Source organism: Schistocerca serialis, chromosome 8 (genome assembly GCF_023864345.2).
Source record: "Schistocerca serialis cubense isolate TAMUIC-IGC-003099 chromosome 8, iqSchSeri2.2, whole genome shotgun sequence".
NCBI lineage: Eukaryota > Metazoa > Arthropoda > Insecta > Orthoptera > Acrididae > Schistocerca > Schistocerca serialis.
In genome coordinates, this window is record NC_064645.1 from 381,963,636 (window position 1) to 382,035,724 (window position 72,089).

The following is a 72,089-nucleotide window of genomic DNA, read 5'->3' on the forward strand; positions in this document are numbered from 1 at the left end:
TTTCCGTGACCATCATCATATGTCCTGAAATTTCAGTCATGGTTGGCTGCTTGAGAGTCACTTCCAAGAGTGCCGCATTTGATGCTGCTAGCTCTCTGCTTGCTACGTGAACAGCTGCGGGGTAGCCACTCCCAGCGAGTAGAAAGGCTGACTACAGGGATCCGCAACGCACCCGTCGAGCAGAGAAGTGCCATCTGTGAACAGCGGCGTCTCATCAGCGAGCAGCGATGTCCCAGCAGCGAATATGCAGCATATTACGTACCCTTAGACGGCGAAAACGGCCATGAAGCAGCGCCACTCCGAGACAGCGCTATGCGCCGTTGGCGGCAGGTTTTCAAAATCCTCGGCAACCCAAACCACGTGCCTGAATGTGGGTAGTACAGCACAGTTGTAGGTGAAGATGTATATGTATACGAGGACTATTCTGAAAGTAAGGAACGATAAGTCGCGAAATGGAAACCACGGTTAAAATCGAAACTTCATTTGCAACAGTTAGCTACACCTTCCAGCTATTTCTCTACATAGTCGCCGCTCAGACTTGAACATCTGTTGTAGCGTTGTACCAACTTTTCCATTCCCTCGTTATAGAAGACAGCGATGTTCCGACACTTCAGCGGATTATGCAGAATTTCGATATTCGTCTGCGCCACATCTTCGCCAATGATGGCATCATACTGATCATGTCATGGCCTAAATCTGAATATCTTTAGTGAAGTTTCCATGTTGAATAAAGCGTGTGCACGCCGTAGTTTGTAACTAACTCATGTTTTTTCATACAGTTCAAGAATTCTGTAGCATCAAGTAATGTGTGTTCCGCTGCCTTGCATGTAGGGAACTGTTGATATTTACCAAAGACTGGTGTGTCATTCTGACCCGAGTGATAGGCGAATGCTGTCACGACTAAGTTATATTAACGGCTAATCAGTACTACTTTATGACCTGTAAATTTTCTGGTCCATTGAAAACTTATTTCAAGCAAATGCCGAAGAGTTGGTGGCTCATTCAGCTGAGGCCGTTGTCTAATAATTTAAAGATTGTCATCAAGCTTTAAATATTTTTGGCTGTCGAAGGTTGAATGGATTGCTTTGTTGTATGTGTGTGTCAACTGCTGGTGCTTATATGCATATGGTGCTTTAGAGGTACCTTATTTATTGTACTGTTAAAGCCTTGAAACTATAACTAGTTATTTGGTGGCCATGGCATATGCTATAATAAACAAAGATGTCACTCCATCACAACTGGCGTCTTCACTTTGTACAGCAGAGCTTGCATGACCATGGGTTCTGGAAATTACAGTTGTAAACATTGTGTTTTTTGCTATAAATGACATCTTCTAAACACTGGAGATTTATTATCTTAAAGTTCATTCATCGACATTTAATTTTACAAATTGGCTGAGGAATTTATTGAAATAGCTGAAAGTTTTTAAAAGTGAGATTAGTAATTGCCTTTGGTTAAAGTTGTTTCAAATTTTATATATAATGTGTCACAGGAAGTGCCAACATCTTGGTGTACATGTGAAACCCTCAACGATGACTACACATTTTGCTTCATATAATAAGAAAGTGCAACTTGCAGAAAATTGTGAATAAGTTCAGAAATACACTACTGGCCATTAAAAATGCTACACCACGAAGATGACATGCTACAGACGTGAAATTTAGCCGACAAGAAGAAGATGCTCTGATATGCAAATTATTAGCTTTTCAGAGCATTCACATAAGGTTGGCGGCGGTGGCGACACCTACAACGCGCTGACATGAGGAACGTTTCCAAACAATTTCTCATACACAAACAACAGTTGACCGTCGTTGCCTGGTGAAACGTTGTTGTGATGCCTCGTGCAAGGAGGAGAAATGCGTAGCATCATGTTTCCGACTTTGATAAAGGTCGGATTGTAGCCTATCGCGATTGCGGTTTATCGTATCGCGACCCTGCTGCTCGCGTTGGTCGAGATCCAATGACTGTTAGCAGAATATGGAATCGGTGGGTTGAGGAGGGTAATGCGGAACGTCGTGCTGGATCCCGATAGCTTCGTATCACCAGCAGTCGAGATGACTGGCATCTTATCCAAATGGCTGTAACGGATCGTGCAGCAACGTCTTGATCGCTGAGTCAACATATGGGGACGTTTGCAAGACAACAACCATCTGCACGAACAGTTCGACGACGTTTGCAGCAGCATGGACTATCAGCTCGGAAACCATGGCTACGGTTACCCTTGACGCTGCATCACAGACAGGAGCACCTGCGATGGTGTACTCAACGACGAACCTGGGTGCAGAAATGGCAAAATGTCAATTTTTTCGGATGAATCCATGTGCTGTTTACAGCATCATGAAGGTCGCATCCGTGTTTGGCGACATCGCGGTGAACGCACATTGGAAGCGTGTATTAGTCATCGCCATATTGACGTATCACCCGGCGTGATGGTATGGGCTGCCATAGGTTACACGTCTCGGTCATCTCTTGTTTGCATTGACGACACTTTGAACAGTGGACGTTACATTTCAGATGTGTTACGACCCGTGGCTCTATCCTTCAAATGGTTCAAATGGCTCTGAGCACTATGGGACTCAACTGCTGAGGTCATTAGTCCCCTAGAACTTAGAACCAGTTAAACCTAACTAACCTAAGGACATCACAAACATCCATGCCCGAGGAAGGATTCGAACCTGCGACCGTAGCGGTCTTGCGGTTCCAGACTGCAGCGCCTTCAACCGCACGGCCACTTCGGCCGGCCGCTCTATCCTTCATTCGATCCCTGCGAAACCCTACATTTAAGCAGGATAATGCGCGACCGCATGTTGCAGATCCTGTGCGGGCCTTTCTGGATACATAAAATACTCGACTGCTGCCCTGGCCAGCACATTATCCAGATCTCTCACCAATTGAAAACGTCTGGGTAATGGTGGCCGAGCAACTGGCGCGTCACAGTATGCCAGTCGCTACTCATGAACTGTAATATCGTGTTAAAGCTCTGTTTGACTCAATTCCCAAGTGTATCAAGGCCGTTATTACGGCCAGAGGTGGTTGTTCTGGGTACTGATTTCTCAGGATCTATGCACCCAGATTGCGTGAAAATGTAATCAAATGTCAGTTCTAGTATAATATACTTGTCCAATGAATGCTCGTTCATCATCTGCATTTCTTCTTGGTGTAGCAATTTTAATGGCCAGTAGTGTAATAGCATAAGATTCTGCCTAGCGTGCCGTACATACCGCTCAATGGGAAGAGGCAGCTAATGATCGAATTAGACTTTATAGACGTATCGAGGAACTGGGTAAATTTGTATCTGTTATGCTGGATGAGTGCCACAAACATAATATGTGTGTGAAATTTCATAAACAAAATCTCAGTGAGGAACGTGAATCTCATAACACATTTCAACGTTCGCCTTGCTGTTTAACACTCTTGTGAAATCAATGGCTTTGGACGGTCTTGGGGTAATTGAGCTTGGATTGCATAATAGCTGTTTATTGAAGACCTAGAACAATTTTCTGAACGTGAAATTAGGTTAGAGTAATTTTGGTAAGACCTTCAATTTTCTTGGAATGCAATTTTGTCATATGATGACATATTGGAGACCGTGGCTGTTTTTGATGACAAATGTTGATCGTGTTAGGACAGCAACCATCCACAAATTTACTTTGAGTTCCTTTATTCAAAGGAAACCGTTACCGGTTTCGAATCGTTGCGATTCATCATCAGACGGTTTACACGCTTTCTTTCTACATTTGGTGTGTTTTTTACAGATGAATTGTCGTGAAACGTCGGTTTCGAGTGATTGTTTCTATAACGTACATCGATTGGATGAACGTTATAGAAACAATCACTCGAAACCGACGTTTCACGACAATTAATCTGTAAAAAACACACCAAATGTAGAAAGAAAGCGTGTAAACCGTCTGATGATGAATCGCAACGATTCGAAACCGGTAACGGTTTCCTTTGAATAAAGGAACTCAAAGTAAATTTGTGGCTGGTTGCTGTCCTAACACGATCAACATTTTTCTTGGAATGAGCAAAATATTGATACTCACGATATGATACGTACATGTGCACCAAAAAAGTGAACCAGAGTCAGCGTAGCTGTATTACTGCCAAGTGTGCATGTATGGCCAAGTGATAACTCTTAGTAGACGTCACTACATAAGTTGCACTGACTGTCTAAGGAGGGATAGCATTGGGTTACATTCTTTTTAAATATGTTATGGATGGATATATTCCATAATCTAAAAATTATTTGATATTAACGGAGCTATTACCAAATTATTATTATTTTGACCCTGCTATAATCGTTTAACGACACTCTTCGTTACATTTGGATAGAAAATAAATTATCATCGCTCTTCCTTGCGGTAACTACTCGAAATGCTCTGTTGGCCAGACGTCTTTCCACACCATTTTGTAGGGCGTAGTGAATGAAAAATATTTTGAATGAAATCTCCGTATGCCGAAAGTACTAAAATTAGTATAAGCTTTAGGTGTAATAACATACATTCAGGTCTTTTAGTGTGCCTCAGTAACGGGTATTATACAAAGGCCACTAGAAGACACTACACCTATAAAACTTACACAGCTGTTACCTTGTCTATTTCTGGCCTAGAGTGTAAAGCCAAAAGCTTAATTTATGTAGCAAATTACATATTGGCTTAGACATTTGTAGTTTTGTTGATACACGTGATACGAAGAAGAATGTTACTGTTGAAACTCATTCTGGAATGTTACTGTTGATGTCAGGCATTTTACTGGAAACATTTTACACGGCTCGCATTAACCAGAGCGTCAGTTTAGGAATTCGACTGATGAAACCAGGGAAGTCACAGTCGAATTTTTCTTTTTTATCAAACGATTTTCCCCTCTGGACTGAGCTCGGAACTGTAGTCGAAAAACCTCCATCGAGTAACGTGTCCCCTTCACACACGAGTGGGACAGCTGTCTGATGCACTAGAAGGTAAAAGGGTAAGAATTTGAAAGGCGGTATTTGACATGGGGATAATGCTTCTCCTTTCCCCTCTTCGGTGTGTGATTGTTTTGTTCACTGTCAGAAAAAAAGTACGAAACCAGCGACATCGGATTCTCTCTCGCTTGGCATTGACACAAAAGACGCGCACATTGCGGGAAACCTTTTGGTGGTCCGCATACGGACCTACTCAAAAGGGACTCATTTATGACGAGGGTTGGCAGCAGGCTGTTTGCGAAACGCTTCGTGTGAGATTCAGTACAATGCTACATACTACACTACCAGTTACAAAAGTGTAAGTAACCAACTTGTAATCATACAAATAAAAACATGGTTGGAGACCATAGCTGTTGCGTGATACAAATTGCTGATGAATTATTTACAATGACTGCCCTTTTCCCTATTATTTTGTAGACCTCCGCTTAGCACCATACTAAATGAGTCCATTTGTCCAAAAACTTCCTGGGTAATGTGAAAAAAATGTTGCGTAGAGGAGTAAAAACGACTGAATGTGCATTTCGAACGGTCCAGAAAAATGCAGTCTTAAAAACTAACCATCACAGACGCTCTTGATCTCACGGAAAAGAGGAATTATATCCGCTGCCGTGTTGTGGGAAACTGTTGAAGTTCACATAAACTGATTAAGGAATGAAAATGTCCTGCGAGCAGTTAATGTGAAAGAATGTCTCGCGAATGATACATCGAAATGGATACAAAGAATGGTTAAGCACATATTACGATATGCGTTTGAGCCGTGGTGCGGCTGGCGCCAGTGTCCTTGCACTTGGAATGGCATCGCTGCCATTGGTTATAGGGTCACCATCTTTGCCATCCGCGATTCAGGCCGGTGGTGGGGTTGTTAACGGAGAGAAGAGACAGCGGAGTTTATATTCGCAGTGTCGGTGATGGCTTGTTGACGTTTACCGTGAGGCCTGTGGTACGACGCCTGTACGCTATGGGCAGGTTCAGCGAGAGATCCAGGCAGTTATTTGATGGGATGTCGGTTTTGGTATCGCGGTGGTGCACTGTTGTGTTTTGGGGCTTTTCTGCTGCGAGGGCATGTATAGGTTCTTGTTATTGGCCATAGAAATTGAGATGTGTCTATGGCGTGACGGAGGAATTGTGTTATGCTCGCCGCTGTTGCATGTGAGAACGCTTCTTGTGCCTTGTGTCTGTGCAGGAAATTATGTGAAGTAAATAGTTGATATCACGGCGACGTCTTGCTCTCACTCGTTGTTGAATATATTTCAGAATTACTCAATGGTGAAGATATCCCACGTGTAAAGCAAATGAAGACATTTGCGCCATACTAAGGTACTGTTTTATTCTGCTTGAATCTGTGTCAGTTATTTGTGCATTTATATGACCTTCTTTAGTTGCAGAAGCTATAGAAGTGTGTAAACAGAGAGCTATGTGGAAAGGGATGTAAAGTTGAAACCCTTCCAATAGGTGAATACACTCGAACTCTGGATTACTAAAGGTGCCTTTCGATACCAGCACCTACCTTGGGTAGTAAGTGTTATTCGGAGGTTGTCATGGTACTGTAAGTAATTATTATACACAAGATTGTTTATTCTGATTATACTAAATTGGAGATGTAAGGTCGGCAGCCTAGCATTTCGAGTTTTGTATTCGCGGGTTTGCTTAAGCTGACACTGTTAAGCTGAGTTGTAAGACCTATAAGCAGGCAAGGCAAACTGAGTATTCTATGAGCTCAAGACGATATTCTATTACGTGGTACCTTAGTTTCTTATAGGTTAGAAGGACCTTACGTGTTATTAATATTCTGCTGTTTGCTTTGTCTAAAGAGGAGCTAGTTCTGTGAAGCAGTCGTTTATATTTTATTAATGTGTTACGCGTTGTGCCTTTTCATGTTAATTGTTTTTAAGGAGCTATAAATGCCTCTGTGTATGTTGCAGGTAGCTGAAACTGACGTGTTCACGGGGGTCACGTCCTGACGGGGCTGATGGTGGCCCTTTTTACTACGGCACATCCGGCTGTCGTCCTTCAGTACATTTGTCTCGCTTATATCGTTACTACGTTTGTCGAGTGGAATTCGGGCTTACTGTTATCACCTTATATGTTGAAGCTAAGTATCTCCCTTGCCAGGACGCGAACCTTCGTGGATATAGTGGTATTCTCATCTGTAAAGATTGATAGTGTTATTTATTTGTTCTCGTCACATGTATGATTATCTTGTTATATTTAATGTCAGTAAAATGTAAGTGTTAGCCAGGTCCGAATTGGGACGTTGTATTCTCCTCTTATAGAAACAAATTTAGGTGATTTTATTCCTTTTTTAAGAAGCTTTTAGATGCGTACATTTTTCCTCCATGTTTGGTGTTTTCATGGCTTCCACGTTAATTGAAATTACAATAAAGGTAAATTTGGCAGTGGAGGGTTTCGTGTATTTATTAGTCGCTAAGTGGATCCTAAGTTAAGTGCAGGAACCCTACCAGAGTTGAAGTGTTGGTGAAAGGAAAGACTTGCAGGGAAATCACTAGAAAAAAGCTCATAATGCAAGTCATCGATGATGTGAGTTGCGGCAGTTATGTCGAGATGAAGAAGAAAACTGGCGAGCATCAGGAAGGGAGGAGAGTTGCTTCAGACCAGCCTAACTCCCGATCACCCAAACAACAGCTGTACCAGCAGTCTTCGCAGGAAATATATTCCTATGCCGCTAGCACGCTTGTCTATGTCTTTCAGCGTTGACAAAAGTTGATAGTAGAACTAGTTGCACGATGCATTGTCACGTACCTCAAAACTAGCTTACCACTGCTTCGCTCGTGTAGACTGCATGGCCTGTAGAGATACTATTGGTTTGGTTTTTACTTAATCGAATTTTTATGTTGTCCACAAATTGCAACACCTTGTAATCTTTTCACCCGAAGTAAGGCCATACAAACACGGTCTCTTCTGAATGTACTTCTGACCAAAAAGCGATTCACATAGTCCAAAAGTTTTTTAAACATGCCTTTTGCTTTCTTGTGGAGATATTTCCATATCAACTAACAAATATTTCTTTGTAGTTAACCGAGAAGTGAAACACCAACTACCATAAATTTAGCTTTAAATTTTTTTAATGTAACGAACTATTTTCTTAAATATTTGGTCCCCCCCATTGCACTCCCTTAGAGGCTGAATTACCAGAAACACTGAAACACAATTTTTTTTTTAAATTTCTAACCGAAAAGTCAAGTGTCAGCTGTCATAGATGTAGCCTTAAAAATCTTTAGTAGTTCGTTAGTAGTTATTTATTCTAAAAATAATTTCGCCCACTGTTTTGCCCCTTAGTGACTGAATTTCCAAGAACTGTGACATGTGTATATTTCATTTCTAACATAGAAGCCAAATACAAATTTTCATAGATTTAGTTTCAAAAATACTTGCACAACGAAATATTTCTATAAAATTTTTCATTTCCAAAACAAGTGACACTCATTTTTTCATTTTTGACCGAATATCCAAATTTAAATTTTTATATAATTGGCTTTAAATGCTTTCATAATAAAATATTTTCATGAAAAATGTCATCCCCTTTTCCACCTTCTTAGGGGTTAAGTTTCCAAAATCACTGAAACACATATTTATATTTTTAACCGAAAAGTCTAATACCAATGTTAATAAATGTAGCTTTAAAAGTCCATTAGAAGTCTTTAATAATGATATATTGTCAAAAATACCTTTCACCCACTATTTCACCCCCCATAAGGTTAAATTTCGAAGAATGCTAAAACAGGAATAACTTTATGATCGGAATATTAAATACCAATTTTCGTAGGTTTAGCATCAAAATTGCCTTAACAGCGACATTTTTCAAAACAAACCTTCATTGCCTATTTCATCACCTTATGGTTGGAATTTCGAAAAATCCCATCTTGAATGACGTCTATAGTATAAGGTCCACAACTCCAAATTACAAGTTTCTATCCTTAATAGTTGGGGCTGGGGAATGGGAGTCAGCCAGCCAATCAGTCAGCACGTTGCCTTTTATACACTGTGTGATCAAAAGTATCCGGACACCCTCAAAAACATACGTTTTTCACATTAGGTGCATTGTGCTGCCACCTACTGCCAGGCCAGGTACTCCGTATCAGCGGCCTCATTAGACATCGTGAGAGAGTAGAATGGGGCGCTCCGCGGGACTCACGGACTCACGGACTTCGAACGTGGTGAGGTGATTGGGTGTCACTTGTGTCATACGTCTGTATGGGACATTTTTACACTCCTAAACATCCCTAGGTCCACTGTTTCCGATGCGATAGTGAAATGGATACATGAAGGGACACGTACAGAACAAAAGCTTACACTCCGATCTCGTCTGTTGACTGACAGACTGCCGACAGTTGAAGAGGATCGTATTGTGTAATAGGTAGACATGTATCCAGACCATCACACAGGAATTCCAAACTGCATCTGGATCCACCGCAAGTACTATGACAGTTAGGCGGGAGGTGAGAAAACTTCGATTTCAAGGTCGAGCGGCTGCTCATAAGCCACACATCACGATGGTAAATGCCAAACGCCGCCTCGCTTGGTGTAAGGAGAGTAAACATTGGACTACTGAACAGTGGAACAACTTTGTGTCGAGTGACTAATCACGGTACACAATGTGGTGATCCGATGGCAGAGAGGTAGTCTGGCCAATGTTCGGTGAACGTCATCTGCCAGCGTGTGTAGTGCCAACAGTAAAATTTGGATGCTGTGGTGTTATGGTGTGGTTGTGTTTTTCATCGAGGAGGCTTGCACACCTTGTTGTTTTGCGTGGCACTTTCACAGCACAGGCCTACACTGATGTTTTAAGCACCTTCTTGCTTCCCACTGTTTAACACTTTGGGGATGGCGACTGCATCTTTGTACACGATGGAACACCTGTTCATAATTCACGGCCCGTGGCGGAGTGGTTTCACGATAATAACATCCCTGTAATGGACTGGCCTGCACAGTCCTGACCCGAATCCTATAGAACACCTTTGCGATGTTTCGGAACGCCAACTTCGTGCGATACCTCAGCGACCGACATCGATACGTCTTCTCAGAGAAGCACCCCGTCAAGAATGAGCTGCCATTCCCCAAGAAACCTTCCAGCACCTGACAAAGTATGCCTGAGAGAGTGGAAGCTGTCAACAGGGGTAACGGTGGGCCAACATCATATTATTCCAGCATTATCGATAGAGGGCGCAACGAACTTTTAACTCATTTTCAGCTAGGTGTCCTGATACTTTTGATGACATTGTGAATATAGAGATTACAACCTGCAACGAAAGTAAATGTTCGTAATGCGGTTAGTTGCAGATTAATGTTTTTTGTTAGAAAATAGGTACCAAGTACGTTCTAACAATCTTAGCATTTGATGGAATCTAGAATATACATTTTGAGCGCACAAAATAAGCAGGAAATCTGAAGAACCCTTCATTGACGAGAAAAACACTGTAGTGTTTTACTGTCAAGTTTAGTTCTCTCACTATCTCCTCTTAATTGCAAGACAAATACAACGTATGGAAACAATACTATGAAGAAGGAAATAAACTTTTTTCTTTAGTTAAGATGGCAGATGGCGTAGTAATAGAGATAAAATACCCTACAAGCATTCAAAGTCTTCTTTAAACTACTGTATAGTTCAAAGGAATACTCACAAGCGTACTAGTTACTGATAAAAACAATGGTATTCTGTATGTGCAGGGTGCATATAGTTATTGAAACACTAAAAATACAACACATTACCATGTCTAACTCGGTGTAGGAAACCTGTTCACATTCAAAACAGCTTTCAACCGTCTCGGAATCGACAAATACAGGTCTTACATGGTTTTCAAGCAAATTTTATACCATTCCTCCTGCAAAATAGTTCCAACGTAACAATGATAAAGGTGGGTAGCGATCACGCATGCTTCTCTCCAAAGACCCAACGATGTTGAGATCTGGCAACTGTGGTGGCCGGGGCAGAGGTGTCAGTTTCTTCTCGTGCTCACAAAACCAGTCCAGGACGATGCGAGTTGTATGAACTGAGGCCCAGACGTCATAGATCACTGCGTTACCATTGGTGAACAGACAATGTACCATGGGACGGATTTGATCAGCCAAATTGGTCACAATTCTTGACAGTAATAGGAATGTCGACCTGTAGAAATTGTACGACAATGTAAAATGGTGTGAGATGTTCAAAATTCTGAGAAAAATAGTGTTAGGCTATAGGGAGAGACGGGTAATGTACAAAATGTACAAAGACCAGAGGCAATAATAAGAGTGGACGACCAAGAATGAAGTGGTCAGATTAAAAAAGGTCTAAGACAAGGATGCAGTATTCGCCCCTACAGTTCATGCTATACATCGAAGAAGCAACGGTTGAAATAAAAGGAAGGTTCAGGAGTGCAATTAAAATTCAAGGTGAAAGAATATCAGTGATACGATTCGCTGATGACATTGCTATCCTGAGTGAAAGTGAAGAAGAAACACAGGACCTTCTTAATGGAATGAACAGTGTAGAGAATACAGAATATGGATTGAGTGTAGCTCGAAGAAAGACGAAAGCAGTGAGAAGCAGCAGAAATGAGAACAGCGAGAAACTTATCATCGGGATTGATGGTCACTAAGTAGATGAAGTTAAGGAATTCTGCTACCTTGGCGGCAAAATAACCAACGACGAACAGAGCAAGGAGCACATCAAAAGCAGATTAGCACTCGCAAAAAGGGCATTCCTGCCAAAAAAGAAGTCTACTAGTATCAAACGTAGGCCTTAATTTGCCTTAATGTGCGTTTGGAGTACAGCATTGTATGGTAGTGGAACATGGACTGTGGTTAAACCGGAACAGAAGAGAATAGAAGTATTTGAAATGTTTGGTTATACAAGAATGTTGAAAATTAGATGGACTGATAAGGCAATGAATGAGGAGGTTCTGCACAGAAGCGGAGAGGTGAGGAACATGTAGGAAACATTGACGAGGAGAAGGAACATGATGATAGGACTGCTGTTAAGGCATGAGGGAATGACTTGCATGGTACTAGAGGGAGCTGTAGAGGGCAAAAAGTGTTGAGGAAGACAGGGACTGGAATACATCCAGCAAATAATTGAGGACCTAACTTGGAAGTGCTACTCTGAGATGAAGAGGTGGCTGCCAAAATCATCACCGAACGCTTCCCATGTTTCACTCTTGCGTCGTGAACTCGAGCAGAAATTGGAAGCAGTGCTAAACAAGACTCATCCGATGAGAACGCTTTGTTTCGTTGCCCCATAGCCCAGGTTTTATGGACTTTGAGCCATGTTTTCCTCTTAGGGGCATTAGCTTAGTCTTGTTTTGGAGCTGACAGGGTTTCAAAGTTCGCACTTCTGCAGTGACATTTGCAGCTGTCGTTCGATTATTTTTCTTCACAATCCTCTTGAGTGACTGCCCGTCACTACCACTCACACTTCACTGCCGTTTGCTTTGTGGCCTGGCGTATGACGTTTTCCCCCTTTCCCTCTATGCGTTATAAATCCTCGATATGGTGCCTCCTGAACCAGCAAAGACTTCGGTTCTCTTTGTTACGGAAGAGCCCACCTTGTGGTCATCAACAATTAGGCCAGGTCCTACTTAATACACTCACAACTACACAGACCGGCTCTTATGAGCGCGACTGACTCCTGCAAAGCATTGAGGACGCACAAAAGCGCCATTCGTGGTCAGATACTACAGCAACATCTGCAGGCTTGGCTTACACTTGCATTTATGTTGAAGCCATGCATTTCCCGCCGTGTTTCCAAATATTGGCTCACCCCGAGACTCGAACTCGGGACCTTTGCCTTTCGCGGGCAAGTGCTCTACAGTTTTAGTCTACCAGGAAGTTTCATAACAGCGCACACTCCGCTGCAGAGTGAAAATCTCATTCTGGATTGGTTCACCCCTTTTAATGGCACGCGAGGCCTTAAAGAACATTCGAGTGGTGAACAAAAGAAAAGCTCTATTTTGTTTTTTCACGTGTGTCTGGTACTGATTTTGTTAATAAAAGTCCGTTGACTTTTAATACAAGGTTTCAATGCCAGTGTAATCATGTTACTGTTAGAATGTTACGATAGCTAGTCTTTGTAATAACAGTACACGGTCGTCAGTTGAGCACCAGTATACCACTTGGCACAGTACTAAGTATTAAGTGATATTCTCTGGAGTGTAAACTTGTTTGTTAATGAGTGTAACTATGTTTGCTCTTAACATGGTATGTATAAGTTGGGCTCCCACGACAGTTGTGATGTTCTTGGAAGATGGTTTGACTTTTTTATTGGCCTTGGTTTATAGATCTCTCAGCCTTCCATAGAAATAAATCAGAATTACAAAAAGCTGGTATAGATTACAAAACGAAACTAATAAAACAAACACTAATGAAGGTGACAAAACAAGGGCAAAAATAACATATTACATACAGTTATTTAGTTTGTGTGTTTTAGTACATATCTCTTTTCAACTCTACTGGAAAGGAGAAAAATTCTTTATACAATGCTCTGTTGTTGCCATTAATCTTATCACAGATGTTGGTAACTAATTTTTCTTACAACATCGCTTATCAATTTGAGATAACATCCCACTGGTTGACGTATACAAAAACAAAATGTGATGTCTCTTACACTTCACTGCGGGCAAACAGTGGAGAGATATTCTAATGGAGGACCATATCGGGAACGCGTAAATAAAGATTTTTCGACAACAAGTACACTTTTGTATTAGTGGTCAAAACGCAGTAATAACGTAATGCTGAGTATTCAGCTAATGATTGCAGGCCCCTTGCACGACTTCTTGTCGTTAAATTAAACGGATTGGTTTAACATGTATCAGTATACTAAAGAAAGTATACGCAAAGTTCCACACGATATTGCAAACTAGTATCAAGTTGGGAGATACGAGGTATGTTCAGAACTATTCTCAGCAGCCCTCGTTTTACGTACCGGGTAGTTGCAATTAAAGTGTAGCTAGTCACAGAGGTCCAGTATGGGCTGTGCTTATCTTATGGCAGCGGAACTTTCAACACGCCCGGGAATACAAATGGGGGTACTATACTTTTACTGTTTCTGCTTTTCTTGACCGTGCGCCCTGTCCACACCACGTACCTAATAATCCCGTGGCGGTCGTACTGTTCTGCTCCACACTGCTGATGCCTTGCCTGAAATTATCTATCGAAACATGCAAGCGGGTTTAGGGAAGCCACTCAACGTTAAAACACAACACTGTCCTATGTCTGGTATGAACATCTATATTCTGAGGCGATATGGAAACCACAGGTTGCACTGTTTACACTCTAAATCGTAAACGTTTAGCCCAATTAACGATCTGGATGATTAAAAGTCCAAAATATCATTCGAACGAGCGTACGCGTGACCGACACGACGCGGGTGATTGTTGATGATACGGAAGCCGAATGATCGAACGAAAGTTCTTACGCTCGTCACACATACATATATCTGGTAATAGTCCTCCTTGTCACCAGTAATGATATAACACTGTTCGTAAAGTTAATTTTTCAGTTCTCAGTTCTCACTTGCACGAGCGTGCGCGTAACCGTCGTGGCGCGGCTAATTGTTGATAATGCGGAAACGCGATGATCGAACGCACGTCCTCACGCTCGCTACAAGACACTGACACTTGTCTGCACTCTTCTATGGTAACTAATTTCTACTGATTCACATCAGTTCATTCTGGGAGACCGAACACGGCGCGGATGATTGATACTGTACGGTACGACACGCAACGAGAGGATACACAAATACGTTATCGGCGGCACTGCTCATTTTTAATTACATCTTGACGCACTTTCCTCTGAATCACTTCCATATTTCATCAGTGAACTGTAACAGCACTTGTAGCAACACTTCAACCTGAATACTAACAATGCTCCTTACGTGCAGAGCTACACACTACACAACATAACAGTTCCGTGTCCCGCGCTCGACTCTCTACAGACGCGGCTGCCAGCAAAGTTACTCCACAACTAAGTCAGCGATATGTCAATACGCTTACAAACTTACTAGATATTCTAATGCATTAAGGTGGAACCAACTTATGCTGGAAAGTAAATCACTTTCTGTTTTGGCCATCAGTTGCAAATTTGGTCTGAAGGCAAGAAAGACGTATAGAAATATTTTTATATGTAATGGATAAGGAACAGGACATTGTCAGAAAATGTCAAAGAAGTGAGAAAGGCATAATGTTGATTTTATTAACAGCCGCCACTTACACAATTTGTTCAATATGAGCACCAGAGACGTCAACAAGATGCTGCATCTGCAAAATGACGTGATCAATATTTGGTCGCTGCAGTTGCAGTGGAATCTGAGCAGCGTGTTCCCGTGCGCTGGCCTTCAGATCAGGTAGAGACAGGATGTTTCTCTAGTAAACACGTTGTTTTATCCCCAGAAACAAAAGTCATATGAATTCGGATCAGGTGCGCTAGAAGACAATGCATTTGAAAAACCCTTCGAGATAACACGTTCGTGGAAGGTCTTATGAAGCAGATCTTCGACAGTGCAACATGAACAACTGGCCCATCTTGCATGGAAACAGTGGTTTCCACAAAGCTGCGCTCTTCCAAAGCAGGAATCACATGCTGTACAAGGGGGTCTCGGTTTGATGCGTACATCACGATACACCTGAGAGGCCTTCTGAATGTATTCTCTTCAAACAAGAATAGAGTGAGAACAACGGTACTTGTGAATCCGCATCACACTGTCACATGCAGCGAGTACAGTGGCTCATGTACAATGCGCGGTTTAACAGTACCCCAGATTCGACAGTTCCGAGTATTCAGTGCACTCTGTAGTGTAAAATGTGACTCGTCACTCAATAGAATATTGCCGAGTCACACGTCATCAACTTCGATCTGTACCAGTAGCCGCAGAGCAAATTCAGTACTAGCTGCGGATCACGAGGTTCCAGTTACTGCACATGCTGGATCTTGTATAGGTATCAGTGTAAAATACATGGCAAAACTTTCGGTACCTGTCACCAAGGGTTGTACAATTCTCGTGACACTGTACAAGCACTACGACTACCCTTGGCACGTGATGCACGATCAGTTACAGCAACAGCACCCAGTCAATAACTTCCACCAGGATAGGAGACCAACACCAAACTCACCCGTGTTTTTTAATTTCATTATCGTCTTCTTTAAACCATTTAATGGCATCGAGTCCCTCCACGGGCCTTTCTGTCGGCGACACTCTCTCTATGCACCACTGCAATTGCTCCCGTTCACGTAAATCAATTTCACTAACAGTGCACACTCTCTCATCTCGACTGCCATACTGTTCAGTCACGTTATGGCTTATCAAATGACAACGTGGATGTCATACCATAATACAAATAGTGTATAGCGCCACATTTGCACCTGGTGGAAAAAATCCGCTTAAATCGTTTCCCTATGAACGCATTAGCATATAGACCAAGTTTCATTGCTATACGATCATTACTGCCAACAGGATCTCTGTGACTAACTGCACTGTAATCATAACTACGCTGCATTTAAAACGCAAAAATGAAGAAAACAGTGCTTGTTAACGACACATGTCTGCTCCTTTGCTTTAGCGATGGCATTGTACTGTCTGCCTCTTACGCAGGGAAGTGTCAACAAGCTGATGGTTTATTGTATTTATAAAAGATGAAGACAGTTCCAACATTCTGCGTGGTGTCTGTCTGTTCTAAGTCGTGTCTCCCTACCACTTTCGCGCAACGACGCTCTGAGCGTGTTTTTTAGGGAATTGACTAGTTTGAACCTGGGACCTGTTGCTGGTAAGGAGACGCCAGACCACACATGACGTGTAGAGTTCAGAAGAGTTTAGTGAGACTAGCTATGATATAATCAAATACTTAATGATTTCAGCGTCAGCTCCACTGCACTCCCTGTAAAAGAATCTTAATACTAACTAAATTTAGTGGAAGGGGTTCAAGGCTTTCCTATTTTTAGTTAGCTGGTAAAATAACGTCGAAAAAGCAGCTAAGTTTACCATTGGAAATTTTATTCTACTCACAAAACATTGTTTATAAATTGCACTATTGATAAAAGGAAATATTTTAATACAGGATGATGAAAACCAACTGCGTCCAACAAAAATGTGAACGAATATTCCCTGAATGGGTTTCCAAGTTCTACAATGGATCGAAGGATAACCTATGCCACATCACATCTATAATATAGATTTAAGTTAAGTTTCATAAAAGAGAAAACTATCAAAATGTTCTACAGTGTCCCTCAATTATCTTTAACTACTTATTTAACTTGTCGTAAATTACAGTGGCTGATGTGGCTTCTCAATAATTATATAACAGAAAAATCATCACGTTTCAGATTTTAACTTCTAGTAGCAAATGTGAATACCACGAGCTTTAATTGACGATCGACATTAGTATTATGTAAAAATGGGGTGTAACAGATGAGACTTCTGCAGTTCTGAGTGAAGCCTTATGCAGCATCGCGTGCGTTCATTACTTTGTCGGTGTTTAGGCAGCGTCAGGGGGCAGCGGGCGACGCAGCTCCACGCACCTCGCCGTCTCGGAAGCAACTTTCTCTTAACTTCTCCTTACTACAATTTACCGAAGTTGGTTTTAAAAAGTTATCTGGCTGTGTTTTCAACTGACCTATCATGATCTCAATGTTAACCTTAAGCTCCACCTACAAAAATTCTGTCTCTCCAATGAGAAACGTTATACTTTTCGTGGTGGGGCAATGTTTTTAATGTTTGCTACTTAACAGAGACGCGAAAAAGTCTCACGCTAAAACTCTCAGCTGGTGTGGTCGTTTTAGTGTTATCGTAAGATCTATACTGTTCTTCTGGAGGGCTCTATCTTATAACATGGACGGGGGGGATGGTCCTGGCGGTCGGCTGGCGACGTGGGTGTCCGTCCCTTATCGTAGGGCCTCCTAGCCTACAAGACACTGCTCTCGGCTTCTGTTCTCGTTTCTTCCCTCGGAACTGCGTCTGTTTCACGATGGGAAGGTATGACATGCATTTAGGCATTCTTGTGTTAGTCTGTGGTATTCCATTTGCTCACTCGTTGATCATATTACTTTGGTTAATTTAATGTCAGGATTTATTCGGAGCTATGTGGCATACTGCCGCATTTGCTATCATGTCAGGGTCTTCATGGAAGGTATTGGATTTGCCTGATACCTTACACGTCACTGGATGACTAGGAAAAGGAATATATCAGTTTCAGAAATGTTCTGTTGTGCCTGTACGTAAAGAAACAGTGGTCCCAAAATAATACCTCATACGTATATATCTTGAGGAGGAGGTTAAAAATAAGTGCGTATTAACCTTTTTGACTGAAGAGAGTAAGAAATGGATTTTTGATGCGAAAAATCTTTAAAAATGGGGATTGCTCAATGTTGATATGCATGTTGGGAATTATTTTGTGTGAGAGAAAAGCACACAAAACAACGAGGAAGCATACTGGAATAAAAGTCGTAATTATCACTGTTGTGAGAAAGATATGAATGTGCAGTGAGCAAGACATGTAGCTAGTGGAAGGGTGGATTCCAAGAGAAAAGAAAAGATCGAAACCGCGACCTAATTGTATTAGAAAAATATTTAGGAGCAACATGGATGCGTATTGTCAAAGACCGCAAAGAATGGTAAACGCAACGTATTCATCCCGCAGTGATCCCAGATGGCTGATAGTGATGTTAGTTATTCACTGTATTACTTTGAAGCAAGGTTAGTGCTCCAGCTACTACTAATTAAAGTACGTAGCAGCACTATTAAAATGAGTCGAAACTACGTTTCGATTTGACAATGGTTCAAATGGCTCTGAGCATTATGGGTCTGAACTGCTGTGGTCGTAAGTCCTATAGAACGTAGAACTACTTAAACCTAACTAACCTAAGGACATCACACACATCCATGCCCGAGGCAGGATTCGAACCTGCGACCGTAGCGGTCGTGCGCTTCCAGACTGTAGCGCCTTAACCACTCGGATTTGACAATGCAATGAAAATGTAGTAACTAACATTTTTGTGTTGAAAGAAGTGCTACGGAGTGATATAAGATCATATTTTTAGATTTCCGAAAAGCATGCGACACGGTGCCTCACTGCAGACTGTCCTATAAACATAAATGTCCTGGCGAACCCGGTGGGCAGCAATTTTCTGTGGTGTTAAGTAACGTGTCGTCATTGAGTGTCCGTAGGAGTGTAGTAGGTACCTTAGACAAAATTTCTAGTTCGTGTGATGAATGGCAGCTATTCCAAATGTAGAAAAACTCTAAATTAATGAAGATGAGTGGGAAAAACAACCCATAATGTTTGAATACATTATAAGTATGCGATACTTGAAAAACTCATATCCTTTAAGTATCTGGTCGTAATATTGTAAAGCAATATTAAATATATCGAGCATGTGAGGATTGTGGTAGGGAGAGCGAATGGGTGGCTTTTGTTGGAAACGTTGTTCATCTCTAAAGGAAAGTGTAGGACACTAGCGCCACTTTTGATTAGTGCTCGAGTTTTATGGACCCGCACCAGGTCGGGTTAATGCAAGGCATCGAAGTAATATGGAGGCGGCCTGTTAGGTTTGTTACCGGCAGGTTCGAACAACATGCTAGTAATACGGAAATACTTCGGGATCTCAAATGGGAACTGATGGAGGGCAGGCGACGGTCTTTCTGGGGAACACTAGTGAGAAAATTTAGACAGCCGGTATTTGAGGCTGACTGCAGAACGATACTACAGCAGCCCGCATACATTTCGCTTATGAGCAACGATGATAAGATACGAGAAATTGAAGCTCACATGTAGACATACGTTAATCGTGGCCGGGCCAAATATCTCACAAATTAAGCGTCAAACGAAAAAACTACAAAGAACGAAACTTGTCTAACTTGAAGGGGGAAACCAGATGGCGCTATGGATGGCCCGCTAGATGGCGCTGCCATAGGTCAAACGGATATTAACTGCATTTTTTTAAAAATAGGAACCCCCATTTTTATTATATATTCGTGTAGCACGTAAAGAAATATGAATGTTTTTAGTTGGACCACTTTTTTCGCTTTGTGATAGATGGCGCTGTAATAGTCACAAACATATGGCTCACAATTTCAGACGAATAGTTGGTATGAAGTAGGTTTCTTAAATTAAAATACAGAACGTAGGTACGTTTGAACGTTTTATTTCGGTTGTTCCAATTTGATACATGTACCTTTGTGAACTTATCATTTCTGAGAACGCATGCTCTTACAGCGTGAGTACCTCTAAAAACCACATCAATGCAATAAATGCTCAGAACGATGTCCGTCAACCTCAACGCATTTGGCAATACGTGTAACGACATTCCTCTCAACAGAGAGTAGTTCGCCTTCCGTAATGTTCGCACATGAATTGACAATGCGCTGACGCATGTTAGGCGTTGTCGGTGGATCACGGTAGCAAATATCCTTCACCTGTCCCCACAGAAATAAATCCGCGGACGTCAGATCCTGTGAACGTGCGGGCCAAATATGCTATTCAATACCGCTTCAACCGCACGCGAGCTTTGTGCCGGACATCCATGATGTTGGAAGTACATCGCCATTCTGTCATGCAGTGAAACATCTTGTAGTAACATCGGTAGAACATTACGTAGGAAATCAGCATACATTTCACCATTTAGATTGCCATCGATGAAATGGGGGCCAATTACCGTTCCTCCTATAATGCAGCACCATACATTAACCTTCCAAGGTCGCTGATGTTCCACTTGTCGCAGCCATACGTGGATTTTCCGTTGCCCAATAGTGCATATTATGCCGGTTTACGTTACCGCTGTTTGTGAATGACGCTTCGTCGCTAAATATAACGCGTGCAAAAAATCTGTCATCGTCCCGTAATTTCTCTTGTGCCCAGTGGAAGAATTGTACACGACGTTCACAGTCGTCGCCATGCAATTCCTGGTGCATAGAAATATGGTACAGGTGCAATCGAGGTTGCTGTAGCATTCAACACCGACGTTTTTGAGATTCCCGATTCTCGCGGACTTTGTCTGCTACTGATGTGCGGATTAGCCGCGACAGCAGCTAAAACACCTGCTTTGGCATCATCATTTGTTGCAGGTCGTGGTTGACGTTTCACATGTGGCTGAACACTTCCTGTTTCCTTAAATAATGTTAGTATCCGGCGAACGGTCCGGACACTTGGATGATGTTGTCCAGGATACCGAGTAGCATATATAGAACACCCCCGTTGGGCATTTTGATCACAATAGCCATACATCAACACGATATCGACCTTTTCCGCATTTGGTAAATGGTCCATTTTAACACGGGTAATGTATCACGAAGCAAATACCGTCCGCACTGGCGGAATGTTACGTGATACCACGCACTTATACGCTTGCGACTATTACAGCGCCATCTGTCAAAAAGCGAAAAAGTGGTCCAACTAAAACATCCACATTTCTTTACGTACTACACGAATATGTAATAATAAATGGGGGTTCCTACTTAAAAAAAAAAAACAAGTTGATATCCGTTTGACCTACAGCAGCGCCATCTAGCGGGCCAACCATAGCGCCATCTGGTTTCCCCTTTCATGCTAGACGTGTTTCGTTCTTTGTAGTTTTTTCGTTTGACGCTTATTTCGTGAGTTATTTCGCCCGGCTGTTATCAATGTACCACCCTGTATACAATCGTTTTTTTCTTCGCTTTATTTGTGAATGACGCAGGAGAGTAAATGACTAGTAGTTGTACAAGGTAACCTCCTCTACTCACCGAACGGTGCCATAGGGAATATGTATGTAGAAGTAGATGTAGATTCCAGGCAAAATGGTTTACTACCATTTCAGTCAATTCATTAGAGAAGGGACTGTTATGGAATGTGGGTGGTGGAAGACTTTTTTTCATGTAGGCACGGTTACCTTTATCGCTATCTGGCTTTGCTGTAGAGGAAGGACGTTTTCTTGAGCGGGACATTGGACGTTGTGCTAGCATAGTCCCGCAGTTACGAAGTACGTCGTTGTTGTAAGGGAAACCATATCGGATGACTTAGTGGTACTGCAGTTTTTGATGCTACGCTTAGGAACTGCTTGCATAAAAGTTCCCAGGTGGCGCTTTTTTTCAGCCTCCTGACTGGTTATGAGGCCCGCCACGACTTTCTGACCTGCGCCATCTTCTTCATCGCAGAGTAGCACTTACATCCAGCGTCCTCGATTATTTATTGTATGTCTTCCAATCTCAACCTTCCCCTGCATTATTTGCCGTCTATGCTCCCGTTAGCATCACAGAAGCTATTTTCTAATGTCTTATCATTTCCTGATATGTCATCCTTCCTCTAGTGCGTGTTTCACATACTTTCACTTCAAATATATAATCGTACAAATTTGAAAACTTGCTATAAAATTTTTTAAACTTTTCAAAAATTTTCTGTATGTTCTCCCGGTCAGAGTCAACATTGTAAAATTTTTTTTAAAATGATGACCACTTTCGCTAGCGTAACTACCATCTTTAGATCTGAGAACAGACATACCAAAAGAAACATTGCCTTAAGTAACAATTAAAGAAAATAGTGCTATTCTTTTATTTTAAAAGTTTACAGGGAGTTAACATATCACATGTAGTATTATAATTGCAACTAGCATTGTACAACATTGTTGCATCGTGTTCAACATTCTTTACTTATATCTTCAGGTAAAATTTGTTTAAGTCAGTCACGCTACTGTGACAACAATTGAAACAGAGCCTGTACAGCGTCGTAATTTTTTTTATTGAAACGTCTACGTAATTACTTTCGTTACAATCAGTTAGTGCAAACAGAGATTTGCCACATACAGTATTATAAGTGCATCTAGCAGAGTACAACAGCGTGCATCGCCCAGAATATTCTTATTTTAAAATTTGTTATGCACGCAAGATTTTTACATAACATCTTCAGATAAAACCTGTTGCTTATCGAAGATTTTAAAGTAACGTATTTCGCCAGAATTTTTAAAAATGAGAATCTTCTGGGTGAGAGCACACTGCTAGCTGCATTTAAAATACTTCATGCAGTATGCTGATCCCCTGCAGATTTTTAAAATAAGCCAGTAGCACTTTTTACAAAATTTGTTGCTTAAGGCTGTTTTTCTTTTGGTTTGTCTGCTGTCAGATCTGAAGATGGTAGCTAAGCTACCGAAGTTAGTCACCACTTTATAAAATTTTTTAATCTTAAATGCAATTGAGACAATATATAGGACATTTTTGAAACTTTTAATAAGTTTTATAGAAAGTTTTTAGTTTTTATAATTATACATTTGATTATCTGCTTACGATCGCTTTCCCCTGTTCTACAATGTGAGACGCATACATACTTATTACATTACCGATTTTGAAGGGGACTTCCTCATTTCTAACATTATAGACCTGCTTACATTTCAGTACCCTTCAGCAACATCACGTATGAATCTTTTTGATTCTACTCTTTTTAGGAATTACCATCGTCAGCAATGCACTTTCATATAATGCGAAGTCTCATAAATCTTTATAAAACTCAAGTCTTATGGTTTGGCCTGGGCGATGATTAGTCAATTAATTAGTTAGAGCATTTGTTTTATGTATAGAGATTAGCCTATCGCCCGCTGCTTCACTCACGTAGACCGCATGGTGTGCGCAGTTTTCTTTTTCTATTAATTAAATTTTTATACTATTCACAAATTTCAACACCTTTCAAACTTTTCACACTAATTAAGGCTATAAAGGCACTGACTTTTTCAAACTACTTCTGACCAAAGAGACGATTCCGATAGCTGGACTCTAAGTTCTAGGTAACATGCCTTCTGAGCTCTTGTAGTAATATTTCCATAAAATCTTTCACCCCATAACACGTATTTGTTTGTGCAGCCGAGAATGGAAATTAGAATTTTCGTAAACTTAGCTTTAAAAATTCTTTAATGTAACGAAATATTTTCTACATACTTTTCATCTCCTATTTCACCCTCTTAGAAGCTGAATTTCCGAAAACACTGGAACACGGATTTTTTTTTTTATTTCTAACCCAGAAATCAGATACCAGTTTTCATATACGTAGCTTTAAAAATTCTTTGGTAGTTCTTTAATAATGACATTTTCAAAAACAACTTTCACCCACTATTTTATCCCCTTAGTAGTTCAATTGCCAGCAATGCTGTAACACGTATTTTTTCTTATTTCTGAGGAACCAAATACCCATTTTCGTAGTCCTAACTTCAGAATTGCACTAATAATGACATATTTCCAGAATGGTTTTCATTCCCTGTTTCACCACGTTACGAGTGGGAATTTGGAACAGTCTCTTCTTAGAGATTCACACCCCCCTCCACATTTCATTTCAAGTTTCTATCTTTAGCAGTTTGAGCTAGGCGATGATGAGTCAGTGCATCAGTCAAGCCATATTTAGCCCCTTAGGGGTTGAATATCCTGAAACAGCGAAAAGTTTTTTATTTCTAACTGAGAAGCCAAAGTCCTATTTCTAATGATTTAGTTTTAAAAATGTTTTCATAATTAAATATTTGCATACACTTCTCACCACCTATTTCACCTCTTTGGGGTTAAATTTCTAGGAACTGTGATACATGTATTTTTTTTTATTTCTATCCGAGTAGCCAAACACAAATTTACTTAGGTTTAGCTTTAAAAATACTTTCATGATGAGATTTTTGAAAACATTTTCATCCACTTTTTGATCCAGCTTATGAACTGAATTTCGAAAAACATTGAAATTCATATTTTTCTATTTCCTCTGAGAAGTCAAATACCTACTTTCATAGACGTAGCTTTAAAAATGCTTTGGCCGCACTTTCATAATGATTTATTTTTAGAAAGTTTTTGACTTACTGTTTCGCTCTCTGACCGATTGCATTTACAAAAATCCTAAAACACACTTTATTTCTGATCAAGAAAGCAAATATCAATTTTCGTGGTTCCAACTTCAAAATTGCCTTAATAACGACATATTTCCGAAAAACGTTTCATCCCCATTTCACAGTTTTTCAGGGAAGGGAGGGGGGGGGGGGGGTGCAGTTTCCAAACAATACATTCTGAAACGACGCCTACAATATAAAATCAACACCCTTTACAAACTTCAGGTTTCTGTTCTTAGCAGTATGTTCTGGGCGATATGAGTCAGTAAGGAGTTTGCCTTATATATATACCGACTTCCACTGACACATTTAAACGAAATGTAGATCGAGTTTCTGTGTGAAAGCCAGTCGCTGTTTCCAGTACAGAAGAGCAGTGACTGTGGGTTGTGATGGTGTGGTTCAAATGGCTCTGAGCACTATGGGACTTAACATCTGAGGTCAACAGTCCCCTAGAACTTAGAACTACTTAAACCTAACTAACATAAGGACATCACACACATCCATGCACGAGGCAGGATTCGAACCTGCGTCCGTAGCGGTCGCACGGTTCCGGATTGAAGCTCCTAGAACCGTTCGGCCACTACGGGCGGCTGTGATGGTGTGGTTCTGATATGACTTCGTTCGTGTAGGTAGAGGTAGCTTATTCATAATTTTTTGGAGGCTGCAGTTGCTTAATTCAAGCGCAACACCAATACTTGCAGAAACTTTTCGACTATAGCTTGTTGTCAGATTTATAAGTTTACCATGTCAGTAATGGTGTTACTGCGGGGTATACTCCGAACCATGACGGCCAGCTGGCTCCTTGACTCCCAGTTACTAGAAATACCGCTTCATCTGCAATTGGCGACAGGTCGTTCAGCTCCTCCATTTCCTCTCAGCAAAACACACAGCATGTAATTACTTTTTACATTTGATTGATACGAGCGTTCCATTCTACTTCAAGGACACCTGAGAAAGAGGTTGTGACAGAGCGAGGTTGCGGAGGCCAAAAGTAGTTTATCTGCCATAAGGTGGCCCAGTATCCGGAAATGTCGGTAACCTGCTGCGGAAATATGGTATCCAATGTATTTCGCTCCCTACATCTAAGATGAAGAGTTTCTTTGTAATGTTAAAGACGATCGAGATCTCCGGAAGCCAGAAGTGTACTGCATTCTTTGCAAATATGGCATGTCTTACGTGGGGCTGATTATTACAGCAGTCGAAGAGAAATGCGAGGAACATCAGCGACACATCCGTCTAAAACAGTTAAGCAAATGAACTGTTCCGAGCACTTCCTTGAATATAATCATAAAGCGAATTGCTTTGACAATTTGTTCATGGGGAAAACTGTGACAGCATAGTTCAACATGGGCGGAAGTTTCTGTTTAAATAAGGATTTCGTTCCAACAACTTTTTAGCATCTCGCCAGCCATAACATGCACACAGCTGCAAACCGCTGAGAGAATATGCTTTTCTCGGACTGTTGGTGCAGGCTCTGAAAAACAAAATAACGCGAATGTGGATGGTGTGCCTTGGGAATTGAACTCAGCTACAAATAGCGGCGGAGTTGCTTGTAGTATTCTCGACGGCGATCACATATAACACTAAAATTCACGGCGCTTTAAGAAGACGGGTGGGTCGATCATGGAATTATAGTGCATAAAATGGAAACAACAACGTGGCATGAAACCCGGAAGCACGCCATTTCACCTAATCACGCCAGTCGACTGCAGATGACGATAGTCGATTGATCGGACGAAGTTCAACATCCAGTTCCCTGGATGTGGTCGCCCCTCGAAACGCCGTAGCCGTTCCCTGGTGCCGTTCAGAGCATACCAACCGCTCGCCTATCCGCCGAATTCACGTCAGGCGAGCTGACAATCCAGGAAAGTGATAACGCCAGAGATGAAAATCCTCAATGGGTGACAGTCTTCAAGATGTCAGGAAATCTCATGAATGTCATTATCGACGGTCAACCTGTCCGGATACTAGTTGACTCTGGGAGTTCTTTTTTGTGATTTTAAACGCTTGTCGTCGCCACTTAAAGAAGACTATTTTCCGTGATAGGATAGCGGTTGTGCTGAGAGTCAGCAATGGGTAATACGCCCTGCCGACAGGAACATGTATTGCAAGAATAGCTGTTACTGACAGAACACAGCGCTTCGAATATGTCCTTTCAATAGCATTTAGTCACAATGTTATTCTTAGATGTGACTTCCTGCAGGCATCAAAAGCAGCCGTTGTTGTGGAAGATCAAAGCTCCAGACGGAAGAAGCTATTCCAAGAAGCAAGCTTAACTAACACAGCCTTGCGAGGTCTTTTGCGGATAAAGACATAGTTATCCCGCCGTAATCATCGAGACGATTTCCGGTCGTCAATATAAATTCTCAGATACATTGCGAAGCCTTTATCAGTTTTAAAAATCAACATAGGCTCACAAAGGAAATCTATGCCCCAACGACCAGCAAATGCACTGCAGATGCTCAAGAAGAATTTCGGATCACTAAGTGTCACTAACAGCCGCAACTCAGCGGAAAATATGAGCAGATCCAAGCCACCGACGGAGAGTCGTGATCCTCTACCACTACAGACAACACAGTGGAGGAAGTTATCGAACTATCAATACCATGTGGCCTGACCATTGAACAACGTCTGCTAGCATTAACCATTCTGCGCCATTTTGCGATTGCTTGCAAATTCGTAGTGGTGGAAAGACAGACCATTGCGGTCCATTGTAAAACAGCGAATCAACGCTAGTTCATAAAATTGAAACAAATCAGAATGATACCTGTGCACACTATTAATTATCTTTGGTTACGTTGATTCGTTAATCACGTAATTCACAGATGTTTGAACTACAGAGATTGCTGTCCCTTTTTTCTCTTTCTAAGATTATTATATCTTTGAAAATCACCAACACATCATTATCATTGTTGCCGCTTTGCGTGCGCTGAACGATAAAAGCGTCGTCTAGACTATTTCAAATGTTACTCGTTTCAGCTGTATACATTCCACGGTATCCCTATATCTCTTAAAAGGTCATCTACTGACCATCATCGTCGCCGACTTTTCTTATTTCTGAAAATCAAGTAATGTATGCCTCGTCCAGCTGACATCCATTCGCGTGGCTTCATGTCCCTCCCTCATCATTTTCATTTCATCAAAGTCATAATTACGTCTTCCATTTCTATTTGCTTACAGAGAGCCCGCCCAAGTTAGCCGTGCGGTCAAATGCACTGCTTTCCGGGCGGGAAGGCGTGCCGGTACCTGGATCGAATCCGCCCGGTGGATTAGTGTCGTGGTCCGGTATGCCGGCCAGTCTGGATGGTTTTAAGGTGGTTTTCATCTGCCTCGGCGAATGCGGGCCGGTTCCCCTTATTCCGCCTCAGTTACACTATGTCGGCAATTGCCGCACAAACCCTTTCTCAACGTACGCATAACTATATTTACTCTACCCCGAAAACGTTGGGGTTACACTCGTCTGGTGTGAGACGTTCTCGGGCGGTCCACTGGGGGCCGAACCGCACAATAACCCTGGTTTCGGTATGTGGCGGCGGTAGGGTGAGTGGACTGCCGTAGCCTGTTGTAGGTTTTTTTTGTTTTTTTTTTTTGTTTTGGTTTTAGGGCGCAAAACTGCATTGGTCATTAGCGCCTAGTCCGTGACTTAGGAAACAGTAAAAAAACCGAAAATGGAAACCAGCAGCAATGGGAACGAAAGTCATAAAATTGGAGAAACTAAAAGCAGAAAGAAGGCTTAAAAATCCACTACAGAAAGGGGTTGGTTGTCCCCAAAAAAAAGCTTCAAATGGCTGAGGTCATTTTACTGGCACTAATAAACTCGAGAACGCGATCGGCTGAGCGCGTGTCATCTGCTAAAATCGACGATATATCAGGCGATAACTGTAGACGGGAGCGTAACGGATTAAAATAGGGGCACTCAATTAAAAGGTGTCTTACCGTCCACAGCTGAGAGCAGTGGGGACAGAGTGGGGGAGGATCGCCGCTTAAAAGATGTCGATGGCTAAAAAGACAGTGTCCTATCCAGAGTCAAGTTAAAATTACCTCCTCACGACGACGCGTTCGGGAGGAAGAGGTCCAAGCACAAGGAACAGCTTTCACGTCCCGCAATTTATTACGGGGAAGCGTCGACCAATGAGCGTGCCATAAATGAACAACACGACGACATAAAACGCTCCGTAGATCGGCGAAGGGAATCGATTGGATAGCTAGCTGAAGAAGAGAGACTGCAGCCTTGGCTGCAATATCGGCCGCCTCATTTCCACAGAGACCAACGTGTCCTGGGAGGCAGAGGAGCGCCACCGAGACGCCCCCCACGTGGAGCAAGCGCAGACAGTCCTGAATCCGTTGGATCAGAGGGTGCACAGGGTAAACAGCTTGGAGACTGAGGAGAGAGCTGAGAGAATCTGAGCAGATAACGTACTGTATCCGCTGATGGCGGCGGATGTAGTGGACAGCCTGGAGAACAGCGTAAAGCTCCGCAGTATAAACCGAACATTGGTCGGGAAGCCGAAAGTGATGTGGGGTGTCGCCAACAATATAGAAACTCCCGACACCTAACGATGTTTTCGAGCCGTCGGTGTAAATAAATGTGGCTTCCGTCATTTGTGCACATAGAGCAGCAAATGCCCGGCGATAAACAAGTGAAGGGGTACCATCCTTGGGAAATCGACAAAGGTCACGGAGCAGGCAGATCCGGGGATGGAGCCAAGGCGGTGCTGTACCCCAAGTTGTCAAGAAGGTTTTAGGAAAGCGGAAGGAAAGAGAATGGAGCAGTTGACGGAAGCGGACTCCCGGTGGTAGTAGGGAGGATGGGCGGCCTGCATACCCTACATCAAAGGAGGCGTCGAAAAAAATGTCATGGGCTGGATTAGCAGGTATGGAAGACAGATGGCTAGCATAACGACTCAGAAGGACTGCTCGCCGATTGGACAGCGGAGGTTCAGCAGTCTCAGCATAAAGGCTTTCCACAGGGCTGGTGTAAAAAGCTCCAGACACTAAACGTAATCCACGGTGGTGGATAGAGTCGAGACGTCGAAGAATAGACAGCCGAGCAGAGGAGTAGACTATGCTTCCATAGTCCAATTTCGAGCGCACTAAGGCGCGATAGAGGCGGAGAAGGACAACTCAGTCGGCTCCCGAGGAGGTACCATTCAGGACATGGAGGGTGTTGAGAGATCGCAGACAGCGAGCCGAAAGATAGGAAACGTGGGAGGACCAGCACAGTTTTCTGTCAAACATAAGACCCAAGAATTTAGCGACGTCTGAAAACGGAAGGTTGACAGGTCCTAGATGTAAGGAGGGTGGAAAAAACTCCTTTCGTCGCCAAAAATTAACACAAACGGTCTTACTGGGAGAAAAATGGAAGCCGGTTTCTATGCTCCAAGAGTGGAGGCGATCGAGACATCCTTGAAGACGTCGTTCAAGAAGGCTGGTCCGTTGAGAGTTGTAGTAGATCGCAAAATCGTCCACAAAGAGGGAGCCCGAGACATCAGGAAGGAGACATTCCATAATTGGATTTATGGCAATGGCAAACAGTACAACACTCAGCACGGAGCCCTGGGGAACCCCGTTTTCTTGGGAGAAAGTACGGGAGCGTCAGTAGTGTTCACCCGCACCCTAAATGTGCGCTCTGCCATAAATTCGCGAAGAAAAAGGGGCAGCCGGCCTCGAAAGCCCCAAGAGAACAGTGTGCGGAGGATGCCCGTCCTCCAACAGGTATCGTATGCTCTCTCCAGATCATAAAATATTGCTACTGTTTGGCGTTTCCGGAGAAAATTGTTCATGGTATAAGTGGAGAGAGCAACAAGATGGTCAACTGCAGAACGATGCTTTCGGAATCCGCATTGGGCAGGTGTTAAAAGACTGCGGGATTCCAGCCACGAAGCTAAACGGTAATTTACCGTACGCTCCAAAACCTTACAGACACTACTCGTGAGGGAAATGGGCGATATCTAGAGGGGAGATGATTGTCCTTTCCAGGTTTCGGAACGGGAACGACGATAGCTTCCCGCCATCGTCTGGGAAAAGTACTGCCGGTCCAAATTCGATTATAAAGGCGAAGGAGGTAACGCAGACTATGGGTTGATAAATGCAGCAACATTTGGACGTGGATACCATCCGGTCCGGGGGCGGAGGAGCGAGAAGAAGAGAGTGCATGTTGGAGTTCCCGCATGGAGAAAACAGTATTGTATCTTTCGCGATTTTGAGAGGAGAAAGCAAGATGTCGCACTTCCGCTGTACGTTTCTTCGGGAGAAACGTTGGCGGGTAATTTGAAGAGCTCGAAATGTCAGCAAAGTGCTGACCCAATGAGTTAGAAATTGCGACGGGGTCCACTAATGTATCATGCGCGACAGTGAGCCCAGAGACCGGGGAGAAACTAGGCGCGCCTGAGAACCGTCGAAGCCGACTCCAAACTTCCGAGGAGGGAGTGAAGGTGTTAAATGAGCTAATAAAGAATTTCCAGCTTGCCTTCTTGCTATCGCGGATGACGCGACGGCATCGCGCACGGAACTGCTTATAGCGGATACAGTTGGCCAAAGTAGGATGGTGGCGGAAAATGCGAAGAGCACGTCGCCGCTCACGTATTGCGTCACGGCCTGCCTCGTTCCACCAAGGAACTGGGGAGCGCCGGGGCAATTCGGAGGTGCGTGGTATTGAACGTTCCGCAGCTGTAAGAATAACGTCGGTAATATGTGTGACCTCATCGTCGACGCTGGGAGAGCGACGGTCATCGAATGTCGCTAGAGACGAAAAAGGTTTCCAATCGGCTTGGGCCAACTTCCAGCGTCGCGGCCGCATATATGGCAGTTGAGGCTGCAGTCTAAGGACACATGGAAAGTGGTCACTCGAGTGTGTATCATCAAGCGCGAACCATTCGAAGCGCCGAGCTAGCGGAACAGTACCGACCTCAAGGTCCAAATGAGATAAATTTGTCGTGGAGGCAGACAAAAATGTGGGTACCCCAATGTTGAGGCAAACTAGATCCGCTTGGTGGAAGACGTCTAGCAATAGAGAGCCACGTGGACAAGGATGTGGAGATCCCCAAAGCGGGTGGTGGGCATTGAAGACCCCAACCAGCAAACAGGGGGGTCAAAGCTGACCAAGAAGTTGAAGGAGGTCAGAGCGTGCCATTGGTGTGGACGGTGGAATGTATACAGTACAAAGAGAGATCGTGTATCCAGAAAGGGAAAGACGGACGGCGACAGCTTGGAAGGAAGTGTTTAAGTGGATTGGGTGATAATGGGGAGTATAATGGAGAAGAATAACGAGTCCTCCTTGGGCTGGAGTGCCTTCAACAGAGGATGGACTGAAAATGAGGGAGAACAAAGCGGTCTTGGGGATGCAGCTTTGTGTCCTGAAGACAGAAGATGACTGGGGAGTAGGATCGTAAGAGGATCGACATTTCATCCCGATTGGCTAGAATGCTGCGGATATTCCAGTAGATAATGGACGTAGGGTGAACAGAAAATAGAGGAATGTGACCAAGGTTGTCGTCAACTCAACGACTGCTCAGAGCTTGCGACTGACAGCATGGAGTGGCATTCAGCCGAAGGCAGAAGATCCTGATCCATCGGTTGTTCAGGAGCAGCTCCTGCCACCAGCGATCGGCCGGTTGATCTGCCGCCAGCAGTGCGCCTCGGCGACACAGAAGACGGCCGAGGGCGATTTCCGCCAGGAGGTGTTGCAGATGGGACACGCCTTGGCGGAGAAGGAGATGAACTGGGTTTCTTTGTAGCCTTCTTGGAATTATGATGTTTAGAAGAAGGAGGAACCGATGGTTGTGAAGTTGGGGTACGTAAAAAATCTTCACGAGGGTGCTCTTTTTTCGAAGTCTTGGTGTCTGACTTTTGGGCTAGAGATTTAGCAGAACCCGATGAAGGGTGAGCCATAGAGTGGGCAGGCGAAAGTGGGGAGGTTGAACGGGCGATCTTTGCGCTGGCCGCTCTGACGACCGTGGTACTAAAGGTGAGGTCGCAAGTCTGCATGCCCGCCTCCTTTGTTGGCCGAGGAGAGGCAAGGGCAGTGCTGTATTTTCTTGTCTGAGGCATGGTGAGCTGTCGACTGGCGAATAATTTTCGAGCAGCAAAGGTCGACACCTTTTCCTTCACTCTGATTTCCTGGATGAGCTTTTCGTCCTCAAAAACGGGGCAATCTCGAGAGGAAGCAGCATGGTCACCCATACAGTTGATGCAGCGAGGGGATGGAGGTGGACAAGCACCCTCATGGGCATCCTTGCCACACGTAACATATTTGGCCGGATTGGAGCAGGACTGGCTGGTGTGATTGAACCGCTGACACTGATAGCAACGCGTAGGGTTCGGGACGTAAGTGCGAACGGAAATTATCTCATAGCAGCTTTGATTTTCGATGGGAGTTGAACTTTGTCAAATGTCAAGAAGACAGTGTGGGTTGGAATGATGTTCGTGTCAACCCATTTCATAACCCTATGAACAGCCGTTACGCCCTGGTCAGACAGGTAGTGCTGAATTTCTTCGCCAGACAATCCATCGAGGGAGCGTGTATAAACGACTCCACGCGAGGATTTTAACGTACGGTGCGGTTCCACCCGGACAGGGAAGGTGTGTAGTAGTGAGGTACGCAGCAATTTTTGTGCCTGGAGGGCACTGACTGTTTCTAACTGTGGTGTCACCGCCAGACACCACACTTGCTAGGTGGTAGCTTAAATCGGCCGCGGTCCATTTAGTACATGTCAGACCCGCGTGTCGCCACTGTGTGATCGCAGACCTAGCGCCACCACAAGGCAGGTCTCGATATACGATAGAGCACTCGCCCCAGTTGTACGACGACATTGCTAGCGACTATACGGACAAAGCCTTCCTCTCATTTGCCGAGAGACAGTTAGAATAGCCGTCTGCTAAGTCCATGGCTACGACCTAGCAAGGCGCCAATTGTAACAGTGCATGTATCTTACGAGTCGCATTTGTATAGTCAAGAGAGATGTATCACAAGGAGTCATTAAAGTTAAGTATAAAGCAGCTACGTACTTTTCTTGCTACCATTCTATAGTTATCCTGTTCCAGAATTCACGCCCGTCTGCGTTAGATAGCGTGCCTATCGGCCCCCTCAGAATAACACTGTGTCAGCACTTCTGTCGACACATCATTTGGCGACGCGGCTTAAAGGAAAAGTGTTCTTTCTGATTGCTTACATTTATTTGTGTCATGGCTTCGCCACAATCTCCAGATGTACTGTCTGAATTTTATCGCTTGCAGAATCAGCAGACGCAGGTGTTATTGGATGCCCTTGGACAGCTCGTCCAGGGTCAACGTGCCATTCAAACCGATGCGGCAGCCGCCGCTTCACCGCTACCGCAGTTTGGCCAGTTTAATCAAAACCACGAGTCCTGGACGGAATGGTCCCGACAGTTCGGCTTTCACCTCGCCGCCTACAGGATTCAAGGTAATGAGCGGCAGCCGTTTTTGCTTTCTTGTGTTGGTGTGTCCACCTACCGTGTGATAGTGAAATTGTTTCCCCGACGCGACGTAGCAACTCTGTCCTACGATGAGATTTTGTCTGCTTTAGATGCCTATTTCAAAGAAACAGTTAATGTGGTTGCCAAACGGTATACGTTTATTCATACGAAACGTACGGCCGGTCAAACTAATAGGGAGTGGGTAGCAACATTGCAAGGACTTACTAGGGACTGTGCCTTTGACTGTGACTGTGGCCTTTCTTATTCAGATACAATGGTGCGTGATGCAATTGCACAGAACGTTTCTGATGTTCGCATATGGGAGCATATTTTGAAACTAGTAAATCCCTCCCTTCAACAAGTGATAGACATATTGGATAGACAAGACACACTTGACTGTGCTCAGGAATCTTTTGAAACTTCGCCAGCCGTGTGTAACATTAACCGGCCCGCTGGATGCGCTGCGCGGCCCCGTAACCGGGCCTCGCGCACTTCGACACAGCTGCCATCGCGCTCTCAGCCAGGTGTGCCGCGCCAGCACACAAATGCAGTGAAATCATGCCCGCAGTGTGCTACTAGACATTCGCGTGAACATTGCCCTTCACGCCAAGCTACTTGCTTTTTCTGCAATAGGAAAGGACATGTTCAAAGTGTTTGCCAGAAAAAGCTCAGATCAGACAATCACAACCATTCCCGGCCCTTTGCGTCGCGCCGGAATCGAACCAAGGACACTCAGGCTCGTGGACCTTCGCCCATGGACATTCATGTAGTTAATTCCGCTTCGTCCGGTGCCACTCTTTCTAACAGTGACTGTGTTCGTCCCACAAAAAGTGTGCGTCGACGTCGCCGGAAATCACGTCAATTAGCAAGTGATTCTGTACCAGTGTCTGTTCAAATTGCACGAGACAGTCGCTCTTGTCGTCAGCAGGACAATAAACTTTTTGTAGATTTGGACTTTAATGGCAAGGTCATACCATTCCAGCTCGATACCGGAGCTGCAGTTTCATTGCTCAATCACGACACGTACAAACAACTGGGCAAACCTCCGTTGCGTTCCGCAAATGTTAAGCTAACCACATATTCAGGACAGAAAATTCCTGTGTTAGGACAGTGCAGCCTTCTTGTAACATACAAGGGACAAACGAAACTTGTGTCATTTTACGTTCTTCGTTCTTCTTCTGCAGTGAACTTGTTTGGTTTAGATTTATTTCAATTGTTTAACAAGTCTATTGTAAATCATGTCCTATCAGTGAATCAAACTGTGCCTTCAGACAGTGTTTCTCACTTATGTGAAGAATTTGCAGACATTTTTGCACCGGGCTTAGGTTGCGCTAAAAACTATGAAGCACATTTGGAACTGATAGTAAACGCGCAACCGAAATTTTTCAGAGCGCGCAATGTTCCCCACGCATTGCGTAATGAGGTCGCAAGAACGTTAAACGATCTCGAATCACAAGGTGTAATTGAACGTGTGCAAGCTTCTCTCTGGGCCTCACCCTTAGTAATTTTGCCAAAACCTTCCGGAAAATTGAGACTTTGCGTGGACTTCAAGGCCACGGTGAATCCACAACTAGTGACTGCTACTTTTCCCTTGCCCTGCCCGGAAGATCTTTTTGCTAAACTGTGCCCGGGAAAATATTTTTCAAGGTGGACCTAGCCGATGCGTACTTGCAAATACCGGTGGACGACGAATCCAAGCGCGTATTGGTGGTTAACACGCATCTTGGATTGTACAGGTTCAAAAGACTGCCATTCGGGTGTGCATCCGCCCCTGCATTGTTTCAGCAATATTTATAAACTATTTGTGCGTCGGTCCCTACTGCAGCAAACTATCTGGACGATATAAGGATCTCCGGACAGACAGAAGAAGATTATCTTGCGAACCTACGAACATTATTTCAGGTCTTGCGACAAAATGGTCTTCGCTTGAGGAAGGACAAATGTGTGTTTTTTGCTCGTGACTTACCATACCTGGGACATGTCATTAATGCCCAAGGCATACATCCGAGTGCAGAGCACCTCCGTGCCATACAAGAATTGCCTTCCCCTCAAAATGTGAAACAGCTACAGAGTGTGTTGGGTAAAATTAACTATTATCATAAATATGTGCGCAATGCCTCTTCCATTTCAGCTCCGCTTCATCCCTTACGCCGTAAAGGTGTTCCGTTCGTCTGGACGACGGAATGCGAACGCGCCTTTCGCCAGTTGAAATCGGCGTTGCTTTCTAATACTTGCCTCACGCCTTTCGATCCCTAGAAACCCCTTTTGTTGATGGTAGATGCATCGGATTTCGGGATCGGTGCTGTGCTTGCGCACAAAGTTGGCTCCCATGATCGCCCTATTGCCTTTGCGTCCAAATTGCTCTCGTCTGCGCAAAGAAATTACTCGCAGATAGAGAAAGAAGCTTTGGCTCTCGTGTTTGGTGTTACTAAGTTCCATGATTTCTTGTATGGTCGTCACTTCACCATCATCACGGACCACAAACCTTTGACATTGCTTTTTCATCCGACCAAGCCTGTACCTCCACGTACAGCGCAGAAATTCATTCGCTGGTCTATTTTCCTCTCGGAGTACCGCTACGATATCTTGTATCGGTCCACTGCTAAGCACGGAAACGCCGATGCGTTGTCCCGTTTGCCTGTTGCTGAGGATAACGCATTCGATTCTTCCGAACTTGCTTGCATGTTCATTGATTCGGAAACCGATGAAGTGGTCGAATCGTTTCCTATTGATTTTCGTCGTGCAGCTACAGCCACAGCTGCTGACCCTGTCCTTGCTACTGTTTTGCGTTTTGTTGCTACGCAATGGCCTTTGTCAAAGTCTCGGATCGAGGATCCGTTGGTTCGCCGATTTTTTGCTCACAAGGAGAGACTTTTTGATCGACGTGGTGTTTTGTTGATGCGTTCTGATAATGATCAGTCCAGAGTCCTGGTCCCACGTTCGTTACAGTCCTCTGTTTTACGGGTTCTTCACCAAGGACATTGGGGTATAGTGCGAACGAAACAACTTGCTCGTCAGCACTGTACTTGGTTCGGAATCGATGCTGCGATTACGAATATGTGTTCTTCTTGCATGGCGTGTGCCGAACAACAATCCGCACCGCCGCGGAAAGTCTTTGCATGGCCAAAAGCCACTTCCCCTTGGCAACGCTTGCACATTGATTTTGCTGGTCCATTCTGGAATGCTCGATGGTTGGTTCTGGTCGATGCCTTCAGTAATTTTCCTTTTGTTGTCCGGATGTCTTCCACGACGTCCTCCGCCACCATCCAAGCATTGTCTGCTATCTTTTGCATTGAAGGTCTTCCGCAGACTATTGTTTCCGACAATGGCCCACAATTCATGTCCGCAGAATTTCAGTCATTCTGCCAGGCCAATGGTATTCAACATCTGACATCCGCGCCGTTTTCGCCTCAGTCAAACGGTGCAGCTGAACGATTGGTCCGGACTTTCAAGTCACAGATTTTGAAGTTGAAAGAGTCGCATTCTCGGGAGGACGCGTTGTTGCTCTTTTTGTCCTCGTATCGCTCTCAGCCCCGCGATGGTCGCTCGCCGGCTGAGTTGCTCCACGGTCGTCCTCATCGAACGTTGATGACTTTGCTGCATCCACGGCATCAGGTTCCTGTGCAGCGGCAGACTCCTGCTTTTGCTCCAGGCGACGTTGTATTTTATCGCAACTATCGAGGTTCACGGCGTTGGCTCGCAGGGCTCATTCTTCGCTGCCTCGGCTGTGCGATGTATTTGGTTTTGGGGGCCTCTGGTGAGGTGCGTCGGCATCTCAATCAGCTGCGCCTCTGTCGTCGCACGGGTTCTGCCGCTCCCCGTCTGCTTTCAGCGACGGTGCCGTCCGGTCAGCGCCCTGGGGACCCATCTACTGGCTCGCCTCATCCCCAGGTGCTGCCGACGATGCCTTCCATTTTGCCCCATGGCGACGCGCCGCCGCAGCCGCCGCCGCCGCCGCCTGTTCCGCCGCCGGCGCCCCCCGCATTCGACGCTTCGCTGCAGCCGCCAAGCGCCTCCCTGGGTAACGCGCCGCCGCTCGCTTCCCGTGACCAGCTGTCCTCCGCCTTGGAACTCTTGCCCGCTCCGGACCACATGGCGTCTTCGCGCGTCGGGTACCCGACGCAATGGAGATCGACCCTTCGGCCCCTCCTGTCTCATTACGGGCGCATACACCGCATGTTGACGTGCACCCTGGACTAGGTTTTCCGGCGTTTCCTAGCTCCCCTCGGACCGAATGGCCGGGTGCGGGTGGCACAGCCTCGCCTGTTGTTAGGCTCCCCACCTCATGGCATACGTCAACATGGGGTCCTCCCCACGGCGGGCGGAAGCCTTATCACACGACCGTTCGCCGATTTGCGGGGGAGGAATGTGGTGTCACCGCTAGACACCACACTTACTAGGTGGTAGCTTAAATCGGCCGCGGTCCATTTAGTACATGTCGGACCCGCGTGTCGCCACTGTGTGATCGCAGACCTAGCGCCACCACAAGGCAGGTCTCGATATACGATAGAGCACTCGCCCCAGTTGTACGACGACATTGCTAGCGACTACACTGACGAAGCCTTTCATTTGCCGAGAGACAGTTAGAATAGCCTTCAGCTAAGTCAATGGCTACGACCTAGCAAGGCGCCATTAGCCTTACATAGTTTGATAGTTATCGTATGAAATGTCTCATCAAGAATGCTGTATTCACACAAGGAATAAAAGTTAAGTATTCGAGGAGCTGCATACTTTTCTTGCTACCATTCACTACTTATCCTGTTCCAGAATTCACGCCCGTCTGCGTTAGATAGCGTGCATTTCGGCCTCCTCTATCTACAAGGTGTTGGCACATTTGCCAGGGGGGGGGAAGGGGGGGGGAAGGGGGGGTGAAGGGGGGGAAGGGGGGGAAGGGGGGGAAGGGGGGGAAGGGGGGAAGGGGGGAAGGGGGGAAGGGGGGGAGGGGGGGAAGGGGGGGAAGGGGGGGAAGGGGGGGAAGGGGGGGAAGGGGGGGAAGGGGGGGAAGGGGGGGAAGGGTGGGGGGAAGGCACGTATCCACAGAAGAGTTGTGGAAAATATGGAGCTATTGCATCTACATACTCTGAAAGGAACCACAATAGCAGCATCGCTGCACGTCAAACTTGTGTGGTAATTCTCCTAAAGAACCATCCCAACCACTCGAAATGCAACAATTTGATCCCTTTTAATTTGGCACAGATGACTGTAGGAAGCATGAGTGCGTCAATATGGCATGGTTGCCTCCTTACATCACACGTTTGTATCACACTGGGCCTCCTGGCTGCAAGCATTATCTAATAGAATGTGGTCACAGATGAATGGCAGCTGTATCACTGCGCTTTCAGTTGGCGGACGATGCTGAAACCGTGATCAGTACATCTACTATCCTCAGGGTAGCATATGCCGTCTTTGGATGAAAATCGACGTCGTCTTTCTAGGCGTACTAATTCCTTGCGGCAGTGTATAACCATTACACTCTCTGTTTAGGATGACAAATTTATTTTTGTCCCACTTAGAACTAAAGAAGAAATTTTCGACTAGTGAGCCACGAATGACCATTCAGGCCTATTTTGGCATTTGATAGAGTTTCTTGTACCCTATACGCGAAGCCCATTGGAAAATAACTAACAGGGCAGTACTGACGTTTTTTGTAACCCCCTTTACGTTAACTGCTTTTTCAGTTAACCCTGGTGGACGCTTTAAACCATCAGTGCCATTATGATATTTATAGTTCCGTATCTTACACGGTGTTACGGGGATCAAGCACGATCTGAAGCAAAGCATTGCACTTGTAAAGAAATGATGACTGCTACATTTGATAAGTAACATTTCGAATTCAAGATTGTCAAGAGCGTTGATAAAATTTAAAAAGCAATCTGACAATCACCTCACGTTTTCTTTATATCTATTTCCTAGCCCTGCTGCTTCACTTGCACATGTGTCTGATACATATACCGAACACACCACCTCCTTCCCCCCTCTGTGTACACGTCTTCTCCCCTTCATCTGTCTACATACTTCCACCTCCACCTCCTACTCCCTACTCCCTCTGTCTCTTCATATCCTCCTCTCCACTTTTTGTCCATGTCCTCTGCCCCTCCTTCTGACTATATCTTTTTCTTCTCTCGCTCTGTCCATGTCCATCTGCTGTCTCTGTCCAACTCCACCTCCCCCTATTTCTTTTTCACCTGCCCACTAACACTTTCTGGAAACATCCCCCAGGCTGTGGCTAAGCCATGTCTCCGCAATATCCTTTCTTTCAGCAGTGCTAGTTCTGCAAGGTACGCAGAAGAGCTTCTGTAAAGTTTGGAAGGTAGCAGACGAGGTACTGGCAGAAGTAAAGCTGTGAGTACCGGTCGTGAGTCGTGCTTCGGTAGCTCAGTTGGTACAGCACTTGCCCGCGAAAGGCAAAGATCCCGAGTTCAAGTCTCGGTCGGGCACACAGTTTTAATCTGCCAGGAAGTTTCAACACAATACATTCCACCTGCCTCATGCATCTCCCCCTCCTCCCCTCCCTCTGCTAATTTTTACCTTCCCATCACTATCTATTCCGTTCTCTATGCATCTCAGCCTGTCTCCAGGCATGCTCATCAGCATGTGCAACCCCTGCAATATGATGTAATAATGCAAGCCAGTACTACACCCACAACACATTTGTTGTGCAGGGCAGGCTACACATCAGGGGCTTGAAATTTACATATTTGCACCTCATGTAAAAGCTGCCATGCAAAGCAGGACAATAAAGCAGGCCAATACTACCCCATCACAACACATCTATCATGCAGGGCAGCCTACATTTCAGGCCCTGTGAAACTGTTTCTTGTTAAACATGCTTAATTGGCAGGCCAATAATGTTCTCAGAAACTATGCCTGTTGTGCAGGAAAGCCTATACAGCAGGGGCTGGAAAACACGTTTTTACTTGTACCTCCAACTCTATTGGAGCTTTGGGTTAAAAATCCCACAGTGCTGTGACTTGTGATACTTGCTGTTTATGTGCCATAATTGGTGGAAAGCGATCCAGGAATCTGATAAGCAGATCCTGTACGTACACATATATACAGGGTGTTACAAAAATGTACGGCCAAACATTCAGGAAACATTCCTCACACACAAAGAAAGAAAATATGATATGTGGACATGTGTCTGGAAACACTTTCCGTGTTAGAGCTCATTTTATTACTTCTCTTCAAATCACATTAATCATGGAATGGAAACACACAGCAACAGAATGTACCAGTGTGACTTCAAACACTTTGTTACAGGAAATGTTCGAAATGTCCTCCTTTAGCAAGGATACATGCATCCACCCTCTATCACATGGAATTCCTGATGCGCTGATGCAGCCTTGGAGAATGGTGTATTGTATCACAGCCGTCCACAATACGAGCACGAAGAGTCTCTACATGTGGTATCGGGGTTGCGTAGACAAGAGTCTTCAAATGCCCCCATAAATGAAAGTCAAGAGGGTTGAGGTCAGGAGAGCGTGGAGGCCATGCAATTGGTCCGCCTCTACCAATCCATCGGTCACCGAATCTGTTGTTGAGAAGCATATGAACACTTCGACTGAAATGTATAGGAGCTCCACGCGCATGAACCACATGTGTCGTACTTGTAAAGGCACATGTTCTAGCAGCACAGGTAGAGTATCCCATATGAAATCACGATAACGTGCTCTGTTGAGGGTAGGTGGAAGAACATGAAGCCCAATCAAGACATCACCAACAATGCCTGCCCAAACGTTCACAGAAAATCTGTGTTAATGACGTGATTGCGCAATTGCGTGCGGATTCTCGTCAGCCCAACATGTTGATTGTGAAAATTTACAGTTTGATCATGTTGGAATGAAGCCTCATCCGTAAAGAGAACATTTGCACTGAAATGACACATTGTTGCATGAACCATTTGCAGAAGTGTACCCGTGGAGGCCAATCAGCTGCTGATAGTGCCTGCACACGCTGTACATGGTACGGAAACTGTTTCTCCCGTAGCACTCTCCATACAGTGACGTGGTCAATGTTACCTTGTACAGCAGCAACTTTTCTGACGCTGACATTAGGGTTATCATCAACTGCAAGGAGAATTGCCTCGTCAATTTCAGGTGTCCTCGTCGTTCTAGGTCTTCCCCAGTCGCGAGTCATAGGCTGGAATGTTCCGTGCTCCATAAAACGCCGATCAATTGCTTCGAACGTCTTCCTGTCGGGACACCTTCGTTCTGGAAATCTGTCTCGATACAAACGTACCGCGCCACGGCTATTGCCCCGTGCTAATCCATAGATCAAATGGGCATCTGCCAACTCCGCATTTGTAAACATTGCACTGACTGCAAAACCACGTTCGTGATGAACACGAACTTGTTGATGCTATGTACTGATGTGCTTAATGCTAGTACTGTAGAACAATGAGTCGCATGTCAACACAAGCACCGAAGTCAACATTACCTTCCTTCAGTTGGGCCAACTGGCGCTGAATCGAGGAAGTACAGTACATACTGACAAAACTAAAATGAGCTCTAACATTTAAATTAAGCATTTCTGGACACAAGTCCACATAACATCTTTTCCTTATTTCTGTGTGAGGAATGTTTCCTGAAAGTTTGGCCGTACCTTTTTTAACATCCTGTATGTGCATTACTCAGCCCTGATCATCTGCACATGAACCCTTCCAAGGATGTTGATAAAATAGGCTCATACTACTCCCATACGCCACACGTTTTGTACAGAACAGTCAACACATTGGGGGCTGAGAAACCATTTATTCCCCTGATGTGTAGCCTGCACTGCAAAGCAGGGCCATAAGGCAGCCAATAGTATTTGCACACAATCCACCTATGATGCAGGGCAACCTACATACCTATTCGCCAAGGCCTGCTAAAATAGTTTTTCGCTTATATCCTATTGGGTCCAGGAGTCTATAAACCCCATACTGCTGACACTTGAGAGGCCTGCTGTTCTGTGCAAATGTGGCTGAAATCGAGTCAGGGCCTTGGGAGGAGATCCTGGACATACACACACATACACTCTGCATATAAAATAGATTTATTACTGTTTCGTTTCGTTTGCAGAAGTTAGACAATTATTCTTGAAGTATTAGGTTATTATTTGTTGCGTCTTGGTAAATTGGTCATGGATAATATTATATTCTAGTATCTTTGATCAACCCAGAATAACACTAATAGAGTGTGGGATGACAAGTCCCTGCTACCATCATCCTGGGAAGATAGCAACAGTGAAGTGGCACTGTAATGTTGTCGAGCCTAGTAGATGCTGATCTGATATGTCTCATACATTCTTTGACTGTATTGTTATCATGCTTAGGGAAAAAGTTTTCACGGCTGTCGTTTGCACCTCTGAAATAACCAGTAAAGCTTTTTATTGGCAGTTTTTTTTGTTTCTTTTGGTTTTAGGGCGCAAAACTGCTATGGTCATTAGCGCCCGGTCTGTGACTTAGGAAATGCTAAAAAACGAAAATGGAAGGTAGCAGCAATGGTAGAACGAAACTCAAAAAATTGGAGAAACTCAAAGCAGAAGGAAAGCTTAAAATCCACTACAGAAAGGGGTTGTCCCCAAAAAGAGCTTCAAATGACTGATGTCATCTCACTGGCACTAATAAACTCGAGAACGCGATCGGCCGAGCGCGTGTCATCTGCTAAAATGGACGATAAATCAGGTGACAGCTGTAGACGGACGCGTAACGGAGTAAAATAGGGACACTCAATTAAAAGGTGTCTTACCGTCCACAGCTGAGAGCAGTGGGGACAGAGTGTGGGAGGATCGCGGCTTAAAAGATGTCGATGGCTAAAAAGACAGTGCCCTATCTGGAGTCGAGTTAAAATTACCTCCTCCCGACGACGCGTTCGGGAGGAAGAGGTCCAAGCACAGGAAAGAGCTTTCACGTTCCACAATTTATTACGGGGAAGTGTCGACCAATGTGCGTGCCATAAAAGAACAACATGACGACATAAAACGCTCCGTGGATCGGCGAAGGGAATCGATCGAATAGCTGGCCGAAGAATAGAGACTGCAACCTTGGCCGCTATATCGGCCGCCTCATTGCCACAGATACCAACGTGTCCCGGGAGCCAGAGGAACGCCACAGAGACGCCCCCCAAATGGAGCAAGCGCAGGCAGTCCTGAATCCGGTGGACCAGAGGGTGGACAGGGTAGAGAGCTTGGAGACTGAAGAGAGAGCTGAGAGAATCTGAGCAGATAACATACTGTATCCGCCGATGGCGGCGGATGTAGTGGACAGCCTGGAGAACAGCGTGAAGCTCCGCAGTATAAACCGAACATTGGTCGGGAAGCTGAAATCGATTTGGGGTGTCGCCAACAATATAGGCACTCCCTACACCTAACTGTTTTCGAGCCATCTGTGTAATTAAATGTGGCTTCCTTCATTTGTGCACATGTAGCAGCAAATGCCCGACGATAAACAAAAGAAGGGGTACCATCCTTTGGAAATTGACAAAGGTCACGGAGCAGGCAGATCTGGGGACCGAGCCAAGGTGGTGCTGTACCCCAAGTTGTCAAGAGGGTTTTAGGAAAGCGGAAGGAAAGAGAATGGAGCAGTTGACGGAAGCGGACTCCCGGTGGTTGTAGGGAGGAAGGGCGGCCTGCACACCCTACATCCGAGGAGGCGTCGAAAAAAATGTCATGGGCCGGATTACCAGGCATGGAACAGGAACGACGATAGCTTCGCGCCATCATCTGGGAAAAGTACTGTCGGTCCAAATTCGATTATAAAGGCGAAGGAGGTAACGCAGACTATGGGTTGATAAATCCAGCAACGTTTGCATGTGGATACCATCCGGTCCTGTGGCGGAGGAGCGAGAAGAAGAGAGTGCATGTTGGAATTCCCGCATGGAGAAAACAGTATTGTAGCTTTCGTGATTTTGAGAGGAGAAAGCAAAAGGTCGCACTTCCGCTGCCCATTTCTTCGGGATAAACGCTGGCGGGTAATTTGAAGAGCTCGAAATCTCAGCAAAGTGTTGATCCAATGAGTTAGACGTGGTCCACTTATGTATCATGCGCGACAGTGAGCCCAGAGACCGGGGAGAAACTAGGTGCGCCTGAGAACAGTCGAATCCGACCCCATTCTTCCGTGTAGGGAGTGAAGGTGTTAAATGAGCTAGTAAAGAATTTCCAGCTTTCCTTCTTGCTATCGCCGATGACGCGACGGCATCGCGCTCGGAACTGCTTATAGCGGATACAGTTGTACAAAGTAGGATGGTGGCGGAAAACGCGAAGAGCACGTCGCCGCTCACGTATTGGGTCACGGCCTGCCGCGTTCCACAAAGAACGGGGGGGGGGGGGGGGCGCCGGGGCAATGCGGAGGTGCGTGGTGTTGAACGTTCCGCAGCTGTAAGAATAACGTCTGTAATATGTGTGACCTCATCGTCGACGCTGGGAAAGTGACGGTCATCGAATGTCGCTAGAGACGAAAAAAGTGTCCAATCGGCTTCGCCAAACTTCCAGCGTCGCGGCCGCACATATTGCTGTTGAGGCTGCAGTCTAAGAACACATGGAAAGTGGTCACTCGAGTGTGTATCATCAAGGGCGAACCATTCGAAGCGCCGAGCTAGCGGAACAGTACCGACTGAAAGGTCCTAATGAGAGAAATTTGTCGTGGAGGCAGACCCAGTGTTGAGGCAAACTAGATCCGCTTGGTGGAAGACGTCTAGCAATAGTGAGCCACGCGGACAAGGATGTGGAGATCCCCAAAGCAGGTGGTGGGCATTGAAGTCGCCAACCAGCAAATAGGGGGGTGGAGGCTGACCAAGAACATGAAGGAGATCAGCTCGTGCCATTGGTGTGGACGATGGAATGTATACAGTACAAAGAGGAAAGGTATATCCAAAAAGGGAAAGACGGACAGCAACAGCTTGGAAGGAAGTGTTTATGGGGATTGGGTGATAATGGAGAGTATCATCGAGAAGAAACGTGAGTCCTCCATGTGCTGGAGTGCCTTCAACAGAGGGAGATCAAATCGGACAGACTGAAAATGGGGGAGAACAAAGCGGTCATGTGGACGCAGCTTTGTTTCCTGAAGACAGAAGATGACTGGCGAGTAGGATCGTAAGAGGATCGACAATTCATAGGGTGAACAGAAAATGGAGGAATGTGACCAAGGTTGCCGTCAACTCAGCGAATGCTCAGAGCTTGCGACCGACAGCATGGAATGGCATTCAGCCGAAGGCAGAAGATCCTGATCCATCGGTTGTTCAGGAGCAGCTCCTGCCACCAGCGATCGGCCGGTTGATCTGCCGTCAGCAGTGCGTCTCGGCGACACACAAGACGGCTGAGGGCGATTACCGCCAGGTGGTGCTGTAGATGGGACACGCCTTGGTGGAGGAGGAGATGAACTGGGTTTCTTAGTAGCCTTCTTGGAAATATGATGTTTAGAAGGAGGTGGAACCGATGGTTGTGAAGTTGGGGTACGTAAAAAATCTTCACGAGGGTGCTCTTTTTTCGAAGTCTTGGTGTCTGACTTTTGGGCTCGAGATTTAGCAGAACCCGATGAAGGGTGAGCCATAGAGTGGGCAGGCGAAAGTGGGGAGGTTGAATGGGCGATCTTTGCGCTTGCCGATCTGACGATTGTGGCACTAAAGGTAAGGTCACAAGTGTGTGTGGCCGCCCCCTTTGTTGGCCGAGGAGAGGCAAGGACAGTGCTGTATTTTTCCTGTCTGAGGCACGGTGGGCTGTCGACTGGCGAATAATTTTCGAGCAGCAAAGGTCGACACCTTTTCCTTCACTCTGATTTCCTCAATGAGCTTATCGTCTTTAAAAATGGGGCAATCTCGAGAGGAAGCAGCATGGTCACCCATACAGTTGATGCAACGAGGGAATGGAGGTGGACAAGCACCCTCATGGACATCCTTGCCACATGTAACATTTGGCCGAATTGGAACAGGATTGGCTGGTGTGATTGACCCGCTGACACCGATAGCAATGCGTAGGGTTTGGGATGTAAGGGCGAACGGAAATTCTCTCTTAGCCTGCTTTGATTTTCGATGGGAGTTGAACTTTGTCAAATGTCAAGAAGACAGTACGGGTTGGAATGATGTTCGTGTCAACCCTTTTCGTGACTATGAACAGCTGTTATGCCCTGGTCAGACAGGTAGTGTTGAATTTCCTCGTCTGACAACCCGGCGAGGGAGCGTGTATAAACGACCCCATGTGATGAATTTAAAGTACGGTGGGGTTCCACCCGGCCAGGGAAGGTGTGTAGCAGTGAAGTAATCATCAATTTTTGTGCCTGGAGGGCACTGACTGTTTCTAGCAACAAGGTGCCATTTCGTAATCTGGAACAAGACTTTACAGGACCTCCAATTGCGTCGACACCTTTCTGAATAATGAAAGGTTTGACCGTGGAGAAGTCGTGACCTTCGTCAGACCGAGATACAACAAGGAACTGGGGCAATGATGGAAGGACTGTCTGTGGCTGAGACTCATTGAACTTACGCTTGTGAGCTGACAGAGTAGAAGATGAGGAAACCATTGGGAAAGTATCCCCATGATTACCGGCGTCTCTGATGGCGTGCTCCTTCCTTGTGGGGGCCCTCTCTGAGGGCACTCCCGCCTTAGGTGATTGTTCACACCTCAGGTCACACCTCCCGACAAACGGACGGACGGACCAATTGGCACTTTCGGAAGGTACCAGCTCGGGTAATCACCTGTCCCTGGGCCTGGCTGTTACCAGGGGGTACGTACGTGTCCTACCTGTCTACCTGGGGCGGGGAATTACGCGTTACCCCGTCACCGGCTACGCAGGGAATTGCGTGGGTCGGCCGTCAGACACACACAGGGAGGAAAAAAGAGAAAGCGAAAGGAAAGAAGAGAGGTCTGAAACGCCGCAGCGGAGAAAAGGGCAAAGAGAAGAGGTAAGGAAAAGATAAGGACAAGGGAAGGACGAAGACTTTCAAGTGGAGAAAGCAAAGAATTTGTTACAGTTTCGAGCGTCCGTCTCCGGACGTAGGAAGAAAACATACTCCCAGAGGGGGAGAAAGGGAAGAGGTGGAGGTGAGGGGGGGCGAAGATGGGGGATGGGTAAGGATGCGGAAAGGGAAGGTATGCAGCCCGGAAAGGAAGGAAGGCCACATTAGCTCGGGGTCCCGTGCTCGCTACGCACGTATCCACAAAATAGTTGTGGACCCCCTGGGGGGCTTATTGGCAGTTGTGTGATAATGCTGGTAAAGTGAAACACTGGTGCAGTTCCTCGACGGAAACAATAGACTCAGTACCAGTTTTTACTTTATCTACTCCTAGACGATGTATACCTTCACATAGCAAAGCTGGGAAGTGTTTATTCTCAGTTAATTAAGAGAACATTTCAGTTTAGCATTCCTCACGAACAGATTAACTAGTATCCACTGCTACTCGTAAGTAATACTATTTTCTATTGTGGGGCTTTTTATATATATCTGGTATTTTTCTCTCTAATTTACAAAATAAGAAGTGAAAAAAGTATTTATGTAGACAGGTTGATGTAAGAAACACTTCTCTCTCTGCTGAGCTAACAGACTAGTTAATCTAGTTAATATCCTGAGAGTTTATGCAACGAGTCATAATTTTTAAACAAAGAATTAATTTTTCTATAATCTAGGTGACGTATTTAAATCAGTTCTGTACAAGACACTTCAAATCAAATTTCTATTAATTTTACCTAGAGAGCTTGTAAGGTTCAATTTTTTTTCGGGTGTGTGCAATATGGTATACCTAAGTGGCTGTATCCTGATGGATTTTCTGGTAAAGAAATGTTTATTTTAGTGAGATCTTCAAGCGAGTTCCCATTTTCCGAAATGTACAATGCAATGTGCCTTCTGTACCACCTGCGGACAAGATGCACCTGTAGTTATAAAGTCACGGAGCAACAAGCTTCCGTGATGCATTGTTTGAAGTCTTCTCGGGTTGTAGATCCGGCGAGATAAAGACCACTCTTTAGATATCACCACAAAAGAAAACGCCTGGTGCCAGATCGGATGAGCGTGTAGGCCATTGTTAAGTATCATCCAGGATATACGTTGTTCAGTTTTCTCACAACATACTTCACAGAATCAGCAGGGTGGTCTTCGTGATGCATCGTTAAACAGCTTCTAACTTCTAGACCGACATTTTAAAGGAGAACATCTAAATTGTTGACGATGATAACTCGATACATCTGACCTATCAGACTTCTTGCGCAGTAGTGTGGACCAATGATTATATCTTCAAAGGTTCCCATCATACATTCGTCCACCTACTATGGCAATCGACATGACATACCCCATAGGATGTTCTCTCGCCCAGTAATTCATATTATGATGGTCCACAGCATCATAATTTGTCAACGAGGATTCATCAGAGAACGTAACACTTTGTAGGGTGTCCAAAGTGAAATTATTCACAGCCCATTCGCAAAAGCAGCTGTCTGGTTGAAAGCGTCCCCATGGAGCTGATGCATCAGCTACAGGTGGTACATGTGAAACTAGTGGCCATTCATTGCACAGATGTATGGCTGGTACCAGTGACTGTGGCAACTTTTCGTAAGCTGACATGACAATCTTAACAAGCTGCAGCTAAATGTAAACAGACGTGAAAAACTTCCGTATCTTGACTTATTGCTGGTTTCGTCTATTACCGCTGTGCCTTTTCAATGTGCTTGTTTCTTGAAGGCGTAAAACATAATGCCTGATGGAGCTCTTCGACCAGGGTTGTAACAAGGTTACATAAGCTCAGCTCTGATGAAGTGTGAGGACTAAGCCTCAAATAAGTATTAGTTGGAAACAAAAAGACTTAATACATGTTTTACGATATAAATATAGCTATGCACACAGATCTCAACTTGGCTACAATAATCAAAACAAGGCTTGGGTGTAGTAGATTTGAATTAGATCGAAAAATGGAGCAGGACTCAAACCCGGCCAGCAGTTTCAGGACAAGACGCCATGTAACAGGAGGCAGACCAATTTAACGCAATAGACATTAAAAACACACAGGTAACTCTTAAAGAATGTTAATAAATATAACGCATTGTATGGATTGACTATAAACACCGGATCGTGCAAATATAGTTTGCGAAACCGAGTATTTTTCAACATTTCTGTTACACTCAATCGCCAGTCAAATAAGACTGCGAGCATTCGCACTTCCTTTTCACTGATATACTGCAAAAATGATGTTTTGAGTGTGGTTTTATTATTTGTAGACGGAGGAAAGGTATGTAACCTACATAAGCACTTCGTGATGAAATGAGAGGTACTTCTTACTCGAGGTGGAGTAGTGAAGCGTGCACACACTCGTAAACTGATTCAACTAACTATATACTCACTACTTATGGTAGTCACGCAGCTTATCTGATTTAACTACCCTTATCTTGGATGTGGGAGGCCGACGTTTGACAACAGGGTAATGTCATAGCCTTAGCACACATACACAGCTATAGTGGACTCTCCCCATTCAGCGTTGTCTCATTGCAGACGTTTCTATTCAAGTCTGGGGCGAACAGATTTTGGTGCGTTTAGAGATAACAGTGACGACAATGTTTCTGCATAGTTGTGATGTTAAGAGCTATATCCAGATTTTGCTCTGTTTTCTGAATCATGTTTCGATTTCGTTGCGTAAGGTAGGTGGCAAATGTCGACGGATTTCAGAACTCATCAGGACTCTTGTCTTCGTACGACATGTTTCCACTGTCCCCTTTATACCCAAATGCCGTGCCCCTTAGGACAAATTCATCATTAATAGGAACGTTATCAACATGGGCATCCTGAAGTTTCACGCCAAAGCAAAGTTGGAGGAATATATGTGGTTTTCATAGACAGCACCGATGAGGCGTCTTTGATACACAGGAAGTACAGAAATGGTCCTAAGACAGAATCATGCCTTATTCCAGAGAGATCTCGTTTCCTGGGCGAGCTTATGTTACCAAACACAGTACCTTAGTGTTCTGTAATGGTAATGTAATTACTATGAAATGAACAACCTTAGCTTCTTACAGGCGTTGTCATGCGTCAATGGGGACAGATGAAACTGTGTGCCCCGACCGGGACTCGAACCCGGGATCTCCTGCTCGACCATCTTCTTCTGTGCGAATGCACAAACATTTCCCGAACTCTTACGGGAATCGGCAACGCGCCGCGAATAATGAGTATAATGGGCGGGGGCACTACGAATGTAGTGCGGGACAATACGTTGAGAATATGCGTTTCACGGGAGGCGTGCCAGAGATAAATACCTGCAGTCGCACTATTTTCTGTGTCCTCGGTGGCTCAGGTACTTCAGTGTTTACATCGCTGTACTTGTGCTTCGCCGAGTGCCGTCCGTCCGTTAATCTCCGTGTTCGTTCCTGTTCCTTGTGATCTGATCGCTCTTTCTGGTCTTGCTGCTGCTACTTGGAATTTCGGTTGTTTAACCGAAATTGCTTCGCTGGATTAACCATGGCTACAAACCTCAGGAAGAATACTCTGGTATTTGCTTTTGACAAAGAATCCCGTCCTGTTCAGCCGACATCCCTGGAAATAGATGACTGGATTACACAGGTAATTGGTCTAAATTCTGAAACCGTTCATACCTGGCAACTGGATCAGGAAAAATACTGTGTTTTTGTCAAGTTAATCAGTGCTTCGACTGTTGATAAAGTGTTACGAAAGTGGGGCTATGAAGTAGATTTTGTGCATAGAAATGGTTATAAAAGTAAGGTTTCCATCTATAGAGCGGACATTCATTACAAAACCGTTCGTGTCTTGAATCTCCCCATTGAAATTGAAAATGAAAAGATTAAGGAAGCTCTTTTAAACTACGGAGACGTTAAATCAATTGCAAATGAAAGATGGTCGCCTCGCTTTAAACTGCAGTGTTTTAACGGGGTCCGCTGTGTAGAGATGGACGTTAAGACGAATATTCCGTCTCACATAACTGTTTGTGGGTATAAGGCACAAATTGTTTATACAGGTCAGGAAGCTACATGTCATATATGTAACGAAACCGGCCACTTCAGACAGGAATGTCCGCGGCGAACTGTTGTGCTTAAAAGTAATTTGATACAGCGTCAGAAGCTTACCTTAAATGATCTGTTACCAAAGAATAGCCCGGAACAACTGGTTGAGGATGTTAACGCAGCGGGACAAGCTGATGTCTCCCTTCACGATAACAGTCAATTTCCCCCGTTAACAACAAAAGGAAACCCCGTTGCCACTACTCGTGAAACTGAAATGCAACCGAAAAAACGACCTCTGGAGATAACTGATAGTTGTTCAGAGGACGAGCTGTCTTGTCCCACTCCCTCATTTCGCAAGCAAAAACAGTGCGACGAGAAGGCAGAGGAACCTGAAGGCAAAATGCGAATGGAAACTAATGAACAGAAAGATAATACACATACGGTACCAGAAAATGAAAGGGGTGTAAGCAGCATTAATTTGCAAGAAACAACAGGTGCAGTAGCCGATTGCAAAGATCAGAATCTATCTGTTAATAAACAAATTCAGGGAGAGGATGCAAAACTGCAGTCTCCATTTGTTTCCCTCGATCAGAAAGTGAGTGAAATTAATAAAGAACGAGGAAGTGGTGGCCCAACTGAAATCACGGTCAACACCTCAGGGCAGGCGCCGGCAACCGAAATTGCTAAAGCGTCTGCTGCTGCTCCAGATAAGCCGCGAAGTAAAATACCGACGCAACCAAATGAGAATGTAGCTCGTAACCAAGGGAAGGGAAAATCCAGTAGGGGCGACCCAAGCCCAAAGAATGTTCAGTCCGAAACGGTCGTACACGAATCACTGGAGGAAAAATCAGAAAGTTTACCAGGAAATCAGTCTGCTTGCGGTACAAGAGAAAACATCAGAAGTAGAAAAAAACGTGACAGTAACTAATAAACTGATTGAAGTGTTATTCCATGTTCAGCCTTCCGAGAAAACTGTTACAGCTTAACTGAACCCTGAACCACAGTAAACTACATTAGTTCAACAAAACAACTACACAGTGACAGCACAATGACGCAATCTTATTCTGTCACCACTATAAACATAAATAAAATCACGACCGGTTTGAAATTATCGGCCCTTAAGGAATTTTTGTACGAATCCGCGACTGATATTGCCCTGTTACAAGAAGTTCTAATTTCGGATTTGGTAATTCCCGGTTTTGTCAGTTACATCAATGTGTCTCCCGAAACAAGTGTTGGAACAGCTATTTTGGTAAGGGAAGGGATTACAGTAAGCGAGGTGGAACGACTGGAATCCGGAAGGGGAATAGGACTAAATATCTATGATGTGACTATCATCAACTTGTACGCCCCTTCAGGAAGTTCTCATCGAGCTGACAGGGCACGTTTCTTCAAAGACGACTTGATATACTTGTTAAGGAAATCACCAAGACAGTTATTACTTGGAGGTGATTTTAATTGTGTTTTAAATCGAAAAGATCAGTTACCTAATTTTAATTTCTCAAGTGAACTAAAACAATTAGTTACTGGTTTAGAATTAAAGGATATATGGGAAATCAAATACCCCTCCATTGTTGAGTTCACTTATGTCACGGCAACATCACGTAGCAGGATTGATAGACTATATATTTCTAAAAATCTTGTAACTTCCGTGACAAAAGTAGAAACCATTCCTACGTACTTTTCAGACCATTCAAGTGTCTTAGCTTGCATAAATCTAACAAGACAGCCGGTTCGCCGATTCAAGAATCAGTGGAATTTGAACACTTCCTTGTTAGTTAATCATGATTTAGAAGATCTGATTAAAGAAACATGGGCAATATGCCTGCGAGCCCGTAGTAGATATGCCACTGCTATTGACTGGTGGGTTAAAATGGCAAATCCAAAGTTGAGGAAAGTTCTTATTCAATACAGTGCCCAGAGCGCAAGAGAAATGAAATGCACTATAGAGTATTACTATTCCGTTTTGAGAGATCTATATGATCAAGTCTCAGCAGGTTCTTCACTTCGGATAGCAGACATCAAAAAGTCAAAGCCAAATTACTTAATATCAAGAGAAGTCAAATGGAAGGGTTGAAAATAAAATCGAAGGCAAATTCGGTGTCAGCAGATGAAACTACTTCCCTATATCATTTAGTGAAGCATACGAAAAACGGGAGAAGGACTTTTATTGAAGCAATTCGAACAAAACACGGCACGATTCTCAGAACCCAGCAGGATATCATGGACGAGATTTATCGCTATTATTGCGAGCTATATTCTGTACATCAAAGTAGTGATGCTTCCTTGGAAGAATTCCTTGACATCCTAACCCCACAGCTGACAGAAGATGACAACGAAAATTTTCTCGAGGTTGTCAGTGAAGAAGACGTGTATGAGACTCTGTGCGCCTCGCCACCAAAAAAATCCCCAGGACCGGATGGTCTGCCAGCAGAATTTTACATCCGTTACTGGCCAATAGTGGGTGCGAAAATCACGGACATTGTAAATGAGGTTATTCAGGGTAAAATGATTCCGGCTGAGTTTAAGGAGAGTAAAATTGTTCTGGTGCCAAAAAATAATGGAAACAAAGATTTAAATAATTTTCGTCCAATTTCACTGCTGAATTCTGATTATAAATTAATAGCTAGAATAATAAACAAGAGAATTTCATGCCTTACAGATAAAATTATTAGTCAACATCAGAACTGTGCGCAAGGTAGAACCATTTTTCAAAATCTAGCGGAATTCAGGGATATCATTGCAGTAACTTCTGTAACAAACATAAAGTGTGCTTTATTGTTTTTAGATTTTTATAGGGCGTTCGATGTAGTAAACCATGAATATCTTCTACAGACATTGAAGAAAATAGGTTTCAACGATAGGGTTATACAGTTGATTAAGAACATAGCAACTGGAATAAATGCTAAAATAGCGGTGAATTGTCAACAATCCAGACCGATGCAAATACAACGAGGTGTTCCTCAAGGAAGTCCTCTGTCCATGTCGCTCTTCGCAATTTCGCTGGAACCTTTCCTCCGACATGTCCATGCTACATTAAAAGGCTTAACATTATCAGGAAACAAAACAGTTATAAGAGCCTATGCTGACGATATAGGGGTCATTATAAGGAATAATGACGAGGTAACCACGCTAGCAACAGTGATTGATTCGTACTGTAGAGCATCTGGAGCCAATGCAAACGGAAAAAAAGTAAGATGTTAAATCTCAGAGGTTTTGATAATATCAACGTCGAGTGGGCAAACTTAGTCCGACAACATAAAACACTTGGGATCGCCCTGACAGCATGCCCTATGAAAATGACGGCTTTAAATTGGAAAGTTGCAGCAGATAAAGTGCAAGGAGCCATTGTAGAGAATTTAACTCGATATATGAACCAAGTTCAAAGAACACAGTATATCAACTCATGCATCCTTGCTAAGGCTTATTATACTGCCCAGCTGTTTCCAATACCGAGAATGATAGCGAGGAGAATAATGTCCAAAATCACAAAATTTTTGTGGAGAGGTGAAGTGTTCAGAGTACCTGCTAAAGTAGCCACTTTAGATCCTAAAAATGGTGGACTAGGATTAACTGATATAACGGATAAAGCCTCTGCTCTTTTTATCAAAAGGCAAGTTAATTTAATAAGAGACTCGCGAGGAAGCATAACCAGCCAACTTTTCGACATCATTAAACCTCCAAGCCTGCTTCCCCCGATTGACGTGCAGAATATCAACAGTCGCTTACAGCACGTGAGGATTTTCTATGTTGAGTTTAGTTATGTCAGTGTCGAACTCAGGCAGTCCCGACACTTAACATCGAGAGCCATAATGCGGGAACGAAAGAAAAGCGAAGGAAGAAACAAAATAGAACGACAGTTTCCAAACATTGAGTGGACTGAGATTTGGAAAAACATTAGTTCTAATGTGCTCACGTCTAATATAAAAACGTCATGGTACAAGACAGTTAACAACATAGTTAGCACCAATGAAAGACTGCACGCAATCGTACTCTGTGAAACAAATTTATGTCAACAATGTCACCTAGTTGACACAGTAATTCATCGATATACTTGCAGTGGTCACATGAATAGTTGGAAGTGGATCCGGGAGCAAATAGCTCTGATTACAAGAACATCCCCTGAGTATATATCGCTGTCATTGATACACAGGCCTGAAGCACGCTATTTCCCAGAAGCAAAAAGTAACGCTGTGTACTGGTTGCTGGGAAATTTTGTTAACTACGTCCTTAACAAATTAGGATCCGATAGCATCATAGAGTTCAAGATACACATGCTGTGTGAGTTCCACAAAATTAGAAGCTATTCGAATCACAAGAAAAAGTTCGGTAATATGCTAAAAATTGTATTTGAAAGAATGGGTATTGGTTAATATAAAAAAGAAGACTGTGTTGACAGTGATGTATTGTAGTTACCTTAAGGATACTATTTAAGATTTTACAGTATATTTATGATGTGTGCTTTCTCTACTTCAGAGAGTAGTTTTTTGAAATTTATAATCTAATGTACAGAACTTATGTGACATTGAGATTGTGTGTCTAATAGTGCCAAACACAAATCATGAAAGGTGCATTATTGGCTTATACTAGAAATTAGGAAATAGACAGTTTTTATAGAAATCTCCTTATCGATTGGTTAAAACCATAAGATACTATCCGATAAATGTAATATTCAATGGCTGGCACATTGCCCTGTTCATTTTTGCAGTGAAAGACTGATTATATACATCTGATCACTTCAAATACTTAGATTCAATTAATGTCCAGAAAGTGTAGTTGGAAGGCTAGTCAACTTTATTATATATCTCCTTTCCGCCATTCTCAAGTATTTATGTTTAATTTAATTCTTTCTGGTGATTTAGTCAGTAACACAATCTTCTGTTTTCTTTCCTTAATGTCAGCGCAATTGAAATGATCAAACCGCTTTGTTTAAATAACTTCATGTATGTATAACTTAGTATGTATTTGCAATGTGTAACATTGTTTTTTTAATAAAGGTTTTATTAAAAAAAAAAAAAAAGATGGATAGAGCGTCTGCCATGTAAGCAGGAGATCCCGGGTTCGAGTCCGGGTCGGTGCACACATTTTCATCTGTCCCCGTTGACGCACGTCAACGCCTGTAAGCAGCTAAGATTGTTCATTTCATTGTAATTACATTCTAACGAGCTGCTTTCGGACATGTCCGAAAGAACGTCTATAATGGTGACTAAGACAGAATTTACATTTCATTTTCAAAATGCAAATGTCCCAAAAAGAAAGAAAAACAGGAAGCTGGCCCAAATCTAAGGGACCAAATTATATACTTTGTAGAGGATTCTAACTCGATGATGTGATACAAGGAAACCAAGGTTGAATTTAGTTCTTTTATTGCTTAAACAAACTGCGTCTTATAAGAACAACTTATTCGCAAGGTTATGACGATTGTTGTAAGTGGCCATTGTAGTTTATTATGTATTCATTAAACGAGTGTTTTAAACATAGCTGCACTCTCCCAAATGTCCATACCAACAATGAGACACGCTGCATGGACTTTCCCAATCACCTCTTCTGTTTCTACTGGCATTTCCTACATCTGTAATTTCAAGTAACGCCGTACAAAGTAATCCACCGCTGACAATATTAGCTTTTATCTCTAACAAGGGGAGGCCGCCAATTGTGAAATTCAGATTCGGTTCATACTGTGCATAACAAAAGCTCATGGCCAGAGGTGTAATGTGGCAAAGCACCAAGATGCACTTCTCAGCCGTTGTCGAGAAAATCGACAGTTAAAAGAAACTGTTGCGGTGAAATACTCTCTACGCTTATTAGTTTTCTACAGCGTCGTGGCGCAGTGGTAAGCGCTCGGATTCGTAATCCGAAGATCGCCGGATCGAATCCCGCGCCGTGCAGCGTTTTTTATTATTTGTTTTTTTGTAGTTCAAATGTATATACACACACACGAAATAAATTCAATCCATCGTCCACCACCAATTGTCTTCTCCGATTTTTGCCGATATGATACGATACGCGTGGTATGCATCAAACCTGACGAACGATAGAACAATTTTTCAGAATGTCAATCACGTGTGTTTCCGAACAGATAATTTAAAAAACAATTGTTCTTGGAAAAATGCATCGTTTATCAGATGTGCTCGATGTCGTGCAGTTTTCTGCTTTCCATGTTTCTGTGATAACTATCACCCTGGTTCGTGCGATACTCCAGCTACTTCTGGTCACTAATTGTTAATTATGTGCGAGTGTATACCGAACTTATCAATAAATTGTATCTACTTGAATATTATTTGTGATATTGTGTTTTATTTCAAGTTTTATTTTTCCACGACAAACGACTTTCAACAACTTATTATATGCGTAATTGTTGCAACTGATTGCCGTGTGTGTGTGTGTGTGTGTGTGTGTGTGTGTGTGTGTGTGTATATACATTTGAATTACAAAAAAACAAATAATAAAAAAAAGTTGCATGGCGCGAGATTCGATCCGGCGACCTTCAGAATACGAACTCGAGCGCTTACCGCCTTGCCACTACACTGTAGAAAACTATTAATCATAGAGAGTATTTCACCGCAACGGTTTCTTTTAACTGTCGATTTTCTCGACAACGGCTGAGAAGTGCATCTTGGTACTTTGCCACATTACACCTCTCTCCATGAGCTTTTATTATGCGCAGTTTGAATCGAATCTGAATTTCAAAATTGCGGCCTCCCCTTGTAAGTTTGCTTTACCAACATCAATGCAGAAACATAAGTATTTTCTACAAACGTACCTTACCGACATTGCTCATTCCACCCCTTACACCACCTCAGAAATTCATTTCCAGTCATTCGTTCCGTACCTGAGCAATGACACTTTAGTTTCCTTAGCTGAGGAAGTCGTGGTTTCCAGCATCACACTAGCTAGAGGCGTACTGACTGCCCCCCCCCCCCCCACCCAAAAAAGTGAAAAATAGGTAAAAAATAATTTAAAAATTCAGAAATAGTGTATCATTATGACCCGAAAGAATTGGGACACCCTGAATGTACGAGGGTTATTCCAAAAGTAAGGTCCGATTGATTGCCAAATTGAAACCACAGTGAACATCAGAAATGTTTTACTTGTAACAATTAGCTACACCTTTCAGCTACTTCTCTACGTAGTCGCCGTTCTGACTTAGACTTTTGTCATAGCGTTGTACCAACTTTGCAATAGCCTCATCATAGAAGGCAGCCGCCAGTGCTTTCCGCCAATTCTCCACGCTGGCCTACACCTCGTTGTCTGTGTCAAAATGTTGTCTTCAAAGACAGCGGTTCATGTGACCAGAGATGAAACTCAGGGGGAGACAATTGCGGACTGTATTGTGGGTAATCTAACATTTCCATTTGAAAACGATGCAGGAGCATCTTCATTGCCCCTGCAGAATGCGGCTGAGAATTGTCGTGAAGACGAAACAGCACGACAGTTATGTAATGTTGGCTGCATAGCTTCAGGCGAAATTTCTCACCAGGCCCTCGTACTTGGCGGCAGACACTATTTTCTAGACATCTTTACGCACTCACTGCGAGCTCAGAAATGAGAAGAGCGACGTGATGCTAACTGGGGTTATACTAGAGACACTACCCAACACATCTGTGCAAAGCTTTATCGGATTTTCATAGTCGTTTCCATTTCGCGACCGATCGGACCTTACTTTTGGAATAACCCTCGTACATTGCCTTTCACAACTCTATTTAGAGGCTACAATGGTTTGTAGAGCTGTTTTTGTCTCCAAACTTCTGATAAGAAACCCTCATTTTCTTGTCTGTGCACGTACTGGGATACGGGAGACACGAAACTTGGCAATGGAGAAATGAGCAGCAGTCTGTCGCGAAATCCATCGTTGTATTACAGGATAAATCGACGTATTTGGCGATCTAGGGCTCTTTTTTATGCATAGTCTATATTCAACTATCGCTACGTGCGAACAGGATCATATGGATTCCAATTTAGTTAGGATCCGAAAGGGTCGGACCATCGAACCTATTTCATATCGAAATGGTACAATTTTTCCGGAATTGCGTTTCCTACTGAAACGTCAGAGACAGCAATGGACTTGGAAGAGCAGTTGAACGGAATGGATAGTGTCTTGAAAGGAGGGTATAAGATGAACAACAAAAGCAAAACAAGGATAATGGAATGTAGTCGAATTAAGTCGGGTGATGCTGAGGGAATTAGATTAGGATATGAGACACTTAAAGGAGTAAAGGATTTCTGCTATTTGGGGAGCAAAGTAACTGACGATTGTCGAAGTAGAGGATATAAAATGTAGACTGGCAATGGCAAGGAAAGCATTTCTGAAGAAGAGAAATTTGTTAACATCGAGTATAGGTTTAAGTGTCAGGAAGTCGTTTCTGAAAGTATTTGTTTGGAGTGTAGCCATGTATGGAAGTGAAATATGGACGATAAATAGTTTGGACAAGAAGAGAATAGAAGCTTTCGAAATGTGGTGCTGCAGAAAAATGCCGAAGATTAGATTAGTAGATCACATAACTAATGAGGAGGTACTGAATAGAACTGGGGAGAAGAGAAGTTTGTGGCACAACTTGAGTAGAAGAAGGGATCGGTTGGTAGGACATGTTCTGAGGCATCAAGGGATCACCAGTTTAGTATTGGAGGGCAGCGTGGAGGGTAAAAATCGTAGATGGAGACCAAGAGATGAATACACTAAGCAGATTCAGAAGGATGTAAGTTGCAGTAGGTACTGGGAGATGAAGCACCTTGCAGAGGATAGAGTAGCATGGAGAGCTGCATCAAACCAGTCTCATGACTGAAGACCACAACAACAACACATAGAACCGTAGTCTACCAAGTCCACTCCTCAACCCATTTAAGTCTGTAATAGAAATTGTATAAAGGTACGATCAAAAAGTTTCCATTTGGCAGCTGTACAGTCCAGAATCGTCATGCCAATAAAAAATCCCTGGAAACTTTCTCTTGCACGCGTCCTGCTGCATGAAGAGATCATTAACTGCCTGCTTTACATCCCAGTCCGACAGGAATCTTCAGCACTTCAGCCAGTTTTTAAGGGACCGAAGACGTGATAATCGCGTGGGGAGACATAAGCACTATAAGGCGGATGCTTCATTGCCTCCCACGTGAGTAGGCGCAACTTCTGCGTCATGACGTTTGCGATATGGGATGTGCGTTATCATAAACTTGACGCACCATTCCATAACGGAGCTTTCAGCGAAAATGCTGCCTCATACACGCTCTTCATTCTCTGATGGATGTTTACCGCTATTTGTTTTGCAGCAGCCAAGAAGGGAATAATAGTACATTGGTCCTATATGGGCGCATTTGGTAATTACCTCTCCATATTTCACGTTTCCGCTTTCACCGTACGCACGTCGGAAAGACGTGAATGCCACACTAATCGCATGCCTACATGTCAGTGCTTATATACCCTCATCACAGCTGCGCTATGTCTCATATACGGTGCAGCAACATCCTTAAACTTTTTGTTCGCCTTATTGTAAGGCTAAGGGTGTCTTCCTGTGGGCTGCCCTCGGCAAGAGTATGGGGGTATAACCCTTTCATGATCAGCTATAACATTTATCCGCCGTTTTCCTTCGGTCAGAGGGCTGATAACAGAACGTCTTGCTGTAACGGAGCTGCAAACTTTGGGCACCACAGTTTGCGGTAATCGATTGTGAGCCAGTGTAAGCGGCTGGGTCTCGAGGGAACTCGCCTGAAGGTCAATTAGGGAGGTCGTGACCAGAATGGAAACACCGGGATTTCCAGGGATGTCGCAGCGATCCGCAGATCACCGTCTGCGGTTGCATGTGAAGTGCCTAAGTACGGTTAAACCAGGCTGTGCTCAGATTAACTGCTGCAGTTGTGATCTGATCCGTAGAACCTACCAGATAACTTACTGCTTTCGTGACGTCATAGCAAGATGAAGTGACCACCGAGAGCGCATTAGCGGTACTGATTATCTTCCCTCACTGTTACAAGTGATATTTTATGAAAACTGGGCTATGAAGACTTTATAAATAGCTTCATTAGCATCAAGTTAGGTACAAAACAAATAGGCAGTAAAGTTATATGAAACTTTTCTTTCAACGTTGATTATTCGAGAAAGTATTGCATTTCAATTTAATGTAAGTAAAATTCGCTTGGTTATCACTTTCTTTTATTTTGCATTTGTATAAGTCACATGTTTTCGAAAATTTACAATGCGTCTTTTGCAGTTTGAAATACTGATATCTGCATTTTTTAAAAAAAATTTTGTAACTTAGGATGTGGGGATGAGGGTTACACTTAGGATGGAAGGTCAAGGCCCCTGTAATGTCACTCCTTAAACAACAACTACCAAATTCATTGTTTATACAAAACAGGTAAGAGACAATCAACGTGGGCATCTTTTATAAAACATTACAGATGTCTTGCATCTCATGCAAGACAGCAGATAAGTACCAACAGGCTTAAAGAGCTGACCCACAGAGATTTCAAATAAATTACAGTCTGAAGCTGATTTAAAGAAGTGGCACAATTTAAAAAAATATATTTTACAATGTGAAGCTGATTTATTCACAGCAAACAAACATAGCCAAAGCCTTGCAGACAAACAAAAATTATGCGAAGCGAAATTTAGTGTGAAGAGGGCTATGCGAGAGGCGTTCAATGAATTCGAAAGTAATGTTCTATATTCTGACTTGGCAGAAAATCCTAAGAAATTTTGGTCTTATGTCAAAGCAGTAGGTGGATCAAAACAAAATATCCAGACACACTGTGACCAAAATGGTACTGAAACAGAGGATGACAGACTAAAGGCCGAAATACTAAATTGTCTTTTTCCAAAGCTGTTTCACAGAGGAAGACTGCACTGTAGTTCCTTCTCTAGATTGTCGCACAGATGAAAAAATGGTAGATATCGAAATAGACGACAGAAGAATAGAGAAACAATGAAAATCTCTCAAAAGAGGAAAGGCCGCTGGACCTGATGGGATACCAGTTCGATTTTACACAGAGAACGCGAAGGAACTTTCCCCCCTTCTTGCAGCGGTGTACCGTAGGTCTCTAGAAGAGCACAGCGTTCCAAAGGATTGGAAAAGGGCGCAGGTCATCCCCGTTTTCTAGAAGGGACTTCGAACAGATGTGCAGAACTATAGACCCATATCTCTAACGTCGATTAGTTGTAGAATTTTGGAACACGTATTATGTTCGAGTATAATGACTTTTCTGGAGACTAGAAATCTACTCTGTATGAATCAGCATGGGTTTCGAAAAAGACGGTCGTGTGAAACCCAGCTAGCGCTATTCGTCAACGAGACTCAGAGGGCCATAGACACGGTTTCACAGGTGGATGCCGTGCTTCTTGACTTCCGAAAGGCGTTCGATACAGTTCCCCACAGTCGGTTAATGTACAAAGTAAGAGCATATGGTTCATCAGACCAATTATGTGATTGGATTGAAGAGTTCCTAGATAACAGAACGCAGCATGTCATTCTCAATGGAGAGAAGTCTTCCGAAGTAAGAGTGATTTCAGGTGTGCCGCAGGGGAGTGTCATAGGACCGTTGCTATTCACAATATACATAAATGACCTTGTTGATGACATCGGAAGTTAACTGAGGTTTTTTGCAGATGATGCTGTGGTGTATCGAGAGGTTGTAACAATGGAAAATTTTACTGAAATGCAGGAGGATCTGCAGCGAATTGACGCATGGTGCAGGGAATGGCAATTGAACCTCAATGTAGACAAGTGTAATGTGCTGCGAATACATAGAAAGACAGATCCCTTATTATTTAGTTACAGAATAGCATGTCAGCAACTGGAAGCAGTTAATTCCATAAATTATCTGGGGTAGGAATGAAGAGTGATTTAAAATTGAATGACCATATAAAATTAATCGTCGGTAAAGCAGATGCCAGACAGATTCATTGAAAGAATCCTAAGGAAATGCAGTCCAAAAACAAGGAAAGTAGGTTACAGAACACTTGTTCGCCCACTGCTTGAATACTGCTAACCAGTGTGGGATCCGTACCGGATAGGGTTGATAGAAGAAATAGAGAACATCCAACGGAGAGCAGCGCGCTTCGTTACAGGATCATTTAGTAATCGCGAAAGCGTTACGGAGATGATAAACTCCAGTGGAAGACTCTGCAGGAGAGATGCTCGGTACGGGCTTTTGTTAAAGTTTCGAGAGCATACCTTCACCGAAGATTCAAGCAGTATATTGCTCCCTCCTACGTATATATCGCGAAGAGACCATGAGGATAAAATCAGAGATTAGAGCCCACACACAAGCATACCGACAATCCTTTCCACGAACAATACGAGACTGGAATAGAAGGGAGAACCGATAGAGGTACTCAAGGTACCCTCCGCCACACACCGTCAGGTGGCTTGCGGAGTATGGATGTAGATTTACGAAAAGCATCAGTTCAATTAGAACCCCCAAAAACCCAACCAGCACAACACGTGACTATAATTATAAATCACTCAATAAATTTAAAACCTTTTTTTTAAAAAAAAACAGTACATGAAATAGGTTACTTTTATCAAATGGGCAGTGACCCCAAGCTGCCCTGGGCAAAGGTGACTTAAATGCCGGAAGCAGCAGACGACCAGCCGTCCAAACACGTAAACGCCGGGGTCCAACCGGGAGTCACTTCCCATTAGACGGCACGTCACAGCTTCTGTGCACCGAAGCGGGACGTGGCGCCGCACCCACGCACCCCAACTCGCAGAAAAAACAAACACAAACAGACCGCAGAAGACACGGCAAACACCAACCAAACATCAATCAATATACGTTAAGAAACTGATAAACAAGAAAATACACAAACCAATTACTGTTGAGTGAGTGCATTGAATATGTGCACTTATATAAGGAAGTACACATGAACGACCAGCTTTACAAATACAAGTTTTACTAAAAACAGAATAACTAGTTGATAAATTTTTTTTTCCTTTTACATCAATATGCCAGGGACGTCGCTTGATGATAATAACCCAAAGTCACGCTTTTGTGCTAATCTGCTTCCTAATAGTAATCCAACCAGCGGATTTTAAAGGTAGTAGTAACTGCCGGTCTCCTTAATAAGTTCACGTATACCAAGAAGTACTTATAAATGACTAGCCTTAGCAAATAAAAGTTTTACTAATAACAGAATAAGTGGTTCCAAAAGAAATGGATCAAAAATTTAGTTCTTTTACAGCAATATACCAGGGAAGTTGCTTGATGGGAATAAAACCAAAATCACACTCATGACATCGTGCTAATCTGCCTTTTAATGGTCATCCAAGCAGCGGATTTTAAAGCATATAGTAACTGCTGGTCTGCATACAGACACACAGACTCTGCCGACTGCTCTTACTTCTACAACACGTACATTAGAACCAACTGACCAACAAATACATTCGCTGCAACGCAAATAGTTTGACGAAACAAAGGCACCAAAACCACTTACACGTACGATGGAGAGCGTTGTTCGACATGGTCTCGAGGAATGGGTCTGTCCGAGAAAACAGGCCCCAAAGCAATGCGACGAGCAGCGTCCGGAGTTGACATCAGACTTGGCCACCACGAACTCGTGACCGTCTTGCGAGGTAGACCGGCCACGCCACGCCACCGCTAGCCGAGCCCGGGTGTTTGCTCCTTCGTCCCCTCAAGCACGTCCTAGCGCCTCGTAGCGAGTCCGCCGACCTACTCGCCTACCGCAAAAACCCCCGCCAGATCACAACAGGGGCAAAGATCGTAGTACAGCTGGGTAATCGACAGAACTGCCAAAGAGCAGGTGTGCTAGAAAAGCCGCACCACGGCTTAAGTTTATCATTGCAACGTTAATAAATCGAGTTGAATACCTTAGTGACATCAGTTCTTCTCATCTTTTTAGTCTCAAGAGTTCATTAAATCGTAAATTGTGTAGTAAATTATGTAATAAATCTTAAAATCTGCCGGCCGCTGGTGGCCGAGTGGTTCTAGGCGCTTCAGTCTGGAACCGCGCGACCGCTACGGTCGCAGGTTCGAATCCTGCCTCGGGCATGGATGTGTGAAATGTCCTTAGGTTAGTTAGGTTGAAGTAGTTCTAAGTTCTAGGGGACTGATGACCTGAGATGTTAAGTCCCGTAATGCTCAGAGCCATTTGAACCATTTTTTTTCTTAAATTCTACATTATAGAGCTTTAATAGTAAAGTTATTCTAAAATGCTGTTTTTGTGGGTTAGATGTCACGAAATTTTCTCTGGTGAGGCCCACACCACCAGTTCAGAATAATAACCTATAGAACACAATTGTCTCTGGACATTCATACAATTTGCAGAGGTATGTCCCATCGCCAGCTATGCTACTCTGCCATTTCGTGGTCGAATGACAATTTTCCTTGCGTTAAGGGCTTCATCTGTACCTCAATTAAACGAAATTTATTTGTTAATGACTAGTCAGCATCAGTTGAATTTATTAGTATTTTAATTTTAGTTACGGTTGTCAGGTGACATTTGCTTGGCATTGACATCGTTCTCTTGATCGCTGCAGAGGACAGCCATTGCCAAAGACCATGTTTTTACTGCTTGCGTAAAAACTGCTGTGTGGTTTGAAGTGGTACACAGACGTATTTCTTGCTACAACTAGCAAGGAATTCTCTAGTAGCATTAATTTCAGTAACTTGCTGCAACGTAGATTTCGAAACTGCGCTTAATAACTGGATCCAACAGTAACACCAGAAATCTGAATTAAAGCCAAAGCAAATAAATGTTTCTGTAGGAAAATGAACGTGTGTTTCACAACTAGCACTCATTCAGTTTATTACTGTGTGAGTAAATGATGCTAAACAATACGAACCGGTAAACCTAGTACGTATTCAGCAAGACAAGTTAATTTTACAAGCGGCCGAATTGCATCTAACTTAGTCTCTCCACGAGGTCTGTTTAATGGTTTATGATTAATTTAATGAGTTTTTTACGGTTTTTTCCATTGAATTCGTACAAATATCTTCCATCACAGAACAGTACCACACATTTATGAAGTTATCATTACCATGCATCACGACTCATACTGACGTCCTGGTGTGAATTACGTATACCGCGACATAATCCTGTGCTGGTTCCACTCTGTACCAAAGAAGTATTCCTGTAACTAGAGCTGTTGTGAGACACATGGATCATATGCATATGCGCTCTTTATTCTCATTTCCTACGTACCTCATATAGGACCTGAATAGTCGATAAGAACATTATTTAATTAGGTTTCCGGATACCATCTCAGCCAAATCTACAGTTTTTGGTCAAGGAACGAGCCACTACATAATTAACAAACAGCTGATATGAATATCTGAAAATTAAAGACCGAGGCTACAAAAATTTAAAAAAAATCAAAAAGTTTTCAATACTATTTAGGTTGACTAACACGTTGCAGCGCAAGACACTCACGTACAGAGGGAAACTCTTCTGCAGATCAAACGGATTGCGCGAAAACGAAGACTTTCAACCGAACTGCCATATCTGGATTTTAACTACTCAAATATTACAGTTCCATAGGAAACCAATTGAAACTGAAACCTGCAGCACAAAGAATACCTTCCTGTGCGATGGTTTATGAAAATTTATCCAAGCGAAAATAATTTTTTTTTCATTTGTGCGTCACTGAATGTTGCAGTTTGTAAGAGTACCATGGTGCAGTTTCTAAGGGTAACATTGTTGAGACCCTTACCGAACAACCGGTTATTAGCTCTTGTTTTCGGTGGATATCATTTCGCTGGCTTGCTGCAAACTGCCAGAACACATCGGCTCGCGCTAACTGACAGGAAATACGGCTAGGCAGGTACATAGGGCAGGGATGAGCGGCCAGTCATGACGGTCGGGATACGGTCCCACTGGCGGCCGGTTGATGCTAATGAGAAAGACTATCCGTATGAGTGGTTCAGTGAATGGAGGAAGTAAAACTGTGAAAGAAGTTTTATCAAGTTTATCGCAAGGAATCTGAAGTCGTGCGTCGAAGTGAAATCTTGAATATTACATGTGTTGCCGCTATTGATTGGCACGTTTATATTTTAATTATAATGAAGTGACCGCTGATATTATCGGATCTGGCAAGAAGTTGTACTGTGGATCAGACAATCAGGTAACCTTTCTGAACGTAAACGTCAGATTAACTTTTACGTTGTGGCTAGACGGAGTGGGAACTGTGCACTTGCATTTTAGACAGCTTAGGAAACATTTACTTGTCTTGAGAGTAAATAAATCTTGTTTCCATTGAGTGATTTTCATTATTTCAAGAAAATCGTTAAGGATAGATCCCTATAATGATAGGAAGCAATGCGCAAGTTGATTTTAGGCACACGGTAAAACACGGTAAGCACTTACGTATTGGGAAGTATTTGCCACCCCTACTTCTTTGTACGATAGCCTAGAGATTTGTTAAATAAATAAGGGGACGGTTACATATGTCGACGCTTGAGAGGACCGAATTAACGCAGTTTTCGAACAAAGTGGTGGAAAAGTGAACAGAGTGACTTCGACGAGGAAACTGTACGTTTGTCGAAGTGTAAAACTACGCTGATTCTCGGCAAAGAAACTGTGGACGAAATTAGAATCAGAGAACATTCATCAACATTCTGTGAAATCAGAGTTATGGCACATTTTACGGAAGAACTTCAGCGGATCAGACTGTCCAAGATTGAAACGTGATAAAACTTGACTGTCAAGGGGGCCACACACGTTACATGAAAAGACAGGAAATGTCGGTAGAGAAATAATCGTGAACGCTGAGTAGAGATGATACGTCACAAGTTAAAATTAAGAACTATAAATGGAAACAGTAATGGTGCACATGAAGTGTCTCCCATCGAAGAAGGGTGCAGAATCGACACATTGCAAGGCAATGCACAGCAGTACTTGGCTATGACTGCCAAATCTTCGCCACGGACCGACTAAAGTGACTGTTGCTCATAGTTGAGCAAAGGAAGCAATATTTCTTAGCACTGCATTGCTGATTGCCACCATTAACAGTGCTGATTTATGTGCTGAAACTAAAAAAGCAATGAGGATCCAATTTATGTCGCGTAGTAGGATGGATGGATAGGGTAAGGTGGCTGACATGACGAGTCCACGTTTAATTAAAGTTGCGAATACCACGAATAAGTCCCAGCAGCTTCAGTTTCTGGGTAGTAGAACTGACGATACCATTGATACAAATTCTACTCTAGAGGTTTGAAGGCCAAAATGTGCCTACACCACTGCCAAAGACCAGTCAACAGGAAACAGACATAAACAGTCTAGGGGTTGAGAATGTGTCTATTATGACGAGATTAGTTTTGAAAGACTAAAATTGAAAAGAGTGAAGATAATCTTCAGACTGGTCTTGCAAAAGACATTGCTGTTAAAATGGAAAAAAGTGAGGCTAATCTTGCTAAAGAATTTGCTGTTAAAATCGGAGAAAATCAAATATGTGCTAATCGACCGTTCAAAGAAATGCAGAGTAATACAACTAATCAGCTCAAAGAAGAAAGACAACTTTTTGTTCAGTATCAGAAGGAGATAGTAAATAATCTGCGAATTGAGATACTAGATAGTCAAAAGGACGCTCTTGGTGATGTTCGTTAAGAACTCCCGGATTTTAAAGAACAACAAGATAACAAAAACACTGAGTTGTCTGCCAAAATAGACTGGGAGCTTCGGAAACATATTGAAAATGATGAAAGTATTCGGGAAGAACAGGGCAATAAGAGCACAAATCTTGATTTGAAGGTGCAGGAAGTGGATACGAAACAGGGACAGCTAGCGACACATATGCCTCAGATTACAGAGCTCGTAATTCCATGCAGTCGTTGCATAGCCATTGAGGAAAGCAGCACGGCAGTCCCTGGAAACACTGGAAAACAACTCGAAATGGCCCGAAGTGCCACTCCGGAGTCTACCGAAGTTTTCAACTTACCGTGCAAGCGTCACGGTGACGTAAGTGATGTTGAACGAAGACAGGCGCGTTTCCTACAGATTACACAGTTAAACGGATTAAAACCTAAAGGTGTTGTATGTCCTATTTTTTGTTAGGAGTTTATACTGTCATCAGAATGGACAGATGCTGAAAAAATATCCTTTGTTGCCAATCGTTTGGATGGGGATGCCTACAATTGGGGAATGCAAGGACTTAAAGGTAAAATGACGTATGCTGAATTTCAGACAGCATTTTTGTGAAAGTACTGATCAAAATGCAAGTGGTATTGCGTTATAGATGGATTGTATAATGAAGAATATTCGAAAGAGGCATATGGAACTTCAACGAAATTTTTGGAAAAGGAGTTGGGTAATAACAAGTATTTAGATAAGCCATTTGAGAAACAGGATGTTGTGAAATAGGTCGTAAAGCGGCTACCTTCAGAAATACGCAAACGGTTGGTTGCAACTTAAACTATCAATACAGGCAATCAGGTGGAACAAATTTTCGGACACATCGAGAACGAAGAAAGAAGAGATAACAACAAGAATTTTGGAGATTCACTACTGCGAAATGGTATGGTAATGGGTCAAAACGAAATCGGCACAGAGATCATAACAAACCTATGTACAGACATAACCAGAGACCGCAATGGAATAACCGACGACAGTTTCACGAAAGAAGAATCTGTGATCGCAGAAATGATGAATTTCAGCGTATACCTTGGAGAGTAATAGCAATGAAATTCGATCACAGTTCGAGCACAAACAATTTCATGACCGGAGACCGCTTATTAGGCACAGACAAGAGGTGAATGACGTGTCAGAAAACGAACAATAGTTCGAACTAGGTCCCGTTTCGGAACTTCGCACAAATGATCATCATTTTCAAGCAGCTATCACAACTGAAGCTATGTAAACAAGAGATTAGAAGCCAGGCAGAAACGAATAACCTTGATTAGAGCCTGCTGAGTGATCAAAGATAGAATTACAGCAGAACCTCACTGATCCGACCTCGTATGTTCCTACTCTCCGCTTAATCCAAACATCACATTTCTAATGTTTGTTTACCTGCACGGCCGTTGCCATAATCAGCACTGGACTTGTAGATGGGTCATAGTATGCGATTTACATCACTAGACAGTTGACCGTAGCTAGAACCGATAGTTTTATCACTTTTAGTATTGTTTCTAACTCGATCAAAAAGTGTTATTGTGCACACATTTTTTATAAATTAGTTACAATGTTGTACCTGGATATTATAGTGTGTAAAACTAAATTATGACGCCAACTAAACGTAAAAATGTGATACTGTCTTTACAAGCGGACGTTGAAAAAAAATGTTCAAATGTGTGTGAAATCTTATGGGACTTAACTGCTAAGGTCATCAGTCCCTAAGCTTACACACTACTTAACCTAAATTATCCTAAGGACAAACACACACACCCATGCCCGAGGGAGGACTCGAACCTCCGCCGGGACCAGCCGCACAATCCATGACTGCAGCGCCTGAGACCGCTCGACTAATCCCGTGCGGCAGCGGACGTTGAGCCCTGTGACGTAAATGAGAAGATCAGTGCAGCTGATGTTGACTGCAGAACGAAAGCAGAATTAGCTGAGGGCCAGGTTGTTGACGGTGTAATTCAAACCGCTCATGAGAACGGGGAAGATGATGACAACAACGAACACAATGAACCTACGGGTCGAGTATCACATACGGATGTGAACAGCGCATTTGATACAGCCCTTCACTACATCCAACAAAGCTCTGTGTCTACCCCAGGAGGTACTTTGTGAATTAGGAAATGGCTGAACATGACAAGATAATCAAAGCAAAAGGACATTAAAAACTTGTTTCGGCGTCCCACTTAAGAACCGAAGGGTTTTATTTATTTGTTACCCTGTGACTTCTCAGGTTTTAAACAGTTAAGTGCAAATCAGTTAAGTGTGAATAAATTGCTCTAGTAAGGTATGTATAGAGGTTGAACTTTCTCTCACACTTTACGATGTATGTTACAGACGTGTTTGTACGATACAGACGTAATTTACAATACATGCGCTACAGTACCTTACACTTTTCTAGCATGTGAATGTTTT